At 42.8% G+C, this 72089-nt stretch overlaps 1 protein-coding gene and 1 long non-coding RNA gene across 3 annotated transcripts; one reads left to right on the forward strand and one right to left on the reverse strand.

Moving 5' to 3' along the window:
- Positions 1-11701: 11701 nt before the first annotated feature.
- LOC120103519 (uncharacterized) lies at positions 11702-34316 on the reverse strand. Its single transcript, XR_005505845.2, has 3 exons — positions 34190-34316; positions 19429-24830; positions 11702-14934 (listed from the first exon to the last, which is right to left on the reverse strand). It is a non-coding gene; the product is annotated as an uncharacterized LOC120103519 (long non-coding RNA).
- On the forward strand, positions 33747-41196 carry Tmem18 (transmembrane protein 18). 2 transcript variants are annotated; one of them, NM_001007748.1, is made up of 7 exons: positions 33747-33843; positions 33950-34060; positions 34196-34330; positions 35205-35325; positions 36951-37005; positions 38307-38400; positions 38649-39479. In NM_001007748.1, the coding sequence occupies exons 3-7, from the start codon at positions 34274-34276 to the stop codon at positions 38742-38744; spliced, it is 423 nt and encodes a 140-aa protein (NP_001007749.1). In that variant the 5' UTR covers positions 33747-33843; positions 33950-34060; positions 34196-34273; the 3' UTR covers positions 38745-39479. The 2 variants fall into 2 exon arrangements, with proteins under 2 accessions (NP_001007749.1, XP_038968421.1); XM_039112493.2 differs by lacking the exons at positions 33747-33843; positions 33950-34060 and having other exon boundaries at positions 34198-34330; positions 36954-37005; positions 38649-41196.
- The last annotated feature ends 30893 nt before the right edge of the window (positions 41197-72089 follow it).

Genomic DNA, 72089 nt, shown 5'->3' on the forward strand with positions numbered 1-72089 from the left:
AATATATAAAATATCCATAAAATTTAAGACACTATGAAATGACCAAACCTAAGAATAATAGGAATAGAGGAAGGAGAAGATTCCCAGCTCAAAGACCCAGAAAACATCTTTAAGAAAATCATAGAAGAAAATGTCCCGAATCTAAAGAAAGAGAAGCATATAAATGTATAAGAAGGTTAACAGAATGAACCAGCAAAGAAAATCCTCCCTCCACATAATAATCAAACCACTAAATGTACAGAACAAAGAAAGAATATTAAAAGCTGCAAGGGAAAATGGTAAGTTATTGTAGGTTGATGTCATTATGCAGGTGAAGACAGACAAGATTAAAAAAAAAAAAAAAAAGCCGATCATAGGATGAGAAGGAAGGATAGTCAGGAACAAAGTTTTAGAAAGAGAAGGAGCCAGAGCAAAAAGAAGGAGTGGGGATAACATGGCAGCAGATGTTAAGATTCTTCTCTGTGCATATATACAGGTTGTTATGAGTATTTTTAAGAGATAGGTGTGTACAGGATTTTGTGCTGTCTAGATGGGCAAATTATATCTTATCAATTGGATCAGAGGTTATTGTGTGGTGTGTTCTTTCATGTGGTGACTTAATTGAGTTCAAGAGAAAGTGTGGTGGCGGGACAGACCAAGGCCATCATTGAATTGGCATTTGTATGCCTGGCATGGTAACAATCCACCAAGGGAACTGTGAGTGAAAGCAGCAAGGCAAGGTGGCATGCTGAAGTGCTCACAGTCTACCTGGCACAGAGAGTACTTGGAGGTAGCATGGAGCTGCTGAGATAGAGGAGCCCCATAGTGTCATGTGGGCCCCACGAGTACCAGCATTAGCATGGGATAAAAGGTCCAGATGTTTTTAAAAATAATCACTGCAACAAGTAACATATAAATGCAGATATATAGGACTACACTCAATTTTCCAACTGAGACTCTTAAAGCCATAAGAACCTGAGCAGATGTCTTGCAGACTGTAAGAGATACCAGCCCAGACTACTATACCTAGAAAAACTTTCAAACACAGATGGAGAAATCAAGATATTCCATGACAAAACTGAAGTTAAATGAAAAATTTCAACTAGCCCAGCTGTATAGTTTATACTAGAGAGAAAACTCCAACCCAATGAGTCTAAGTAATCCAATAAAAGATAAGAAATAAATAACTTCACACCATTAAAATTAGTAAAATAGAAACACACACACACACACACACACACACACACACACACACACACTACCAGCACCACCATCAAAATAACAGGAATTAACAATCATTGGTCATTGATATCTCTCAACATCAATGGACTCAATTGTCCAATTTAAAAAACAGGCTGACAGAATGGATATATAAAAAGATTTCTTCTCTGTATTCGTTGTATACAGGAAATACATCTCAGCAATTAAGATAGATATTACCTACAAGTAAAGCACCTGGAAAAGTTTTCCAAGCAAATGGACCCAAGAAACAAGCTGGAGAAGCCATTCCAATATCAAGTGAAATACACTTTCAACTGAAGTTAATCAAAAGATATAGGGAAGGACACTTCATACTCATCAAAAGAAAAATCCACCAAGATGATGTCTCAATTCTGAACATCTATGCCCCAAATGCAAGGGTACCTGCATTTGTAAAAGAAACATCACTAAAGCTTTAATTACACATTGAATTCCATGCATTAAGAGTGGGAGACTTCAACATCACACTCTCACCAATGAACAGGTCATCGAGACAGAAACTAAACAGAGAAATAATGAAACTAACAGAGCTTATGACTCAAATGAACCTAACAGATATAACATTTTGCCCAACCACACAAGAATATACTTTCTTCTCAGAACCTCATGGAATCTTCTTCAAAATTGACCATATAACTGGTCACAAAGCAAGCCTCAGCAGATACAAGAACACTGAAATAAACCTTTCATCTTGTCAGCTTACCATTGATTAAAGCTGGATTTCAACAACAACAGAAATAGAAGAAAGTCTACATGCTTGTGGAAACTGAACAGAAATCTACACAATGATCACTGGAAAGAAAGAAAGAAAGAAAGAAAGAAAGAAAGAAAGAAAGAAAGAAAGAAAGAAAGAAAGAAAGAAAGAAAGAAAGAAATCAATCAATCAATCAATCAATCAATCAAAGACAGTTGTGGATTGCCCTGGTGCTATTTATATTTTGAGGCTAATTCTGCTTCCTGAAGAGGGACTGCCCCTGATAAGAAGAGGATCACATCCTCAGTGATTCTGTGTGAACCTTCTCCCCATTTTAACTGGTCAAATAAAGGTTAGAGCCTGTGATCAGGCAGTGGAAGGGAAAGGTGGAGCTGGAAGCTTTAAAGGAGAGAGAAGGAGGAGGAAGTGATGACGATTATGGGAGGGATGGAAAGAGAGGAAGAGGAGGTGGAAGATGGAGCAGAATTGGTCTGGAGACTCCTCAAGTAGCAAGGGATCTCGTAGCTGGAAAATAGAGTCGTATAGTGGTAGATCTGCCCAATCTAGGTGTGCAGCTTAACAAATATTATAACTGAGTTGTGTGTTCTTTGCATGGGCTTACTGGGGTTGGAGATTTACCAATACAAATCTGGCCTATATTAAATATTAGGGCTGTCTGGTGTTTTCCATTTGCAATAATTTAGGTAGACAAGACAGAGGGCAAAACCACAGAGTGGTCATTGGTAGAAAGTGTATGCAATCACCAGGGCAGTCAGTCCATGCAATGCAAGTGGTAGCACCAGTCACTCACAGGAAGGGCGGGTCTAGGCAGTTTAGCAAGCCAGTCATGTGAACCAGGGCCAGATGGCCATTTTCAGCATTGGGGAAAGAAAAACAGGTGGCTACTGAATCTAGCCAGAGCTACATGGACTTTTAAAACTAAACACAACAGATAGCTTTCTAGAATTTAATGAAAATGAGGTCACAACATTGTGTGAGGACACAATGAAAGCCATGCTAAGAGGAAAGTTCATAGCACTGAGTGCCTTCGTAAAGAAATTGGAGAATACTCATGCTAACTAATTAAAAGTACACTTGAAGGCTCTAGAAAAAGAGGAATAAGAATAAGAATAGAATTAGAATAATAATAATAAGCAAGAGGAGGAGGAGGAAGGGGGGAGGAGGGGGGAGGAGGAGGAGAAGGAGAAGAAGAAAAAGAAGAAAATACATCCAAGATGAGTAGATGTCAGGAAATAACCAAACTCAGGGCTGAAATCAATCAATTAGAAATAAAAAGAACAATACAAAAAAATCATTAAAACCAAGAGTTGGTTCTTTGAGATCAACAAGTTAGACAAACCCTTAGCTAAACTAACTAAAACTCAGAGAGACAGTACCCAAATTAACAAAATCAGAAATGAAAAGAGAGATATAACAATGGGCGCTGAGGAAATTCAAAGAATCATTAGGTCTTATTTCAAAAGCCTGTACTCCAGAAAATCTAAATGTAATGGATGATTTTCTAGACAGATAAAAATTACCAAAGTTAAATCAATATCAGGTAAACTATCTAAATAGTCCTATAACCCCTAAAAAATAATAGAAGAAGTCACTAAAAGTCCTCCAATCAAAACTAGGCCCAGGGCCAGAATGCAGAATTCTACCAGACTTTCGAAGATCTCATACTAATACTCCTCAAACTAGTCCACAAACTAGAAATGGAAGAAACACTGCCAAACTCATTCTATGAAGCATCTGTCACCCTGATACCTAAACCACAAAATGACTCAACAAAGAAAAAATTTCAGACCAATCTCCTTCATGAATATTGATGCAAATACTCAATAAAATACTTACAAACCTAAACCAAGAACATATCGAAGGTATCATCTACCATGATCAAGTAGGCTTCATCCCAGGGATGCACAGGTGGTTCATGTGAAAATCCATTAACCTAGTCCACAATAAAAATAAACTGAAAGAAAAAGAAAACATGATCATCTCATTAGATGTTGAAAAGGCCTTTGACAAATTCAGACTTCATGTTAAAAGTCTTGGAGAGATCAGGAATACAAGGTGCATAACTAAACACAATAAAGGCAAAATACAGTAAGCCAATAGCTAACATCCAATTAAATGGAGAGAAACTTAAAGCAATTCCACTAAAATCAGGGAGGAAATAAGACAAGCTGTCCACTCTCTCTGTATCTCTTCAATATAGTACTTGAAGTTCTAGCTGGAACAATAAGAAAACTAAAAGAGACCAGGGAGATACAAATTGAAAATGAAGAAGTCAAAGTATTGCTATTCACAGACAATATGATAGTATACATAAGTGACCCCAAAAATTCTAACAGATATTCGTAAGCTTATACACATCTTCAGCAATGTTAGTGGATACAAAATTAAGTCAAAGGAATCAGTAGCCCTCCTTTATACAAATGATAAACCTTCTGAAACAGAAGTTAGAGAGACAACACCCTTCACAATAGCCACAAATAATATAAAATATCTTGCTGAAACTAACAAAGCAAGAGAAAGAACTTTAAGTCTATTAATGAAGAAATCAAGGGAGATATCAGAAGATGGAAAGATTTCCCATGCTCATGGATTGGTAGGATCGATGTAGTGAAAATGGCCATCTTATCAAAAGCTATCTACAGATTCAATGCAATTCCCATCAATTTCCAACACAATTCTTTATAGAACTTGAAAGAACAATTCTCAACTTCATATGGAAAAACAAAAAAGCCCAGGATAGCTAAAACAATCCTGAACACTAAAAGAATCTCTTCAGGTAATACCACCTCTGACTTCAAGTTGTAGTACAGAGAAATAGTAATAAAAATCACGTGGTATTGGTATAAAAACACACAGGTTAATCAACGGAATTGAATTGAAGACACAGAAATAAACCCACACACCTATGAACACCTACTTTTTTTGATAAAGAAACCAAAACACTACAATGGGAGAGAACATCTTCAACAAATGGTGCTTATATAACTGGATGTCTGCATGTAGAAGAATGCAAATAGATCCATATTTATCACCCTGTGCAAAACTCAAGCCTAAATGGATCAAAGACCCCAACATAAAACCAGATACACTTGATCAAATAAAAAAGAAAGTGGGGAGTAGCCTTGAATTTGTCAGTACAGCAGACAGCTTTCTGAACAGAACATCAATGGCTCAGGCACTAAGATAAATCATTAATAAATGGGACTTCGTGAGACTGGAAAGCTTCTGTAAGTCAAAAGACACTGTCAATAAGACAAAACAACACCCTACAGGTTGGGAAAATATCTTAACCAACCCTACATCTGATACAGGGCTAATATCCAAAATATATAAAGAATAAACAAATCAAATAACCCAATTTAAAAATGTGGTACAGAGCTACAAAGAGAATCTCAGCAGGAGAATCTCAAATGGCCCAGAAGCACTTAAAGGAATGTTCAATGTCCCTGATCATCAAGGAAATGCAAATCAAAAAGACCCTGAGATTCCACCTCAAACCAATCACAGTACCTAACATAAAAAACTCAAGGGACAGCACATGTTGTTGAGGATGTGGAGCAAGGGGAAGACTCCACCATTGGTAGGTGAGTGCAAACTTGTATAACCACTTTAGAAATCAATTTGGTGATTTCTCAGAAAATTGGGATTAGTTCTACTTCATGACCCAGCTATTCCACTCCTGGGCATACAACCAAAAGATGTTCCACCCTCCCACAAGGACTCTTGCTCAACTATATTCATAGCAGCTTTATTTGAAATAGTCAGAAACTGGAAAAAGCCTAGATGTCCCTCAACTGAAGAATGGATAAAGAAAATGTGTACATCTACACAATGAAATACTACTTGGCCATTAAAGGCAAGGACGTCATGAAATTTGTAGGCTAATGGATGGAACTTGAGAATATCATTCTGAGTGAGGTAACCCAGACCCAAAAAGACAAAAGAACACATAAATGGATATTAGCCATAAATTACAGGTTAACTGTGTTATAATCAACAGATTCAAAGGAGCCAAAGAGCAAGGAGGGCCCATGGGAAGATAGTTGAATCTTTCTCAGATGGTGAAATAAAATAGATATTGGAGGTGGATGGAGAAAGGGAACTGAGGGAGAAAGGGAACTGAGTGAGAAAGGGAATTGGGAGGAAGGCATGGTTGGAGGAGAGCAGATAGAGGGAGAGCTGGAGAGAGGGAAAGGAAACTGGCAGGGAGGGGCAATACCTAGGACATGTAAGATTCCTGAGATGGAGAGAGGTCCCTGAGAGCATATTGGGGCAACCCTAGCTGAGACCCCTAGTGGCCAGGGATATGGATCCTGAATTTGTCTCTTCCTATTGCCTGGAAGGACCCCCAGGGGAGGGATAAGAACAGCAACCTACCCACAAAATGGTTGACCCAAAATGTGTCCTGCCTACAAGAGGTGCAGGGACAAAGGCAGAGCAGAGAGGGGAGGGCCAACTGATGATTGGCCCAACTTGAGAATCATCCCATGGGCAAAAACCAATTTATGACACTATTAATGACACTCTGCTATACTTGCAGACAGGAGCCTAGCAAAACTGTCCTCTGAGAGGATCCACCCAGCAGCCAATGGAAAGATATGCAGACACTCACAAGCAAACATTAGTTGGAGCTTGGGGAGTCTTATGGAAGATTTGGGGAAGAATTGAGGAACCCAAAGACTACAGGGACTCCACAGGAAGAACAACAGAATCAACTAACATGGACCCTTGGGAACTCCCAGAGATTGAACCACCAACCAGTGAGCAAACACAGACTGGACCTAGGGCCCTTGCACATGTGTAGCAAATGCACACCTTGGTCTTCACTCAGGTCCCCCAACAATGGAATGTTTACCTGTCCACCGGAGCCTAACATAACTGTCCTCTAAGAGGCCCCTCCCAGTAGCCAATGCAAAAAGATGCAGAGACCCACAGTCAAACACTTGATAGAGCTTAGGGAGGCTTATGGAAGAGTTAGGGAGAGGATTGATGGACCCGAAGAGGCAGGGAGTCCAGAGGAAGACCAACAGAGTCAACTAACCTGAACCCTTGGGGGCTTCCAGTCACTGAACCAAATACCGACCAAAGAGGGAGCACAAGCTGGACCAAGGCTCCCTGCACATATGTAGCAGATGTGCAGCTTTGTCTTCTTGAGGGTCCTCAAACAACTGGAGCAGGGGCTGTCCCTGAGTATGTTGCCTGCCTGCCTGCCTGCCTGCCTGCCTGCCTGCCTGCCTGCCTGCCTGCCTGCCTGCCTGCCTGCTGCCTGCAGATCCCATTCTCCTAACTGGGCTGCCTTGTCTGGCTTCAGTGGAGAGGGTGTATCAGAGGTGGAGTGGGGGTTGGAGGTGGAGGTGAGGGGGTCAGACATGAGGGGATGGGAATCGCAGGATGAGGTGGGTAGTGGGAGGAGGGTGGAATGGGAAAGGGGCTTCATGAGCAGATGACAGGAGGAGAACACTGCTATTGGGATGTAAAGTGAGTAAATAAATACATTTTAAAAACAAATGCATAAACAGAAACTAGGCAAGGTACTCTTAAACATCCAGTGTGTAAAAGGAAAAAAAAAACATAAGGAAAATTAGAAAATCAGTTGAGAGGAAGGAAGACGAGGCTTCCTGAAACTTATAGTCTATAGGAAAGAAGTATTCTAAAGAAACTATATCTGAAAATTTCTAAACAAAGAAGAGGAAAACAGAGAGGAATCAAAGAGGAGGAGGAGGAGGGAACACCATGGAGGAAAGAGGAACGGGAGGGAATGAGACCACCTCAACTACCAGTTAGGAAATGGGCTTTTGATTATGTGTTTTGGCCAGCGTTTTTGAAATTTTATAGTTTTAATAGGTAGAAATCAGGCATCTTAGGGGCCTTGTAAAATTACACATTCCCATTCTTCAAACTACTTCAGCAGCACCGGCTATGCAGCTATTATAAAACCATCAATTCACCCTTACAAAGAGGCTGGCCACAGAGCGGCTGGAGGCAGCCGCAAGGTCAGCAGGGCTTCCTCCTGCCTCACTCTGAGACTGAAAATGGAAGGAGAGAAGCCACTTCATCCTAGCTGTGTCCTGCTGAAAGTCTGATTTAGATAGTCCGGGGGGAAGTACATTTCAAGTTCAATGCTATTTAGTTTTCCAGCAGACAAACTCTGTCAAACATATTTGAAGGTTCAGCACCCACATTGAATTTCAGATGCCTCTGAAAAATAATGTGTGTGAAAAAGTAAATCTGTTTGCCGGTGATAAGATCCAGCTGGCGATTTGGTAAACAACATTTCAGGGCTGGCCCCTCCCACACTAAACACAATGCTGTTCTCCTGTTATCTGGGATGTGTATAAGAAATCCCACTGTCAGTTTATAAATCTCTCAGCTAGCCCACTGAAATAATCAGAAAAGTTAAATGATCCTTTAACTCTGTGGTGAAGAGGAAAACTCTTGGGTATAATGGGGCTCAGGCGGTGTTTCTCTCTTGGACTTAATTGTCTTCTTAATGTGTTTGGGAAGGTGAGAGAAAGGTCCTGCATGAAAGACCTAATCTCAAGCAGTAAAACAAAGAAAATTCACATTTTTCTCCATAAAAACACAATTTTTCTAGTTTTTATTTGTATATATTAATTATCTAATCGGTTTCATTATGACATTTTCATAGTATGACCTAATAAATTACATATACTTATATATTAAATTATATATTATATGAAATATGTATATTGTCTGTAATATATAATTGTATATTTTATATATTACTATATTTTATATATAAAGTATTATGTTATGTACAATTATATGTGATACATGCATTATATATAATGTATTAGTTCATATTCAACTGGCTACAAAGTCTCATTTTCCTCTCCTACTTGCACTTATTCTTCTCAACTGGTCCCTCTTCTCCTTTCTTGTCTTTAAGAAACAAGCGTAATTGATTTTAATTGGTGGAGATGAGCAGGAGAAGACAGGACAGGGATGGTCTTGCCGCAGATAAGGAGCAGCCAAGCAAGGTGCAGGCTCTAGAGGTGATGGGAACACTCTCAAGCGCTCACGTCAGAAGAGGCAAATTTGTCCCTGCAATGTCACTGAGGGCAAGTGAAGGACACTCCCTGGCACCGAGGCCTTGAAAGGTCTAATGTCGTGAAGAATGGAGAATACATCCTGTCCCCGCTAGAGCAGTGAGGCCATCTCCATGTTTATGTGTCTCCTGATTTCGCAGCTGCACCGAGGACACCATACATGTGTACACCTTCATATGTTTGGCACAGCAGAACTTCAGTTTCAGGTCAGTTTGTTCAAAACTCTGCTTGGTTCAGTGTCCTTTTTTCCTACACTGTCTCATGACCACTCCCAGCTGTCCAGTAAATCCTGATATTGGGAGAGAGAACAATTGTCTCTCCCTTCCTTGAAAACTTCCCAATTCTTTGTCTTTATCCCCCAAACTTTAATTTAGTATGACCCCTATCTTCACCCTGAATAGCAATGTCACCTATTGTTTAAGGAAACTTTCATCTCTATGATATTGTTTTATTTTAACCTGGAAAAATGCTATGTCCTTCCACCTTGAGGACCCTCTTCACAGTTGGTACTCCCAGAGGAATTGGTTTAGAATTGGTTGCTAGTTTAGTAAAAATTTAAGACAATTTAACAATGAAGCCATTTTGACTCAGAATTCTGACCCTCCAAGAAACTTCAAAAATAATTTCAGTATATTGAAGAAGTATAGACCTATTAATATTTTCTATTTCATCCTCGATACTTTGACTATATGGGCATATCTAAGAATTTTTCATTACAATTAGATTCTCAAATATATTGACAGAAATTTACCTTTTTCTATTAGTTTATTATTTTGAACTACTCAGGTTTTTACCACTGTATGGGAGGAGACAGAGGAGACGTACAGAGAGTCAGGATATTGAACAGAGGTGTGTAGCAGTGGGGGATGGGAAACTAGAGGCAGCAACCAGAAAGTCCCAGATGCCAGGAAAGCAAGAGCCTTCCAGGACCCCATGAGAATGACATCAGCTGAAATGTCCCACAAAGGGCAGGGAGACCCTGTAGAGACCATACTCAGAGGTTAGGAATGTCCCCCTCCCCCATTGAGGGATTGGGGTTACCAGCCCATCTCCAAAATATTAACCCAGAATTGTTCCCATTTAAAGGAAATACAGGGACAAAGAATAAAGCAGAGACTGAAGAAAAGGCCATCCAGAGACTGCCCCACCTGGGTATCCATCCCACACGCAGACATCAAACCCAGACACTATTACTGATGCCAAGAAGTGCATGCTGACAGGAACCTGATACAGCTGTCTCCTGAGAGGCTCTGCAGATTCTGACCAATACAGATGTAGATGCATCAAAGCTAACCATCAGACTGATCACAGGGACCCCAATGGAGAAATTAGGGGAAAGGCTGAAGGAGCTGAAGAGACCTTATCTGTCGTCAATGGGAGAGGAGGCCCTTGGTCCTGTGAAGGCTTGATGCCTCCTTGTAGAGGAATGCTAGGTCAGTGAGGCAGGAGGGAGTGGGTGAATGGGTTGGAAGCACTCTCAAAGAAGCAGGGGAGGGGTGATGGGATAGGGGGTTTGCAGAGGTGAAACCAAGAAAGAGGATAACTATGTAAATAAATAAAATATCCAATTAAAAAAAGATAAATGTAAAAATAGCGAATCAATAAGGTTAAGGAAGAGGGCAGGGAAGGGAGAAGACAGCATAGCTAAGGCTTAATAAACTATAAATATAGAAGCATTCATAGATATAAAAAATAAATAATAAATAAAAACAAAAAAGCAAGCAAGCAAACAGACAAATGAAACTCTGGGAGGAGTTTGAGTGTGAGACTATGATCAAAATACTTTTGTAAATATGATCAAAATTCATTGTGTAAAATTCTCAAAGAATTAATAAAATAATTTTTAAAATCTTAAAAAGGAAAGCAGACTAAAGGGTAGGAAGTATATAATGGTCATGTTTTCAGAAGTTTCAGTTCATGGTTGGCTGGCTTTGTTGCTTCAGGTTTATGGTGAGGCAGGACATCAAGGCAGAGGGTCTGAGAGAGCAGAACCTCAGAGCAATAGGCAACAGAAAGCAGGAGAAGGAGAAGAGAGAGGGGGAGAAGGGAAGAGGGAGGGAGGGAGAGGGGAGGGAGGGAGGGAGAGAGAGAGAGAGAGAGAGAGAGAGAGAGAGAGAGAGAATGCTTGTCTCAGGGCTCTCTTCTTCACTTTTACAACACTGGGTCCCAGTCTATTAGCAGATACTTCTCACATTCATATCAATTTCTAATTCTGCGTAAATTTCTCAGACACATCCATAAACAAGGATCAATCATCAGAGTGACATCTTTATGTTTCTAATTTGGTAAGTGAAGACCCTTTTAAAAAGTGAGCATCTTCTGATTTAGTTAGGAAACTCCCAGGGCATCCTAAAGGCAAGAATCAGTTGAATAAATGTGCACAAAGGGATACATGAAAGTGATACTTGGCACATAAAGTCAGAAAAAACAGGGAATAGAGACTCCTAGCCAGCTTGACATAAAGCCCCACTATAAAGTTCTATATATTGTATACTATATACTACTACATATTACTATATACTACTATATACTACTGTATATTACTATATACTAGTATATATTACTGTATATTACTATATATTCTATCTACTATCTACTATCTACTATCTTCTATATACTCTATGCTATATACTATATACTATATTCTATATACTATATACTATATACTATATTCTATATACTATATACTATGTACTATATACTATAGATATACTGTCTTGAGTTTCTGGTAGCTGAAAAAAAGCTCGTTTGATTTTTGACCTCATAATACATGAGAAAAACAAAAATATATCTCAAAGAGCAATGTTAAGAAAAGCACAGACATAGGCATGGTGCAGACTTTATAAACACAAGACAGGGTATTTATTATACTAGTTATGAATGATATTTTAGGGACCTTATAGAAAAAGAAAGCAATATCCAGAAACATAGAAAAGTTATAAATATGGAACCTCTATGAATAAATCAATGTAAGTGTTAGAACTCAAAACACTCCAATGTTGCTGGCATTGGGTTGGTTCATCCAGGAGAAGAACTGGAGCTCCATGTAGATGAATGGGATCTTACAAGCTAGAATGCAAGCACATAAAAGGCATGGATGTTTCTAATAACAGCAAACTGTGAGTGGCATTTGGTAGAATGGCCATTTTTACAATACTAATTCTACCAATCCATGAGCAATGAGAGCTCTGTCGATTTTTAGATATCTCCAACTTTTTCATTGTCTTAAACTTTTCATTGAACAAGTATTTTACTTCCTTGATTAGATTTTTACAAGATAACTTTGACTCTGTTGTGGTTTTGCTATTATTTCCTGATTATTTCTAATGATGCTTCTTGTTTGTATGTAGAAAGACTGATGGTTTTTGTGTGTTTGATATAGAGCTTCCTTGTGTGACTTGTTTTTGTCAACTTCACACAAGTTAGAATTATCTACAGGAGGAATCTCAACTGAGAAAAATACCTCCATCCAGATTGTCTATGGGGAATTTTCTTATTAAGGAGTGAGCCTAGCCTATATGGAGCAAGGTAACCCTGGGCATAAGGTCCTAACTTTTGTGGAAAAACAGACTAAGCAGCCAGAAAGAGTAGCCCAGTGAGAAGCATACTTCCATGGCCTCTGTGTAAGTTCTACACCCAGGGTCCCGCCTTAAGTTCCTGCCCTACTTCCCTGGTGTCAGATTAAATGAGCCCTTTCTTCCCTGAGATGCTTATTGTCAGGGTGCTTCATCACAGAAAGTAACCTTTAACTAGGAGCTACTAGCTTGTTGAATGTGTTTTTCAGCTATAGGATATTTCTGGTGTAGTCATTAGGCTCTTTGTTTATAGGACTGTATCATCTTCAAATAAGGATACTTTGACTCCTTCCTACTTGTATAACCTTAATTCATTTCATTGACCATCTAAGACTTCAATTATTATCTGAACAGGAAGTGGGAGAGTGGACATCCTTGTCCTATTACTGATTTTTGTGAAAATGCTTGAAGTTTTTTTTTCCATTTAGCAAGATGTAGACTGAGGCTTAATATATATTGTCTTTATTATGCTGAGATATATCCCATGTACTTCTAGTTTCTCAAGGATTATTATCATTAAAGAATGTTGGGTTGAGTAATAGAACGTGGAGAAATCAAGCTGGGACTTGTATGGAAACTTCATTCCTACTGGCTGGTTTTCCTAATACTGGAAAGTGCTATATCCCTCCATGCCACCAAAGGAGAGTAATGCTGGTAATAATCAGTGTTACCCAGCTGTGAACCCTGTGAGTTACAATAATGGCCAACACATGCCCACTGGTGCAGTAGTATCACATAGGCCATTAAATAACCAACCAATTTCTGATGAGATTTCCTGTCCTCTCCAAAGTTGAAGCCCATATTTGGCATCATTGTCTAATAAATACAGTGTGACTAGATAAGTCATTGGCCCTAGGAGAAAACCTATCACTACTACTCTGCTAAATAGACATAATGTTAAACTAACTTCTAATGACTTACTAGTATACCCATAGATTAGTATACCTCTTGACCCTCATCAGAGAAACCTTTGGGTTTTGTTTGTTAGTTTTACTCTATTTTATTTTTACAGTAGATGGCAATTAACAAAAAGACCCAAAACTAGCTACTGTGTAGACAAAAAGGGACAGTAGAATGTTCCTTCCTACTTGGGACATCTATGTCATACCTCCTTCCTCTTAAGGCTCAGGGATCATTGAGAGGGGGTAGAGCAGAAAGATTATGAGAGCCAAAGGTGGTACTTGACCACAAAGAAGCAGAGTATCCTGCACACAGCAGGGTAGTTACACACATGAATTCATAGCCATTGTGCCATTACACAGAAGAACTGCACAAGCTCAAGACAAAATCCCAGCATGTAGAGCAGAGGTGGGCAAGAAGTCTCAGGAGTCAGCTTTCTTTAATGCTGAAGCTCCTGGTTAGTCAAGCAACTTCCACTGGAATTTCAAACATCTAAGAGTATTTGGGTACCATAAACAATACTTAGTAGGTTCCTTTAAAAAGAAAAGGAGAGCACAAAGTAGGCAGATAGTGACTCAGGTGGATCTTGGAAAAGTTTAGAAGTGGAAATGACTGTGATCAAAATACATTGTATAAAATTCTCAAAGAACTAATAAAGTAGGAGAAAAACAACAACAAAAATCCAAGAAATATGAGAACATCACTTAAAGTGTACTTGAAGGTGCTGGCAATAAAGATCAATAATAGAACATCTGTCTATCATGGTCAAAGTCGCGGGCTTTATTCCCAGCATGCAACACACATAGACGAAGACACACTCACACATACACACACATGCGACATGTACATGGCATATCCATCAAGAAAGGAGAAAGTTCACTATGCTGCTAGTGGTGAGAAGAAAGCTTCAGCATTGACAAAACAGATATCAGCAGAAGAAAACTGTGACAGAAATCGAGGCATTGCATTCAGATTGGGACACTAGTTGAGTGGTAATGCATGCATGAGCCCCTAGCCTCAATCCTGAATACTGCCAAACAAACAAAACAAAACAAAAGAAACAAAAACCTATTCTGAGGAGTTTACATAGTGATATAATCACTTCCTGAAGAAAACATTTATAGGCTTAGACTTTTCAAACCCACTTTATTTAGAGTTCTTAAATGTTTCAACCTGCCTTCTAGCCCACCAACCAGAAGTAAGGGAAAAAGAAGATTAATAGGAAAAGGGAGTTGTGGACTTATTTAGAAGTAAGTAGTTGATGAGGGTTGATTCCACTCTTCGTTGTCAGGATACCAGCAGTCCAGATCAATAGCAAACACCAAACATGAATGGTAGGAGCAGCATCGTCCAGCAGAAGCAGTTAGGCTCCACCACAGTGGAGCTGTCCAGAATCAGCCAGAATACCACGAGAAGTTATTTAGCACATTTCTCTCTATGAAGTGAAGACCAGAGAAGACTAATGAAGAACAGAGAAGCATTGAATGGCAAAGAAACACCAAGAGTGTCCTCTTGTGGTCTGTGGGGTTCTAATTATATTCTTTCTAAACATCACATGCCCTGTCAAACGTCTGTGTTCAGCAAAACATCACATGCCCTCTCACAAGACAGCTTCAAGAAGAACATCACAAGTCACAACTGAGTCTTAAAGAAACCAGAAATTTCCATTTAATATGCTCCTTTCTGTCTTAAAAATATTGCCCTTTTCTCTAACATTAATAATCTATGCACATAGAAATAATTATGAGAACCATGAATCTAGAATGTTACATCACATTTTCAATAAGTTGCTTGTGTACAAAATATCAAAAATAGTCAAAACAAACTTAAATTTCTATCACTAAACAACAGCCAAACAAAACAACTTAAATTTCTGTCAAGATAAAATAGTTAAATAATCAATATGTAATTAAATAACCTTAAATTTCTATCAATATATACTGATCTATGCCAAATTAAAATATTTAAGACTTTGTTGTGTCATGTGATGTTTGTCTGGAAACTGTCTTAGGAGAGGATGTTTTGCTGAGGCAGACATGTGGGAGGACATTTTGCTGAGAACAAACATGCAGTGTTTTTCTGGAAGCTGCCTGGAAAAGGGGCATGTGATGTTTTTCTAGAGTGGATGCTTGAGAGAGCACATGATATTTGGAAAAGATATAAGTACAACCTAACAGACTGTGGTCTGATGTTATGGTATTGAATCATCTTGTCATTCGTTGCTGGTCTTTCTTGGGCTTTGCTGATGCTGGCACTGTGGCGTCGATGGCATTGGTTTGTCTTGCCTTCTTCACTAACTTCATAGAAAGAAAAACAACAAAGAACTACTCATGATAGGTGGTTACTTGCCACTTCCATGAACTCCGGTCAATTGGCAGAGCCATGCGGTTTCTTCTGGATTGAACTGCCATTGCTGATTCATGAATGGTGTTTGTGAGTGAATCAAGCTACCACTGCTGATTTCTGAGAACTAAATTGCTGTTATCCCGACAACAAAGATTGGAATCACCCCTAAAGAACTATTTCTCAACAGGTCCATATCCTCCTTTTCCCTATTAAGCTTTTCACTAACTCTGGTGGGTGGTGGGCTAGAAGGGAGGTTAAAGTGCTTAAGAACCCTTATTAACGTGGGTTTTGAAAAATCTAAGCCTGCAGACATGAGTCTTCCTCATAACTGAATTTAGGAAGCCAACTACCCCTGTACCCACAACAGTGTATAGGGAAATGGGGTATTTCTGTCCTCAGAAGCAACCAAATAGGAAAAGTAAAATTCCAGTGATGACCTCAACACTCTACTTGGTGAAAATATGAGAGATTTTCAAGAAGAAAAACTGGTAATTATTTTGAAAATTTGAGCCTATCAAGAGGAAAGATCTGATACCAAATTAGTGTCTTTTCTACCTTTATCTTCACACTAGCCTATTGGTTAATTCAAGAATGGAGAGTGTACGACTGATTAAAACAATAATCTGTATGCCTTTGAAGAATGCTTCCTATCCAGAGCCCAGCCCAGCAATAGAGGCATCATTAAGTCTCAATACTCTGCATTAATGTACTCTTTCATTCCAAAGTGTATTTTATAAATCTGAGTGCCATTCATACCCCATGATAAAAAGTAAATATATAAGTAATAAATTTATATAAATAATTTTAATACTATTATGAAATGAGACATAATGGTGTATTGAAAAAAAAGGATGTGGATGGTCCCATAAAATAAATGGAGGCTGTTTCAGAGAATGCAATCTTTCATGAAATAGAAAGGGGAAATGGCACCCTCAGGAAGGAAACAGAAGCCTGTGATTTAAAGCTATTGTCACAGGTAAAGCTGCCGTGAAGCATGCAGTGCGCTCTTTTCATAAACACTCTCCATGCTTGTGTGAAGATCTTATGAAGATGGGCTAAAGTTAGAGAGTGATGAAATTGAGCTTCCTGAAAGTTTAGAGAAAAAGTGAGAGAAAAATATGCCCTCTAAGTAATACAATAGGAGCCACTTCAAAATCAAGGGCAGAGAAATTCTGACTCCCACCTGATACTCTTCTGCTACTCACAGACACACTTATGAGACACGTGGAAAGCACGGTAAGCCCATGTCTGCCATGAAGACTAAAGACAAAGCTGTTCTGAATAATTAGGCATCATATGCATCCAAATGTATATAGGCATGCATATGCATCCAAATGTATATAGGCATGCATATGCATCCAAATGTATATGGGGTCTGTTACATCTTTTGGGAAAGTTCTATTTTGTTTATTTTCATCTGAAAAAAAAATTGTATGTGTGTGTATATGTGTGAGTTTGTTTGGGTTTATTTGCACCAAACGAGTGCAGGAGCCCAAGGAGACTGGAAGAGGGCACTGGATCCCCTAGAACTGGAGTCATAGGAGGCTGCATGTTCCCATATGGGTAATGGAAACTGGACCTGCGCCCTCCTAAGAACAGCAAGCACTCTTAGGCACAGACCTATCTCTGCAGTCCCTACTTTTAAAAACTGTTTTGTTGATGGTAGGGATTAAGGTCAGGAGTATCTGACATGCTGAGCTTGGTACATGTTTCCAATCTGGGCTGCATCTAAAAGCTTTCCTAAACCCTGGAGAAATGATACTTGTAAAAGTCTAAAACAATCATAGAATTAGTGTCCTTTCTACCTTTATGTTCACATTAAGATATTGGTTAATTCAAGAATGGAGAGTGTAGTGACTGATTAAAACAAATATTAAAATATGTGACTTTCGGGCTGGGGATTTAGCTCAGTGGTAGAGCGCTTACCTAGGAAGCGCAAGGCCCTGGGTTCGGTCCCCAGCTCCGGAAAAAAAGAACCAAAAAAAAAAAAAATGTGTGACTTTTAACAGTGTTTCCTATCCCAGCCCATCCATAGAGACATTAAGGCTCAACACAGGAATAGCATTTAGCAGTAAAGCAAGTAAAGAGACTCTTGAGTTCTCTAGAAAAACAGGACATATAGAATCATATAAGATATATTCTACAAGAATGCACTTATATAATGATATATATGACTTATTAGAATGACTTACAGACTGCACTCCACCTTAACCTACAATAGTTAAGTGTGAACTGAATACCTAAGAATCCAGTTCTTCTTAGGCCCACAGGGATTGTATGTCTCAGCTAGTCTTCAGTATATGCCAGAATCTGGAAGAATTGGACTCTAATGTCACTGAAGGAACTGACTTTCTAGTGAGATGAAAAAATGCTGGCAAAAGCGAAAGCTTTCTTCTTGCGTGCCCTTATATTGGGTTCCAGCAGAAGATGTGACCCAGATTAAAGGTGTGTCTTCCCACGTCAGAGATCTGGATTAGAAGTAGATCTTCCCACTTCAAATTAAGCAACCCCCCAGAGGTGTGCCCTTTTGGATTTTAGTTAATTTTAAGTGTAGTCAAGCTGTCAACCAAGAATAGCCATCACAGATACCTCATTTATAGTTCTTTCCTATTTATTGATGAAGTGGTCTCCTGAGATGGTAAAATACACATTGTAGATGCATATAAATATGTTACCTATTGTTTCACATGCTAAGAAATTAGGGCATTCTAGATATCATAAGATAGGCAAGGAAATGCTAGGAGTACATTCTCAGGGCTTTTAATATATGATAGTACTCGGTTATGTAGTATTTAGAAGTTGTCAAATTAAATAAAAAAATTCCTTCTATTTTCTAAAGCCTGACCTGATTTGTTGAGAGAGGCATAAATTGGATGGTCATAATGATAGCTGGGTGTTCCTGAGGGCTTTTGTTTTGTAAGAATCCTTACGACATCCTGGATGCTGAGGAGATTGCTCAGTGTATATTAGCACTTGGCACATAAGCCTAATGACTTATGTTTGGTCACTAAGAGATTAGCAACCATCTATAATCTTAGTACATTTATGGAGACTGAGTGTGGAGGCTAGAGAATCTCTAGAATCCCAGAGTCCAGCTATTTTAGTTTACACATTGCTTTTAGAGTTCTTAGTGTTGTAACATGGTGCCATAAGCAAATGGGTGTGTGATTCAACAGGGCAGTTCCCCCTGATAGTCACAAGTTCAATGTCTTTTGTTTCTCCAGCAGTAAATGCATCCTTGTTCAAAGACTGCAGGGGGTTAAAAACACAGATATTAAAAGGTGGTCCTGAGCAGTAATTTCTACTATTTCATCTATTATTGATTTTTTTCCTCTACTCAAGTCTCACTGTAGGATACTGACAGTTCTATGATTCAATAAAGTTGTAATTCCCTGTATTTTACTGTCTTTATTATATGAAAGAACGTGGAACCCTCTCTAGTAATCAGAGATTTGGGGTGTGGTGGGGGGCTATTCTGGCATGTGTAAATGTCCTGATAACATTTTAAATATAAATCAAATGAGAAGAACCACACAAAATCATTTCTAGAAGCACACCGTCCTGAAATTTGCCATCTATTTACCTGTCTCAGGAACTTCCTAAAAGAACTAAACTCCAAAGGAAGAGTAAACCAAGGGAAGGGTCCAACCAGAGAAATGTAGGAGTCCCAGGAGATGATAAATGATGACCTCAAAGTGGCTGCCAAATGTTTGTCAGTCATGTGTTCAGTCCAATCACAGAAAGCCAAGAATTCAGAAAGCTCAAGTAAGGGCACGACAAGTGGATGACATTGGGCATGCATGCCACAGCCTGCTCAGCTCTGGGGAATCTTTTCTATGTAGAGTTCTTAGGCATTGTGACCTGATCATGTACCCATAGCATCAAGGAGAGCACATAATTTATCATCCAAATCCAGGGCAGTTGTCAGACTGCATGGCAGTTGAGATATATTATGAGTTAAAGGCTATTCTGGGTCACAAAACAAGACCCTGTTTCAAAAATTCAAAGAACAAGAAAAATGAGAAAGAAAGGGAAAGAAACATAGTGCCCTGAACTTGGGGTGCTTTTTAAATATCTTTAAATTCACATTTTCCTTGTAGGTCACTGAGCAGCATAAGAGCAAAGCCCGCTTCCACCTGTAAGCAGGAACCCACATTCAAGCACAGAGTTCCTCTCGTCTCCGAATGTCACTGATGGATGATCATTTCCATCTTTGGTGATTTAGAAATGCCCAGGGTATTCGTGTATAATTCTCTTGATCTGCTCTGTAACTGGTATCAACTCACTGGAGTCAAGTCTCAGACTTTCACATTTGGAGCCACCAATAGGAAGGACTGGCTTCTATCACCTCCCTTCTTTGGTATGGTACCTGAGGTGATCAGCCTCTCCCACCTTTGACCTGGGATTTCTTCATCTGATCAATTTTACTGTCTTCATATTAACAAGCCACAAAGCAAATATATAGCCTCAGCATTCTTCATGTTTTCTCCGTGCTACAGTTTGATTGCACGTATGCAGCTCAGTCAGGACATCTATAAAAGCCACATTTTTATCCTTGTGCTGGTTAGTTTTTGCCAACGTAAGACAAAGTGGAGTCACTTTGGAAGAGGGAACCTCAACTGAAGAATTATCTCCATCAACATGGCCTGTCAGCGTGTCCAAAGGACATTTTTAATGAGGATTTATATAGGAGAACCCGACTCACTTGCAGTTGTGTCATCTAGGTGCTACAAGAAATGAGAAATCAAACTGAGCAAGTCATGGGAAGGAAGCCAAAGGACAGAATTCCTTCAGGGTTTTGCTTCAAGTTCTTGCCTTGATTTCCTACCTTAGCTTTCAGTCATGATGAACCGTAAACTGTCAGATAAAGTAACGCCCCATGGTGCTTTTGGTCATAGTGTTTACCACAGCAGGAGAAACCTGATTAGAATAATCCTCAACTGGTTCTTGCTAGTTACCTCCACCCAACGATCTCCACAGTATCCTCCAAATTGCCTGGCCCATATTCTTTCCTCTTTCCTCTCCTATCTTTCTTAATCTACCTTCCATTCTTCTTAACAAGAACTCTCCAAAGTATTATTTTCTTTAAAAAATATATTATTGTTGTTGTGGAGGAAGGTGCGTAAGCTAAGGCATGAATGTGAGATCATAGGACACTATTTTCATAGCAAACCCAAGGATCAAACTCTAGTTGTCATGTTTCTGTGGCAAGCTCCTTCACCTTCTGAACGCTTTCAGCAGCCCCTTTCTTACATACCACTGCCAGAGAACAACACTATTCAGCCAAGTGGTGAATATATGTGTCAATAAAAGTTCAGTAGGAAGGAATTTATGATGAGAGAGAAGCTTCATTTCAAAAATATTTTAAATTGGGGAGACATGGCCTTTGGTAAAGAGGGAAAGAACATGCCTAGTGGGGGAGAGCCCTGAGGTGCAGAGTTTCCATTATAAATTTGGCAAAGGAGGGATAGCAGCCTGTGGAAGGCACATTGCCTTCTTCAGGTGGGATTTGTATCTGACTGAAGGTGGCAAAAGGGACGCCTGCAGGATGTTCCCCTGGGAGCTGGAACAGAGTGGTGTGGGACTTCACTGCAGAGGGTTCTGGTGACTTCCTGGAACCCTTCTTGAAAGATAATGTTCATTATCTTAGTCTAGAACTCAATAAATAAATGTGACATGCTATTAATATTGTTAACAGCTATCCAAACTTGAACAAGGGAAAATTTCTCATAAGTTAATCTTAGCAGCCACAAAAATAAAATCCAAAATTATGTGATGACAGACACCATAAGTCTGTCTCACCACATGAAGCCCAAATAACTTCATGGCTGGCTTGCTGCCTCTTCAACCTGAGCTTGCCTATAGCTCCAGGAAACTGTATGGGGTATGTGGATGTACAATTCCATTTGGGTCATGTAAGAAGAGAAAAGATATAAAGCCTGACCCAAGTCCGTCTCCCTGCCATGGAGCAAGTGTCCACCTTCTTTCTGAAGAGTTAGTTAGTCACCTATATTCTCTAATATACTGGAAGCCATTTAAGGTAGAATTTACATCCTCCTCATATGGCTTCATCAAAGCATGTAAAAGAGAAACCTGAACTAGGTGTGTTAGAAAGCAAATGAAGACAGCAAAGTAAACACACTCATATTGTCAGTAAAAGGTTTACTGCTAGGTCACCCATGGATCCAGCCCAGGATGGAAGAGCTCTGTAGATAATTGGTTAATTAATGATATGAACATTACATAGCACAGTATGAGCCACACAGTCATGTGGATCAAGCTATTGACTACAGCTTCTAAAATAATGCTCTTGTCCTTTAAATCTCTTCCAAGAACAATATGCAATAGGTTGTGATAATCAGAGAAGCAGATGAGCCATGGTATTGTAGTTCATAAAATAATGAAACAAACAAAAGAAACAGTGTTTTGCTATTTTGTCTTCATAACATCTGCCTTATGCCAAAATAAATTAATTAATTAAATTAAATAAAGAGCCAGAATCTGAAGTGTAGGTCGTATGCATTGAAAGAGATAAATAGAAGATATCCTGGGATAGTTAGGATAAATACCTTATTGCTAAAAAATACAGAAACGGTTCCTGCTGTTAAGTGAAGACCATGAATCTGAGGAGCAAAGCAAGACATTAAAGGCCTTTCTGTCATTTCTCCCAAGCACTCTCCCAGAAAGCCTATCAGTATAGCTTACACAGAATTAGACCAAGGAACTGTAGGGAGATCAGGCCATTCCTTTTTCTAAGTGACTATGAACTATGTGAAGCAGTGGCTTTCAGCCTGTGTCTTGCCCTGAATAATTCTATTCTACAAGCAGCATGTGGCTTCATAGTGGGTGTGAATGCAGAAGCAGAATAATGCATCTCGTTGTGTACATGGATGCTGCCACTTGTCCAGCACCAGTCATAAGATACAGACTGATAACGTACCCTTTCAAATATAGAGTCTAATGAATGTATCAAATTCCATTGGAAACACACGAGCACATGTGTATATTAAAACTGTATCAAAGAGGGGGGGTGAGTCCTTATTAAACAAATGTCCCCACTTATACTCCTGACAAAGGACATATAGCACGGCAATGGTTATGGCTCACCAGCACATCATTGTGAAGAAACACAGAAAGGTGGAGAAAATGAAAGGAAATATGAAAGGAAAGATATCCTTGACTCTCCCACTGACTCAAAGTCAAAGAGGCTTCATAACAAACAATGACAAAATTGCCAACAAAGATGTGTGTTTTCTTAAAGATACCTCAATCGAGGATGCTAAAACCAACGTAGGAACCATGCTTGCTCATATTCAATAAGCTTTCCCTTCTGGTTTACCTAGCAGCCCTTCCTTCTCATATATAAACCCCACCCCATGAATCTGCCTCACAGTTTTATTCATAAAAGAAAAAATGCTTTTAGATGGGAGAAATAAGTAAACCAAGTTTTAAAATTGGTATTTAGCTTTCAAATTTAAGCCTTGTTCAATCTCTAGATCTTGTTCTAAATTAGACCATTTGGGTAATATAACTTAGGGACTACAAAATCATAAATGTAGCTACAGTAAAGACACCCAGGCACGTCTCTATTGAGAGGCCGCCATTCGTTTCTTGAAATTGTATACTGTCCTTTTCCTGAGAACTTAAGATTACTAAGTTTACCTCACTATTGTCCATTCTAAACCATTCTCTGGCACAGGACCCTGTCCTGCCTGAGTGTAGGTCTCTAAAAGCAAATGCATGCTGCTTCTGTGAAAAGCACTTGGCTGTATCTTCCTACAGCTGCTGGCGTTTTCTTTAAGGACTTGTCCAGCCTCTGTAAAGGAAGGAGCAAACCTCAGATGAAACCAGCCCTGCAACATAGTAGTTGAGGCGTTCCAAATTCCAGAACTGTGAGAATGTGAGTCTCTGCTGCTCCATCCACTGAAGCCGTGGCACCTTGTCAAGAAAGCAACCACTGCAGTGTGGAAAGGTACCCAGAACATCAGAGACAACTCTCAGGCATGCCAGAGACCGTAACATCTCCATGTATATAAACCTAATGACGCCGAGAGCTGATATATGCACCAATGAAAAGTGTACCACCCATAAGCTCAGTTCTGCCAGTTGGATTTCTATAGGCACACAGATTCTGAATACCGCATTTTTTGTCAGAAAAACTGCCCCATCATTCAGTGAATTCCAAACACAAATCTGCATGTTAAAAACTCAGGGACAATCATCTGCTGATTTTATTCACAATTTAGTAGCTTAGATACCTGCACCATTCATTCTTGGGCTTTGTCTCTCTTTGTGCCCCGTGAAAATTGCAGTTACATCGTAGGGAACACGATGCAAAAAAGACATTCTAGGACTATTAATCTAGTAAGAATGAGTCCTGATTGCTTGAAGTGAGGAGGAGATTTTGTTGCAACTTAACAAACGTCTCTAAAATTATATTTCAGTCATATAGCATTTCTTAAAAATCAGTGAGATGACAAACTAATCACTAACAAAGTCCAAGAAACTGTCAAGTCATTGTCGTCTATCCCTTAACTGCTTGAGAAAATAACAAGCAGTTGGTAAAGGCATTCAAAACCTTGATGGTCAGAGGGAGCAGGGGGCTTTGCAGTAACGGAGGAACAAGTAGTCAGGAGAGAAAGACCCCACCCTACACTGGGTTTAATGCACTGTCCCTACATATTTTCTTGCAGGAATATACTGCAGGCTGCCATGTGGAATCTGCGAATATACTTAAGATTTATTAATGATTTGTAGCCGATGGGAGAGCTGCATTTGACCTAAGAAAAGGCCAGGTACCCTAGCCATTAGAACTTGACATGTTGATTTACATATAAATAAGTAGTAAAAAAAAAAGTTACTGCTGTGAACTTACTATGGGTTTCTTCCAAAAAAGTATAAGCAGATGGAGAGAGGACTCTTAGTGCGTCCATATCACATGGAGCTGTAGTCATCGGGCTATGGCTTGTCTTGGGTGGCTTCATACTACAACACAAAGGTTAGCTCCATTTGAGGTGCGACACTAAATCAGGATGACTCTACATTTTGTTTATACACACAGAGACCAACACCTTTCTAGCCCCAACCATAAGGCAATGATGATAAATAACTTATTCATGCAAGTAAAATTCCATTTACAAGCTTACCGAAAGGTACGGGCATTTCCAGAAGGAGAAAGGCCACAAAGCAACTCTTGCCCCAACTCTGCCCTGAATCGAAGTGTCCTCACAGTCAGAAGATTGTGTCTGTGAAATGGGAAGCAAATCTCCCAGCAGCTGAAACACAGGCTTCCAACCTCCAGAACTGGGAAGAATGCATATCTGTGGCAATATGTGATAGCAGCCCTAGCTGATTTCACAACAGGTACAAAGAAATCAGAGATGGAGATCAGGTAGATGGACACCTATACCAACATGAATAGGAATAGACAACCATACATGTACACAGGCTTTTAAAAAACACGGGGTTTTCAGTGATGTTTGGGTTCTGAAATGCTAGCAGAAGTTCAACAGCGCAATACTGAAGGTTTGATATTCAGTCTGGAAGCACTGAGCGTGGTGTGACTTTTAGGAAGGAGGGTCTGGTAGAAGGAAGTTAGCTTCCCGGGAGCATGCCATTGAAAGGAATAGTGCTGACTCAGCCTTCTCATCATCTCTGCTCTTTGAGACCATAATGTAGCAGCATTGCTCTACCGTGTGTTCCCACAGAATGTCCTGCCTCAACAAACACCTAAGACAGCTGAGCTAGCCAATCACGAACTAAAATCTTTGCAACCATGAGCAAACATTAAACTTTCTTCCTAATAAGTTGATTTTCTAGTTATTTCTGTCACTAAAAGCAAACACATAACCCAGGTGACCGAAGAGCTCCTGCCTTGGCCAATTTCCTGTTTCTGACAAAATAGAGCATGTAGGCCCCATGGCTCCTGAAACCCAAACAGGGAAATCTGGCTCCTGGAGGCAAATAGAATTTCTTCCTCTGCCAAAGCCCCACACAGTTAGCTGTGGTCCCTGCTTCCCTAAAATTGGCAATAAAGACAGGACTTCTCATTTCTCTTCCCGGCATCTTCCCAGCAATGACCTCAACCTTCCACTGAAGGATCCTCTTGAAAACTTGGCTACCAGAAGGCTTAGAAGACCTCTTTCTGTGAAGTAGATTGACAAGCAACTTGCAGCCTTGCTGAGCACCCACGCTCAGCTACTAGAGACAAGGTTGATTGTGTGGACTTCCTGTGCCTAAGGACAGGGTTGGATCTATGGATCCCAAAGACAAGGATGATTCAAGTGAGAAGACAGTTTTCCTTTCAGTCTTCTACTTTCTCATTAACACACGCTGCAAACAGGCAGCCACATGGTGTGCTGAACCCCACCTGCTCTGATCTGAAAACACTCTTGTTCCTCAGTGAAGTCGGAAGTCAGCAAAAATCTAGCCCAAAGTCTTGCTCCAACTGGCCTCCATGCCAGGCACTCTACTTCTGCATCCAATCAAATCTGCCTTGCAATCTTTGTCTCTTCAGTGAGTACTTGAGTGACCTTGACTCTCAGTTTTACTGGGATAGATTAAAACACCAACTTGAGATATACTGTTTTAGCTCAAGCAGTAGACAGTTTAGTAACAAGAAACTATACACACAGAAAATAAGCTAAGGAAAACTATCCTGGTTTACCTGTAACCATCATTCCTTTTGCTCTCTTGCCTACATGACATTGACTGCAGTGAACAGTAAGGTACTCACCCATCCCAAGCAGGAAGCTGGGGTTGGCAACTGTAACACCTGGAACCACCAGAGGTCTGGGGTTTAGATAGGTCTGCTAACCAAGTACCGGCTTTCCCCTCACTTTCTTGACTTGAAATGTACCAAATACCTAATAAAGTGGTCATGCATCTGAACCTCCAGCCATAGATTCAGATGTGTTTGTTTTTTTTTCTCTTTCTTTTTCTATTTTGGACCGAAGCAGAGAGGGAGAGCAAGAGAGAGAGAGAAAGACAGATGGACAGACAGACAGATGGACAGACAGATGGATGAATTCTGATGCCGACAGTAATAATCAATGCACCTGATGTGACCACTGGTATTGGCTCCCCAAATACATTCTGCATATTCTTCTGGCATACTGCTTGGTGATAAGGAGTGAGGCAGAAATAGGAGCTCCTTGGGTCAGTATTGACTTTATTGTTCCAGGAAAGGACAGTGACCATGAGGTTCCTTCTATCCCCTTCCTCTTAAGGAAGAGCCTGTCTGTTAATATAAGGCAGTTTTACAGAGGTATGCCTGGTTAGGAATGGGAGTCAAAGCCTCTCCTTGGGGTGGTTACTGCCAAAGATGTTGAGGGTGTGAAAATAAACAACACAGATTGGTGAGCCCACATGATAGGCTCATACTTATTAAGAAAGACCGGGATAAATAAATTAAACTAAGACAATGGGATATGTCCTGCTTAGTGCTTATGTGAATTTCTCCAGAGTGTCAAAGTAGGAGCATAATAAAATATCACAAATATAAGATCTATTTTATTATTTTTAAATGACTGGTTTCTTAAAAATCAGTCTCTAACAGAGGAGTAAGATAATGCCGCATTTATCTATTTCATCATTCTTAATAAATATATTTAATGATGCAGACTAAAAACTCTCACCTCAAAAACTGAACTGTATGAAAGTTTACTTTTCTTAACCATGGAAATGTGTAACAGGGCTGCCTGTTGGCCTGTTGGAAGGCAGGTGCTGCCACCCAGTGCCCAGTTATGTGGCAGCCTTGCCTGCAAGATGTCCTCCCAGGCCTCAGGCTACTGGGGAAATGGCCAGTAAATAGTCTCCTCCCCTTGCAGGAGTGGCACCAATTGTTATTGCTATACAGAGAAAGTCACGGTTTGAACTTCTGGATGTTTCGACCATGGGTGTGTGTGTGAGTGTGTGTGTGTGTGTGTGTGTGTGTGTGTGTGTGTGTGTGTGTGTGAGTGTGTGTGTGTGTGTGTGTGTTTGAGTCTAAGTAAAATGAAAAAGCTACAACTAAGAGTGGATAAGGAGCAGAACAAAAGAGGAAGGGTCTTAGGAGCATAGGAGGGACAATGCTGTTACTGGGACATGACCACTAAGGTGATGACTTCATAATCTCAGGAAATGAGACAGGAGGAGCACAGAAGAAGGCTGAGGGATCTGTGCTTCCCACTCAGGGCTCATGGTATCTCCCAAGAAGAAAGATGTTCCGTTCCTTGTATTCATTTCTCTTACATGTAGATGCTGAGACGAAGGCCAGTCTACCTTCCATTGTGTGGTAACAATGGGCAAAACTGAACATCAGACAGAAGGAAAATGCTGTTTTAGGTGTTTCAACTAAAAAGGCTAGAAGGCAGGAGGAATGAGGCCTAAAGCTAGGGGTGATCAAATGACCAAAGAAGCCTGACTCGTTGGCAACATAAACAATCAGCAGACCAATAAAGTCAGGCTCCTTAAGAGCACCATGGTTAGCTGGTCTTGGTCTTCCCAGCAGTTCCTGCCTATAGTCAAACAATGCTTTTATTTCTCCTTTGAAAAGTTTAATAGAGAAATACTATCAAATAATTCATTTGTTAAAATTTTGTAGCTGATACTAAAGGAAAAATTGGTTTGCAGGTCAGGGCTAAACGAACTAGGAATCCACATAGGATCTGCCAAGTCAGACTTCCGGCAGATGACTGGTATCTGGCCTGTCACTGGGTCTTTGTTTGGTGATGAAGTATCATAGTGTGACATAGGTCAGAGGCACTTCTATGGGTCTGTTGTCATCCAAGTGAGGCGTGGAGAGGCAATGGTACCTGGCCCTGAGGGATGTGCTGAGCACAACTTCCCAAGACACTCTTGAGATGAAGCCACAGGCCAGCATTCTAAGACCCCAAATCAATGGCCAGACTAAAGTCCAATGGGCAGAAGACAATCTCTAGAGGTTGTAGTAGAGACTCATGCTACCTTCCTTGATCCTCAGAACCAAGCACATTGGGTAACAGATCATTGGAAGAGACACAGACATGTTCTTAGGCTTATGAACCTTTCCTCACATGCTCTCTGCTACCTTCCAGGAACTTCACCAGACTTTTCACAAGTATTGGAGAAATCACTTGGCACACAAGTTAGCAAGGCTCAGCGGTAGGAGTTTGTAGGGTAAGGCCACCTCTAGTACTGGCCTGAAATCGCCTCAGCACAGCTCTAATGCCACAGGAGGATGCTCAAGATCACCACTGTTGTCAATGAGCAACTGGTAACAAAGATAATAATGACGTGGAATTTACATGGGAACTGTGTGACAGGACCCGGGCAGATTTAGCCAATGTGGCACAGGCAAGGAACAAGCTGTAGTGGCTTCTAGTTTCTGATACAAGGGTGGTCCGTGATTCAGGTGCTGAGCACTGCAGCAATCAGGGCTTGGGGCGCTTTTATGTAGGCTCGGCCTCTGGGTAGGAATGTAGGAGTAGCTCTCCTGTAACAAGCAGGTTCTGATAACAGCCCTAGTAACCGTAACAGGACCATGAGGACCTGCACGTCTCCTGACCAGGTAGATAAAAGCCTGGAGAGACATCTTTCATGATCTCAATGGATGAGAGATTTCAGATGAGGGGTGACAGGGCTCCTTTCTCTTCCAGTGTCTCCTTAATTTTTTTCTTTCTATTCTGCCTCATTAAGGACTTCTAACCACCTGGTGAAACTGAGATAAGTATCAACCCTGCCGGCTCTTGACAAAACTGCTTACTTATGAATAGCTCTTGCCATTCTACCCTAATTATCCATCTATTTAAACCTCATGTCGCTTTCCTGAAGACAGACTTAGGGTAACTGAACTCCTGTATCTTGTTTCTCTTCCCCATATGGCTAAAATGATTAAGCTATTTTTTATCATTACTTATCTCTTTACTTGGCACACCAAAGCCATGGCTGAGTCTAGCCTATCAGTACTCCCGGATGAGCTAGGTTTGCCCTAAAACTCCTCTGACAATCTAAACAGAAGACAATGGGAAAAAATTGAAACTGTGAAACAAATACACATTTTCCAGGAATATATTAGCTATCAAAGTTCATAGAGAAGGAAAAGCTCAAATATATTGATTAAATGGGAAACATCTTAAAAGTACCCAATAGTTCTCATCTAAAATGTAAAGAACAGAGGAGTCAAGCTTTGAAATCTTGTTAATCCATATGAACCCATTCATCTGATTTGATTATTTGTAAAATGCGTACAGTTTTACTGTGTGTGGCAAAGGTGCACTGAAGACAGGGGTAGATTTTGCTCCTGGGCTTGCACAGCGAAGAAGTGTATCATTTAATAAACAGTGAGATAAACATATGCCAAACAGGAAATAAATAACTAATATGGTTAAAAATTACTAGTGACATTAAGCCATATCATGAGTTGAACAGTGACACCAGGAAGATATGAGAAAGTTGTAGCCAAATCTACAGGGATAAAATGTAGCCATACTGAAGTTCTTGCAGATGGGATCGTGTTTAGGTGAGATCATGGGAGCTCAGGCTGGGCTCAACCCCAAAGAAGAAACTCAGAGGGAAGAAGACCAAATGTGTGTTAGAGTGCTGCAGCTCCAGGATTGAGTGGTCCGTAGAGTGTCCAGGGCCTTCAGGAACTAGACTCACTCATCAGCCTGGAACACTGATCTCCAGGAACACGGCGTCCTTCTGTCCCTCTAATCTTCTACCAGACTTGCCAGTACCTTGTTAGAGCAGCACAGAGCAGCAAGCAAGCAAAGGGCAGGGCTGAAAAGGTTAAAGTGAGCAGCCAGGAGAGTCAGCAAAGTCTGGGTGACTGCAAGGACACCATGACATCAGAGCCAAAGGGCTGGGGAACCAAGTGAGTAGTGCAGAGAAAAGAAGAAAGGTTGTGGGCAGAAGAAGAGGACTCCTCACAGCTGGAGATTATGTAGGGCCTGACAACAGAAGGGATAAGGGGCCTCAAGGGCAAAGGACACTGTGAAGTGTTGACACAAAGCGCTCAAAAAAAATCTTGTGTGTGTCAAAAGGTCTCTAGCTGTGGCATAAAGAACTGTCTGTGGAACAGAAGCCCGTGGCAGAAACGCAGGACAGTGGGAGAAACGAGATGTAATCAGCGAGGAAATCTGTAGACTTTGGGTACCTGGAAACAAAGGAAAGAGTCCTCATGTGCTGCCTATGGAGGGCTTTGGGCTGGGACAAGACAGGGAAAACAATGCAGATTGCTTAACAATAGGTGCCTATAGCCAAATCCAACAGCCTCGGAATTCAGTCACATGTTATCATCACAGATGCTTTTATTTTCTTGTTTGCAAATTGATCTGAAGGCTAGACCCCACCGTGATGACAGAGCAGCTACAGTTACTCTTCACTTCATATTGTTACTAACGTTTTCATCAGGGATAGCTAGCCCTCAGGCCCACAGGAAAGCTCTAGTCCCACACCTCCACTCTAAGCAAAGGACACTAAAACTGAGTAGGGAGGGCCCTCAGCCAGGTAGGGTGGACACACCCTGTGCTCCTTAAAGCCCAACTTTAGACTATATCCGAATGACCTTGACACCTGACACCGCCACCACCACCTCCTGCTTCTCCAGCTCCTCCTCCTCCTCCTCATTTCCATAACTTTGGTGAAGAGGGTGGGGGCATAAACCTGAGAAACCGAGGAGCCAAGTCTGCAAAGTACAGGTGAGGCAGCAATGGCAGCCCAGGCGTGCCTCTGGGAGAGAGGAGGAAGACTTAGGATGGGCAATGTTAAATGGATGAAGGATATTGGACGGCTACATCAGAACTCATGCCACAGCCACGTGAAGGAGACTATGACTGTCACAGTGTTCAGACTAGTGGAGGTGGCTATGGCACCAGTGCTCACACCACTAAATGGAAGAACAGCCACAGATTTTATAACAGAAGGCATGCATGTGTGCATGTGTGTGTGTTCTGATGTAAGGACTCAGCACCCTCGGTCCTCACTGTTTACATGAGCAGTTAAAAGAAACTTCACACATGAATTAATTGTGCTTAACAACCTACTGTGGGCTGTCTTCAAGCCATTAAACAATACATCACCAGTCCATATTCCATGGCCTGCTCCCTCTCCTCCAATAAAATGTGTAAAAGTGAGATAGCGTAGTCTCCTTGATCATGGACACTACAAACTGGCCAATGGTGTGTCATCCTTGAGCAGTCGATCACCCCAGGATTGGGGTAGCATCCCCAGCCACAGGAGGTTACTAGGGCCATATTTATTCCACAGATCTATACCTTTGTCTATTCTAAACCAGTGGTTAGGAAGTGAATGCCAATGGGAAGAATTCTGTGTCCGTCCTACATCTGTGAGTATTGACTGTATATTCACCGCTGGTTTGGGGGATGGATACCACATGCACAGAGGTCTGCTGGATAAGGATGCTTCACTATGCCATATGGACAGAATGTCTATCTCTGCTTTGTGGGATGGGGATCCTGTGTGTAGAGATGCTGTATCCATCTTTAGTCAGCTTGATGGGTGGACTCTTGAGTCCATGTTGGTCTGTGGGTCAGATCTTGCTTTAGATCAGCCTAGGTGTGTGGGACCAGGTTTCTGTGTCCATCCAGGATCCATGGGATGGGTCATGATGTTCATCTAGGTATGCAGGGAGGACAGTGTCCATTCTAGGTATATAGGACAGGTCTGTAGAGATAGAAATATCCTAAATTTGTTGGACAAAAATAACCTCTTCACCCCAAGTCTGTAGGGTCCAAATGCCAGTATATACTATGTCTCTGAGGAAGATGCCATATCCACTGTTGGTCTGTGAGGATTGGACACCACGTCCATTCCTGGCCTGTAGGGCAGAAACCCTGTCTGTCTCAGGTCTGTGGCACAGTCACCATTGGCATTCCATTTCTCCGGGTGAGGGCCCTGTGAATTGTAGGACTCAGATGCTGTCTATCCAGGATTCATCCTGTGTCTTTTTTTATTTTACTTTATTTTATCTACATCCCTAATGCTACCCCCTCCAGGTCCCCCTCACAGAGACCCTCCCCCATCCCAACCTTCCCTGTCTCCTCTGAAAGAGTAGGCCCCCACTGGGTATCTCCTCACCCTCAACGCTGGAATATCAAGTCTCTGCCAGATTAGTCCCATCCTCTTCCCCTGAGGCTAGCCAAGGCAGTCGTGTTGGGGAACTGATACTACAGTCAGGCTACAGCTTTAGGGAGAGCATCTGCTCCAGTTGTGGGAGGAGGGGTGCACATGGAGACCGAGCTGCTATATGTGTGCCAGGGCCTCCGTCTATCCCACAGGTGTTCTTTGGTTGACAGCTCAGTCTCTGAGAGCTCTGCCCGGAGGTCCTGGTTAGTTGACCTCATTGGCCTTCATGTGGGGTTCCCATTCCCTTAAGGGCCTTCAATCCTCTCCCAACTATTCCATAAAAGTCCCTGCCCTCTTTCCAGTGTTTGTGGGTCTCTGCATCTATCTCAGAAGCTGCTGGGTAGAGCCTCTCAGAGGACAGTTATGCTAGGCTCCTGTCTGCAAGCATAACAGAGTATTAATAATGTCAGGGATTGGTGCTTGCCCATGGGATGGGTTTCAAGTTGGGCTGATTATTGGTTGGCCATTCCTTTAGTCTCTGCTCCTTCTTTGTCCCTGCATTTCTTTTAGACAGGACAAAGTTTGGATTGAAAGTTTTGTGAGTGGGTTGGTGTCCTTATCCCTCCATTGGGTTTCCTGCCTGGCTACAGACGGTGGTCTCTTCAGGTTCTGTGTCCTCACTGTTAGGCATCTCAGCTAAGGTCACCTTCATTGACTCCTGGATCTTTAGGGTACCCACGGCATGTCTGTGTAGGGTAAGTCGCCCAGCTTATGCCAGTTCTGAGAAGAGCACAGACACAAGTACGTAGCCTTAGTCCGTGGGGACATCAAGTTCATCTGTGTGTGCGCAGCTCGGATGCCAGTCTGTACGGAGGACGTGGATGCTGAGCTCACCCCGATTCTGTGGGGCTGACGGCAGGCAGATCCACCCCAGGTCTATGAGGAGCACGCTGTATGTATCTCGGGTGTGTGTGGAGGTCGCCGCGTCCATTTCAGGTGTGGGGTGCAGACGCCCGAGATCATCGGCTTCTGTGAGACCAACACTGTGTTCACCCCAGGTCTGTAAAGAGCTGACCAAGATGCCCCGGGCTGTGGGGGAAAGGTGCCGTACGGCTGCATCTGTGGAACCTACGAACCCTCCGCTTTCCGGGGAGTTTGGGAGAAACTAGGTAAGCACTTTGACACGTCTTACAGAAATACACTAATGTAATAATGAAAGTTGGTCATCCTTTAAAGAGGGGGGAAAAAAAAAAACCTCACAGAATTCTCGCGAGAAGAGCTAAGCGCCAGGTTCATACCTGTAGATCTCGCGAGAAGACTAGGCGACTTTCGTGGCTGTCGGAAGCGGCGGACTTGTCCTGGCTGTTGGGATCCCCGGCGCGATGGCGTCTCCGTATTCAGTCAGAGTCTTCCCAGTCAGCATCCCTGCAGTGATCATGGTAACTAACCGGCTCTGAGGACTGGGCGGCGCCAGCGTTTGGTGGGGATTTGCTAGTTCTTGTGTGGACTGCGCAGGCGCGGGCGGGCTGGCTCCCGAAGCCGCGCTCTGCTCTGCTGAATGGGGCAGATGGGGCACCGGCTGTCCTCTGGGTCCCCAACACCAGTGTGCCCACCCTGATGGATCTTACCAGCTTGCATGGCTTTCCCTACCAGTCTCAAGTGTGCTGTCGTTCCGATGTGACACAGAAGATATTAGCGGTACCCACTCTTTAAGGACACGACTCCGAGCAGTCACCAAGAGCTTTAGGGCTCCAGACACAGGGGCTGCACTTGCGTTGTGGAGCAATGCCCTTGAAAAAGAGCATAGGAAGTGCTAAGAAGTCGGGACTGGGAACTTCCCGTTGGAGACAGAAAGATTTGAGCGTTGGGGTATGGACTTAAGACCCCAAAGAACTGGTGAAGCAGGCACACTATCTAGTGAGCTGGGGACAGTCAACTCTGCAGGTTAGGATGGCTCGGCATTTCCAGGCCTCCATGCAAGGAGTTTGGTCTAAGCAGCTTCACACATTCCGAGTCAACGTGATGTTACTTAGCTTGTTCGTTTAGTTGATTATAACCCTTTAGATTTCACGGAGTCAAAAGAGGCAAGTTTCCATTCTGTGTGCTCAGACTTTAAAATCTTTATTTTAAAAAAAAAAAAATCTGTGAATATGTTTGCAGTTGAGGCGTCGCAGTTTCCTCTCTCTTGCTCCAGCTTGTCTGAGAGGTCTAGTTGTTTAGTCCCCAAACTCAATGGAAGGGACCAGTAGTTCCCACCACCCACAGGAAAGCAGTGTCTCTGCCCTCCAGGTTTCTAACAGTGTGTCCTCACAGGAGACGGACTGGACAGAGCCCTGGCTCCTAGGGCTCCTTGCCTTCCACCTGCTGTGCCTACTTCTCACATGCTTCTCCGCACAGAGGTATAAACTACAGATTGGCCATTTCCTTTGTCTGGGTGAGTAGGAGAGAAGTGAGTCCCTATGCTCACTCTTGTTGCTGTGATTCTGCCCTGGGTTGGTTTGCGTTGGGTTTTCACAGGGTTTCCCACACCTTCCATTCTGTTTGGAAATCATGAAGTAATCTTTGGACATGGACCTTGAAAGGGATCCTCCTCTTGTTCCAGGTTGCCCAGGGAGGATGCAAAACATCAGTTTACCAAGATGTTGATTCTCTTATGCTGACTCCTACACAGATAATTTCTGCTTGAGTTCCGTGCAGCCTGTCTTTCATGCAGATATTTTCCTGCTAGGGTTAGTCCTATACTACCTGCTCTGGAAAGCAGACTGCATATTAAGAGATGTTCTATGAAAAAAAATATTATTTTCAGTTAGTTTTAAGGATAATGGATTTAGGAGTTTGGGGAAGGGATTAAGTATGTGGAATGGAGAGAGTATTACACAGAAACAGACACACGATAGAAGTCGTGGTTCTTGGCCAGGTGGGGACATTCACTATTTTGGGCCCCTCAGTTGGGTCAAAAGGATACTTAGTAAAATGTCAGGAAGAAAAGATCTATAACAGCTGGCTGGCCTAGGCATGAGGTCTGGCCCAAGTGAAGACAAGTGTTCAGAGCCCCTAAAATACATGGGGAGAAGCTGGATCAAAGGTCAGATATCACAGTGCACAGGAGCTAAGTGTCCCAAACTGAGTGATTACAGTGTAAATACTTGATTTTTTGTGAACACGGGAAGGACAAAAAGAGTTTGCTTGTAAGTGGAAAAGCTGGTTTTAGACAAAGTTAATTAGTTGACTGAGAGGCAGGAAATGTGACCACATAACAGAATGGTGTCTGTTCTTCGTTTGAAAATTTTCACCTGGGAAATTTTATACTGATGAGCAAAATTGATTCCTAAACTTAATGTAACTTTTCTCAGGGACACTCAGATTCAGCAGTTAACCATAGATGCCTTCTAATTGTACTGTTACCAGCTGTATGGATTATTTTGAGAAGGACTGAGATCTATACACTGGAATGTACATAGGAGCCTGAGTTCCACAGGCAGTGTGGAGCCATATAGGCATGAACAGGCAAGAGGCCTGCCGGGAGAACTTTGTATGGAGTTAATATGCACAGAAGTCTCCAAGGACCTTGAAAATGGATCAACTTCCTGAGTTTAAGAACAATGCATGCACTTACAGTCTTGAAGAGGGATAACCATAGGCATTCCTGAGAAACTACAGACACTGCTCTGTGCCCTCTGTGCTTTATGGCTCATTAAAATCTCAAAAGAACATAGGAACACCAGAGTTCTTCCTTCCTCCTCACAAATGCTGAGGAGCTGAGGCTGAGCTTTCCACATGGACTCGGTGGTAGTCCTGCCAGCACAGCAGCTTCATGGGCATTTGAGTTAAGACCCTTGTCATGTTACATGTGTGTTGATCTTGTCCCGATTCCTATTAAATGGGCATATTTTTAACTTCATAATTTTAGAGCCCTTACCACATCGTAGTTAAAATAGAAACTGCATTTTTTTTTTTTTGGTATTCCGTTGAATTGCTATATGTAAAGCTGTATCATCTCATTCTGTGTGACTGTAATTGAATGTGGAATTCTAACACAGGTTTTCTCTGTTTTCCTAGTAGTGTTAGTCTATTGTGCCGAGTACATCAACGAAGTGGCTGCAATGAACTGGAGGTGAAGTCAGCTTTTCATGCTCTTGACTGTCTCTGCAGTGGTACTGTCACATGAAGCTCACAGGGAAATTGTGACTCTAGGAATCGTGGCCACATAAATATTGAGTTCCCTGTACATATATATGGGTTTAGGTCTTAAGAAACAAGTAGTTACATATTTTGTTGTTGTTGTTGACCAAAGACTAATAATTTTATTTATTAGAATAGTTAAAAGCTCCTCACTGAAGGCATGAGTTATTAACTCCTTATGGTCAGGGAGGCCTTAGAGGCTTACAGAAGAGTGAGATATTGTAAGAATGGCAAAACTTTGTTGACTGTACCACATGAGCTTTGAAGGTGCTGACCAGTAAATTATAATCTGTGAGAAAACATTAGGAATATTATAAAGTAATTTGAGTCACAGAATTTCGAAGGTGGGAATTTGAGAGAATATTGAGTATGGTTTATTATTCGAGAGGAAGTGGGCCTTTTTCCTGCCCCCTCCCCTCTCCACTTGGAAACAACTGTCCTATACCTGGACAGAGCCAGAGCCCCCACGGTCACTCCCTGCTTCTCAGCCCCAACCTCCCACCTAAGTTTTCTTAACTGATTCTCCTGTCTCAGTGCAGACTCCTCTCAATGTTCCAGTGTGTCCTTAGTCACTCAGAAACAAGCACAGAACCGTATTGATGCCCATAGCCTCTGCTGTAGCCCCTCCTGCCAGCCCACTGCCACCCCAAATTTGTGTTGTCCCTTCTCCATGTTAGGAGTCTCATCCTGACCTCATCACACACACATCCACGTGTTCTCTGCTGTCTTAGTAAATTAGACTATCTGGGCTTGCTCTTCTCTCCAGAAGATAGGTTTCCTTCAAGACTGAACCTATCACTATAGTTCCTTGCAGTAACCTAGAGCTCCTAAGGCAGGTTCCCAATCACTGTTTGTTACTGGGTCAGTGAAGACAACTGTCTACCATATTTCCATATTACCAGGCAGAAATGTCTACCCCTAGACTAGTCCTGCCTTCTACTGCCTGGCTCTTTTCCCTCGGGCAAATTGGAATCATGCGGCCTTCAAGTCTCCTACACAGAATGGCAGTTAACTTTACTAAGGAGGATGGGAGCAAGAAGCACCAGGCACACAGTACTTTCCTAAGTAGCTGTGGCAGGAATGCAGCTCTGACTGGAATTTATGAGAAACATTAAAGCTGTTTCAGTGCTGTTTTGAGAACCCTTCAGTGAACCCAGACTGTTAACTAGTGTTCTGTTACCTTCCAGGACTGAAAGTCAACTGTTCTGTTTTGTTTTGTTTTTCCTACAACAGATTGTTCGCAAAGTATCAGTACTTTGACTCCCGGGGAATGTTTATTTCTCTTGTGTTCTCAGCACCGCTGCTCTTCAACGCCATGGTCATTGTGGTATGTGTGACACAGACATTTATGTCCCAGCATTGTGCACTCATAGGTGTGACACAGACATTTATGTCCCAGTTTTGTGCACTCATAGGTGTGACACAGACATTTATGTACCGGCTTTGTGCACTCATAGGTGTGACACAGACATTTATGTCCTGGCTTTGTGTACTCATGGGTATGACACAGACATTTATGTCCTGGCTTTGTGCACTCATGCTTTCTAGTTTTAATCGTGACTCTGTGATTTCTAGATTATGTGGGTACGGAAGACTTTGACTGTGATGAGTGACCTGAAGAACTTACAGGAGAGGAGAAAGGAGAGGAAGAGGCGAAGAAAAGAAGAATAGCACTGAGCTGGCCACACCGTGTTTGTCCTCTGACTTGGTTGTTTCCATCTGGGAGCTGCATATGGCCCAGATGTCTTCTGTCAGCTGACTCATGGTTGGAAAAACACACCACAAATGGTTCTTATATTTTACTCTGTTTGGAGCCCTCGTAAAGCTGTTCTTAAAAAACTAATGACATGACCTGGAAGCATGGTGAATGGGGACCCATCCTTTACATGGGGAGCTTTCTGGCTCAGCCACATCATATACAGCTTCTCACAAGTTGCTGGTAGATCTCACGATGTGACTAGAGGTCACGCAGGTTTGAGTGTGGAAACTGGGAAATAAACAGCCCCATCCTTCTGTGAGCACTACCTGCTCCCTCTTCTGTCTCTAGCCTGCAGTGGTGGCTATCAGCTAAAGGTGGGTGTGTTCCCCAGAAATTTGCTGATGGTTGTCACCTCAGGTGGACGTGGCACTTGTGTCCATAGGATAGAGCCTAGGTTGCTGAAATCCTACAGGGTACAAGACAGCCCCACCATGGAGTATTGCTGTGTATATAATGTCAGCAGTACCCAGGCTGAGGGAGCAGTGGGCAGGTCTGGAAAAGAATGCAGTGTGTTTCAGTTCCCATGAAGCTAGGCCTCTAAATAATTTAGTTGGGGCTATGCCACTGGAAATGTTTTGTTTAAAAATATTAAGCTAGAATGAAAGCTGTAAAATCAAGACTCCGTGGAAAATAGTATGTCAAATGAACCGTTTGGCTTTGTTTTTTCTGGATACAGAATTATAAATACCTATATACTCAGAATGGCTTAGCTGTTCCTACCCAGATGTGACAAGTGCAGACAGTTCTTCCTGAGTATCACAGCTTGTGCAGCTCGGGGCTGGCAAGCACAGCAGGGTGTATTGGCACCTGTGCTTCTGTTTTGTCAGACACCCTTGGTTTCTAAGGAATCTGGAGATTACAAGTGACTGAGACCCAAACTCAGAGACAGTATTTATTACTGGAAATACTATATACTCTTGGCTTTAGTTTAAAGAAATAATTTGTGAATTATTCATTTAATAGGATTTTTTTCCTTTCTAAATGAAACAGTCTTCAAAGTTCTAAACTACAATAAAATCTAGTTATAAGTATTTAAATGGTTAAAAGTAGATCGTTTGATAAACTACGGTTATGTTCTGAAACGCTGTTATATAGTTTTTAATGTTTATCCGGCTTTAGGCTTTAACTGAAGGTCTATGGACGGACGTGTGACAACCTGAAATCCTTATGGTGTGAGTCCGTGGCTCCTACTGCAGCACTTAACCTGATTCGTGTTCCCAGTCTCTTGATTTGTTCCACTTTACATTGAACAAAAAAGTGCCAAAGAAAATAGCACACTGTAGTAAGTCAAATTTTGAATTTAAAATCACAGTTAAGTCATGGACATTGTATCTAAGGGTATACCTAAGTTTCTGAAATTTTCTGGTTCAGGATATCTGATCATTTTATGGTTACAAAGGTGCTTACTATGACATTGATTAGTTACACAGAAAATAAGAACAAATTAGTTAGATCAATCTGAAACAGTAGAGTGTCACATAGGTCTGGAGCTCACCAACCAGATCTGTTCCCTCAGGCCTTTATGTCCGAGGCCAGTAGTGCTGAATGGTTAGAGAGCAGTTAAAATGTCTGAGTTCTGGCATGTGTTGGCATTAATACCTCAGACTGTGTCACCATGACCTTCACTTTGGGCTTTATGCCTTGTCTCTGCATGTGTGGTTGTGGACGCACGTGTGCTTAGTTTTTAAGATAATTAATATCTGTGTGTGTTTTAGAAAACGAGAGCTTTGGATTAGAGAGATGGTTCAGTTGGTATTTTTCATTTAAGCATGAAGACTGAGTTTGAACACCAAACTCCCTTAACATTTGCTCCCAAGTGTTACAAGCCAAGTCCAGTCACTGGAAAACCTACTTGATAGAAGGAAGGAGCCCACACTACAAGTTGTCCTCTAACTATATATGCACACAAAATAAAGTGGTCTGTAGTCATTCCTGATGAACAACACCTGAAGTTGTCCTCTGGCTTTCACACATGCACATGTGCACACTGGTACACACATAACACATATACAAATGTTTTGTGTTTCCTGAAATTCACTCAGTGGCTAAAATTATACTTGAAGGAACTTCTTAATATTTTGTTCTTATATTAAGGACAACCCTGCAAGCTGGAACTATGAACAAGCAATTGGGTTCAGTGCTGCTCTGAGGATTCTACAGATTTGACCAGTGCTGTGTTCACACTTCTGTAAAGGAAGGTTTATAGGCAACTGATAGACACAGTGAACGCTCACTGAATAGTTGTGGAAAAGCACTGGAAAGGCCTGAAATAACCATTTAATACATTCCAGACCATGAAACTTCATGTTTGCTGATTATTATGCATTGATATACAATAAAATATGTTTGATAATATACAATGTACTTTCCCGTGTGTGCGTGTGTGTGTGTTTAGAATCTAATGTAGAGCGAGATTTCTCAGTGCTGGCTTCTTGGTTTCTGCCTGTGACCCTCGTACTGCTGGAAATGCAGTGCTGTCAGCATCAAAGAGAAAAGTCAATGTGGGTCTGTTACTGTCATACTGGGAGGAAGACCTTGGCATGGAGCTTGATCCTCATCTTGTCAGAACACAGCCTGCAGACGAGAATGTTCATGTGCTGAGATCCAGAGCAGAGCTCCAACCTTCTTCAACAGGTATCGGAGCTTAGCACACCCTGGCTCCATTTCTGATGGCCAGACCAGATGGCCTTCCTTTGCTAAGGACTCCCACAGGATCCTCCTGGGTGTCTGAAGTGGATTGTAGGGTGATAATGATATTCTGCCAACCAGCCAACCATTTATGAATGTGTGCTGGTGTCAGCTGGGGTCAGGGAGTGCTGCCTTACATCCACTCATTTATGGCAGAGAAGGAATGAACAGCTAATGCCAGAGACCATCAGCATGGGTATTGTGAACCAGTGCTTAGAGACAGCACCATTTTAAATAGTTACATTTATGTAGTCATCCTTTGGTACACACGAGGAATGGAGTCTGAGATCCTTTTCAGATACCAAAATCCTCAAGTGCCCCAGTCTAACATGAATTGGTATAACATCTGCACAGAACCCACACACATCCCCATTTAGTTTAATCTTTAAGTGACTTAAAATATGCAAGCCAATGAAAACACTATGAAAAACATTGCTTTACTTTTTCAGAAATAATTTTTAGAACAGCCTCATGTTCAGCATAGATGCAGTTTTGCCCTTAAACATTTTCTGTCCAGTGTGACTGGAATCTGAGTATGCAGAAGCTTGGTTGGGCATTAGGAATGTTCTGTAGAGAAGGCAAAGAGTGCAAGAGGTCCTTAGCAGTGCCTTGTGTTTTAAGTAGTTCATAAGGGAGAGAATGATGGGACAATATAGGTTAGGACAAGCTGCAGGCTTATGGGAAGACAATGGGAAACTCTTGAGTCGGATGGGGCCTAACCAAGTCAGCAAGAAACTCCACCCAGCAATTTCCAACCTGTGGGACCCCCAGTCCCTGAAACCTGGAAAGACTGGTATTCCTGAGTGGCACAGATACCCATGATGGTGTTTAGGACAGAAGCAGGGCCCATGTTGTGTGCTTTTCTGCAGTGAGTCATCTGAAAGGAAAAGGAGAGGCATGAGATAGTTTGCAGGGACATAAAACCACAGATTCAGGGTTGCTTCTGATGCAGACATGGATCAGGGAGTGAGTGTCATGAGCTCTAGGGAAAGAATCAGGTGTTTCTCAGTGGACAGGAAACACATGAAGCAGACATAAAGTGTCGTTTGGTAGGAGGAGGCAGGGAGGCTGCTAGAGTCATGTCTGCAGCAGGAGAAAGCAGGTCCTGGGTCAGACCTGAATGTAAGAGATGCTGCTACTTGGGTGAATGGAGTTGGGGGCCGTTGCGTAAACAATGCCTTGGCCGCCTAGCCTGGGCTGGAGTCTGTTCCACCGGCGTAGGGCAAGAATTGGAGCCAATGGGACATCTTGTACAGCAGGCTGTTGTTGCCTTACCCTCTGCTGATTCTTTTTCCATTTTCACAACCTACGGTCTCATTGTGGTTCATCTAAGTTTGTATTTGTCTTATAAAGTACTCAAGTTACCAATATTGAAAATTTCTAGGTCAATGTGTTTTTTATGTAGAATTCGTATAAAAATACATAAAATGTAGCAGGAAATGAGCTCCAAATTGGAGTCCCAAATAGGTGCATTCTCCCTCGCAGGCAAAGAGGCCTCTGTAAAGCTGGTGTCTGGCACGGCCACTGGCTCCAGAGCTCATGATTTGTCTGCCTGAGTGTGGGACGGACCTGCAGCAAGCAACCCCCCTGCCTTATGTTTCAGAAGTTCCTGAAGCTGCAGAAAAGCCGATCTGTTTGTATTGATTCCAGTTGCTGTTGATATATTGATTTTCCGTTTTTTACTACTTTCTTTTTGTCTCTAAAACTAGTGCTGACCCCATGTAAATGGTCTCTAGATAAGCAGAATGTCTTAGAGTATCTTAGTTTGGGTTTCTGTTACTGTGATACAACATCATAGCCAAAAGCAACATGAGAGGAAAGGGTTAATTTCATCTTCCTCTTCCACATCACAGTCATTTCAAGAAAGTCAGGGAAGGAAAGCAGGGCACTGAGTCAAGAACAAAGCAGAAGCCACAGAGGAGAGCTACTTACTTGCTCACTCCTTCTAGCTTACTCAGCCGTGTTTCTTGTACAAATCAAGACTACTTTCCTAGGGGTGGCACTGCCTAAGCCCTCCCATATCAATCACCAATCAAGTAAATGCCCCAGAGGCTTACCCACAGGCCACTCTGGCGGGGAGCTCTTTCTCAATCGAGGTTCCCTCTTCCCAATAACTGTAACTATGACAAGTTATACCAACTGGGACACAAGGACCAAAGGGAATCTAAGGGACTCTGTGCTTACTCTGTCAGGCAGGTCACAGGTTCCTGCATATTGCTTGTGGGTTGTGTCTCCCGTAGCCTTCAGCTGACCCACTGCAACAAGCTCCTCTCATCTGTAGCTCCTCTGAAGGGCTTGGACCCCCTGTTTTAGGAAACGATGACACATTACTTATGTATCTCTAGCAGCAGAAATGAGTTATTGGAGGCAGCTCATCCATGTCTGCCTATGTCCTATCTCATGTGGTGCCATCCCAGAGTCCCTGCCACAGGATATCTAGTGCCCTTGACTCCCTTTTATATTATATATAACAAAACATATTATTTACTTTACTCTCTGCATTACTATATAGTCTGTACAAGTACATTTCCAATTTTATGTCAGAATCAACCACAGATGCAAACTGTGTTTGCCTGGTCTGTCTTTGAAGTCCACAAAGTTCTATAACATTCATAGTTGTATACTTGAGTCACTGAGTATGCCTAAGGGCTGAATCTCTGCTCCCCAAAGGCTGAAGATGTCCTCTTCCTCAAAGGTCCAGACAGGAGTAGGTGTGTGTGTGTGTGTGGGGGTGTTGAGGAAGTCTGCATGGCATCCTCAACTGTCTTGGGTGTGGGGTCATAGCCGTGCTCAAGCATCTTCTTGGTCTGTTTCACGGGGTCCATGGATGGATACCACTATACTTTTCAGGCCCAGCTCTCAAACACACCATTGCAGTGGTGCTGAGAGCCTACAAACATAAATCCTGAAGCCCTGATTCTCTTTCTTGTGGGTTCATTTGCAAAGAATTATGGTGTTTGAATATGTGGTCCCTCAGACTAGTCTTTTTACTTTTAAATCCTTCTCTCTAAGTTACTGATAATGATAATTACAAAGTCAGTAGAAGTTTTGGGCAATATATTTTGACAACGTAAGATTTTATCCAAGGATACGCTAAGATTTTGGTGTACAGAATTGTAAGTTCCGCTTTTAAAGTAGACTGAGAACCTTGACAGGATAGTGTCTTCTTCAAGTGTGATGCTCACACTTAACTGATTTCTCCTTTGTTTTAAACTGAAGGTGCTTCTCTGGCACTGGTGGCCTGGCCACCACTGCAGTGAATTAATATGTGACAGAGAATTAATAAAATTAGAAAAACAGAGCATAGGGTCTGCAGGCTAGTGTGCAGCCTGGAGCTTGTGCAGAAGCAGACTCGGCCCCTGAACATGCTGCCAGCCTGCCCAGGGGATTACCCTGGCTCTGAGCTATGACAAAGGCCTAAGATGGGGTGGGGTTCACTTTATGGATCGGACCTCCTTGGGGAATGACTCTGGTCTGTGATGGCACTGGTGGCCATATTTGTGTCTATGGTTCCTGCTGCTGCCCCAAGCCATGAGAAGCCTGAGATCCATGTGAACGATACAGTATATGCCTCTGATTGATGCCTTCCTTATATCCTCTGACTTTGCTGCCTCCACGGCACATCTGGATGTGAGTGGCATGTAGAGCAGTCTGAAGCTATATTGGGGCCTGCAGTCCATGCAGCCATTAAAAGCCATGGGTGGATCAGTGGTTCTGATGCAGCCTGAGGCCATATTGAAGTCTGTGACCTGTGTTGCCACCAAAAACCATGCAGACATTTGTGGTCTGGGCTATCAACTGGGGCCATGTTCATGTCCCTGGGCCAGCTTCCCCATAGCCTCATGGGAGAGCGCCTAACCCATGGGCACTTGGGAGAGTTGGCCTTGCCCCTCTCTGGTCACAGTATGGCTTCTGTGGGGGTACAAGTGGAGAAAAACTCACTTTCCCTTGGGGGGGGCCTCTGGTCACTAGAAATTTGAACATGCTCCAGTGAATATTTAGACAGTACAAAATGGACGTTTTTGGCAGGGCAATGAGCCCCCCCCTAAAAACAACAGAAAAAATAATTGCTAGTCATCTGGTTGGATGCATACTTTCCATAGGCCTGCAGCCTGCATTTGTGTGCAGGAGACAGTGACTTGGAAGTTTACTCTCTGGATACCTGGCCCTAAGAATGAGCAACTGGACCAGAATAGAAACAAGTAAGCATACTGAGGAGAGACTCCAGGTTTGCCTGATGAACAATGAAACTTTTTAACTACTAACTCCCAGCCTCCTAGTCATCTGGGAGGCTTGAAAGTTTGGTCCTATAGGAGAGGCCACTTTACATGAACAGCAAGCAGCAGTGAGCTTGCAGGTAGCTAGAACCACCCACTCCAAAAAAGATGCAAACTGGTTGCAGAATTCTGCACATTGATACATAGTAATTACACATCGATACATAGTAATTAGACATTGATACATAGTGATTGCACATTGATACATAGTGATTACACATCGATACATAGTAATTACACATTGATACATAGTAATGATAAAAGCGAAAGGTCAATAAATAAGAACAATCTTGAGACATTGCTGTATATAAGGATGGATTCAGAGGAAGACACTGAGGGCCACAATACAGTCAGTTGTAGATCAGCCTCTAGTCCCACTCAGTGTGGCAAAGTTGTGAGAGTCTCCTATTTGAATATCCTGGTTTCTGCCTGAGAGAAAATATTTCTACATTTATCCTTAGTGGTCCTGTAGACTTCTCAGAAGAGTAACAAGAAAACAACATATTCTCCAGGAAACAGGGTCCTGACCTAAAGTGTGTAGTTGGAATTTTGCATCTTGAACTTAGTAGAAATTTGATGTTAGCTAAATCACTGGATTTTCCTGATTTCTGCTTTCCCTTCTAAAGATGTATAGTGCTACTTGTCACATTACTTGGTAAGCACACTGTAATCTTTGAAAGAGGGGATATATCTGAATGCTGTTGACCTGTCTGCAAGTGTGCTGATGGTGGTAACTGGGGTTGATCACATGACTGAGTGTCCAGCATGCATGTAAGCATATGTTATGAACCTACCAGAGAACCAAAGATTGCAGCAGACACTGCAGTAAGACAGAGGTAAAATCTTGGGCACCAGTCAGAAAAAATACTTTGCCATTTGTCCTGTAGAGGTCCCTATTTCTTAGGCTGGTAAAACAACTGTCAAGTGCTGAAAAGCACCTCTGGTTCTTCATGGTTGTAACTTCTCACTTAACCCACCAGAGGGCGTCAAAGCTCCATGTCACCCACAGTCACTCAGCTGCTGGGTTTTGGTTAGTGAAGAAAACAAATGTCATTAAGAAAGATGTGGGGGGGAGAACACTCCTTGGAGGCAAAGGGGAGGGGAGATGGGTTGGGGGGATTGTGGAGGTAAGACCAGGAAGGGGGACAACATTTGAAATGTAAATAAATAAAATAATAAAAAATTATTTTAGACTAAAAAGAGAGGAAGCAAGCAAGAAAGAAAAGAAAGGAAGAAGGAAAGGAGAGAGAGAGAGAGAGAGAGAGAGAGAGAGAGAGAGAGAGAGAGAGAGAGAGAATCTAATGTTTGATTGAGGAATATCAGATATAAAGGAACTGGACAAACAATGGTTATTTAAGTTTATTTTACATTTAAAGTAGATTAACAAAGCACATTATATAGCATAATATGTTGTACATTCATGAGTCAAAACAACACTAAAATGCTTTATGCCCTACATGGGTACACATCATACATACCATCATACATACGAAGCACACATATGGCTAGTGAAAGTAACACTGAATTTTTCCATTATACTAGCGAGCATTGATCTTAAGATAGTTTTATCAAATAAAGAAAGGAGAGTAAACATCAAAGATAATGGGACCATTTCTTAAATAATCTGTGATCTCATGATATTGAAATGAGTGTCGATGGACACGTGGTTTCTGCTGTGTGGTTGGCATTGAGGTGCTGGCTTTACACAGGAGGAGGCTGGTGCTGGGCATGGAAGATTCTGCCTCAGGAATTCTGAGTATAGAATATAAATAAGTTGGATGCTGAAGGAAGATAAGGTTCCTGGCAGCTTCAGCTCCAGGCTCAGGCAAGCAGTTCCTTGACCTGTATGCACACGTGCTAATGGTGGTAAGAACTAGGGTTGATCACATGATTGAGTCTGTCCAGCACGTGTATAAGCTTGTGTTATAAACCAACCAGAGGACTGAAGATCAGAACCACAGCCAGGCCTTCTACTAGAACATTCCTGTCCCCCTCAATAAACAAGGCAATGGGGACTCTGGAAGCAGCCTCGGGGTTCGCTCTGTCCTTGCATCCCATCTTTCCTGCACATTGTGCCTTCAGTGTGAGGGGAGCACTGGTGCTGCTCAGCAGTGGTTCTTTACCTCATAGTCCCATGTGAACAGCTTCAGAGAGCCAGGTACAGGCCATCCTTATCCTCAAGTGCTTACAGCTGCCATTGCTAGACTGTACGGTTTGACCAATGCCTGGAAGTGATGTTTCTTAGGGCACAGGGCACTTGGGCTGCAGTAAAGAGAAAGTCTCACAGAGGGACCCACTCTTAGAAGCCAAGTAATGAGGCCACCATGAAGATGTAGTGGAGGGTGACACCAGCAAGAAGGAAAGGAAGAGAGCCAAGGGAAGAAGAGGCAGAGAGAGAGACGGAAGCAGGTCCAAGCCCCAGCTGGAAGAAGGGACTGTGGGATGCACTAGAAGGTAGAACGAGTTTGCAGCCAATGGAGGCCAACAGCTCGATTATCAGCACAGCTATTATTCCTGTTTTCAGCTGTGGGCCCTTTAACTTTTAGCAATAACTCTACAAAACATGCACCATGATGATATACAAAATGTAAAACGTTGGGAAACTAAGAGCACCATTTTCCTTGCTCAACCCCACCATGCTGATGGGGAGAGCCTGTATGTTTGTGTCTCCTCCAGAGCTCCTTGCTCAGACTCTCTGCCCTTGTCTGTATCTGAGTTACCTTACTTGATGACTCTGTCACTTTGGTGTTTGTGGTGAAGACTGAGTTCTACCCACTGAGCCACAGTCAGGCCTTCTCTCTTCCTTAATTCCAGCCTCTCCTGTGGGCTCTCACTGTATTCCTCTACCCTCAGCCACTCCTGTCAGTGTGCATATGAGACCCAGCCCACACCCTGCTGCCTTCTTAGAGCCAAAGTCATTTCCCCAGGGTCAGCTGGACCCCAACTTTGGGCTGAGCAGAGCAGCCTAGAATCAGATATACTAACAAGGTGGATGCCAGGAAGCTATGGAGCTACAGGATGGACAGTTTGAGGATCCCCCTTCCTCCCATGAAAACTTGGGGTCTATGGGGAAAATAGGATGAAATGACAGAGATAAATGTCCAAACCACAGGCTTAGCCAAGAGAAGTCTAATGTATGCCTGAGAGAGAGGACAGGAAGGGGAACGATCAGAAAGAATGGTAGAATAGAGTCAAGTATGTTGCCCACTGTGGGTGACCTCCAGGAGTTTGGATGGAAGACTTGCTCACACATTTCTTCTGAACTTGGTATAGCGCAGTGAATTCTTTATTAACCTCTAGAGTCAACCTTTTAAGTTTATGCTTTAAAGTATGACTCACTTTCTGGAGATGTAGTTTTCCTTTAGTCCCTTGATTATCTGATGTGAGCTAAAACTGGAAAGCAAGTGACAAATGGAGTCTCATCCCTGTAGACTTGGAGCCCAGCCTCGTGCTTCAGAGAGCAGGATGCAGCTGGGAGTGACTAGGTGTCAGCTATGACATTCCTTTAAAGTAGGCAAGTTTGAGCTCAGGCATGATTTAGGGAAAACTTCGAGGAGCTCTGGAGGACAGCACAGCACAGGGAAGGGAAAACCAGCAAATGAGAGAAACAGGTTTCATGTCTGATTCTCCCCTGGGGTCCCACATGCCAAAGACATTCGGGCTCCATGGCGGCAGCAGGCTAATGACCAAAACTAAAGGGAAAATATGTATGGTTTGGATTTTCCTCAAGATTCACCTTCAGAGAGAGAGAGAGAGAGAGAGAGAGAGAGAGAGAGAGAGAGACTGAAAAATGATAAAAATGATGACAGTTGAAATCAGAGTATGTATGTAAATCAGACTGCAGGTTCAGGAGAGAATGTATTCCCCTGGAGTTGAGCAACAGCAGCCATGTTGAGTATTAATGGCAAATTCTTTGAAGTTCTTGGAAGTCTCTGAGTTAGCAGATCCTTTTCTCTCTGCGTTGTACTTCTTGTTGAGAACACCTCCAGGAGGCTCCAGCAGCTGGCCTTTTCCAATCTGGAAAGCCCCAGTGCTGGTTCCTATGAGGCTGCTCAGGGCAGCACAGACCAGCAACCTGAGATCAACTTCCTCACTGCTACTCTGCAACACATGAAGCCAGCCTCGCTGGGTACGAGCGCTATGCTTCCTGTGGGCACGCACTTTTGTCAGCAGCTCAGCTCTATTCACTCCTCCAACACTGACAGCAGTAGGGAATCCAGGCTCCAGGCTGTTCATTCCCAACTGTGGGTTAGCACTGACCATCATAAGGGAGGACTGGGCTGGGAGCAGCTTTCCCTGTCCCAACATGGTATTCAGATTCCAAGAATGAACCTCTCAAAACACAGGTCCATCACTGTATCTACACTGCCCCTGAAGATCAAATGAACACCTGTGTGGTGGTGTCTCTGTCACCTCTTGTCCACTCAGAGCTACCAGATCACCTTTCTAAAGATGAAGTCCTAGGTCTGCTTTGGTCACCTTTAGACTGTTAAAAAGAAATGCCCCTTATAATTTTGGCTGGGCCAGTCAGGTCTACTTATGGAGTCTGACCTTCCTGACCTACACAGCACACCTGTCCCCTCTCTGAGACTTGGTGACAGGTTTGGCCTCTGCTAAAGCAGACCTTTTCAGACATCAGTGAATCCACAGACTTGTAAGAAAGCTTATTGTGCTGTGTATTCAGCTTGTGGGAAAACAGGGTACCATATTTTATTAAAGTGTTATCACATTTTAATTTTTTTTAGGAAAATAGCGTTCATGGGTGGGACCAAGGGAAACGCACAGGTCTTTAGGGACCAGGGCAATAGGCATGGAATGGAGAGGGAGCTCAGGTGGTGTCCTCGCACGTCCAGCCGCTGATGTCTGAGGCATGGGATCCTTCCATTCCGTCCCGCTTCCTGATTAAGACTAATGGTTGCAGCTGTTCTCTCACTATTTCAAGTCCCCGCTATAAAACTAAAACAAAAAGCATAGGAAGGTAGAGACAGGCAGTGGAGAGGATGTGGTAGGGGCTGGCGTCCAATCTGTATTTGCTCACAGAGAGGACAGTCAGTGCTGTCTAAGCTTTGCAGCAGGAAAGCTGGGCAGCCGACTTTCAACCGACCTCATCGCTACCACAGCCTCTGAAGCACAGAAGTAGTAAAACTACTTTGTAAGAAAGACTGAGAATGAGCAACGCTCATTTTGTATGAAGATAAAATTTGAAAGAAAGAAAACTTGTCCCTAACCACAGATGGTGGTATCATTTTTTACTCAGAGACCCGTAAATAAAGTATGAATAGATGACATGATAAAATAGTTGAGGGAGAAGGCTAGCTCCAGTATCAATGCCTGCCATTTATTTTATTTTAAAAAAGTCTTTCAGGTAATCTTATTTAAAGTGTGTTTTAGGATATATTAGCCAAAATAGTAGTTTCATGGAAATTTATGTAAAAATGTGTGAAGTTTTTAGGAGTAAAGTCACAAAATTGTTTTTAAAAGATGCAAAGATGACCTGATAGGAAAGAATCCACAGGAAGACTTCATGTCAAAAATATCTGCACACGGATCTACAGTCAGTGCAGCCGAGGGAAAAGAGGCCCTTTGAGGAAGATGCGTGATTGGGTTAATACCAAACTACAGAGGCCCAAAGGCATGAGCTGAGCTTCCAGCAGCATCAACAGGCATCTTCCCCACCAGATGCCAAACTCCGAGGCCCACAATTTCACAGAGCATTAAGAGAAAGATGGAGAAAGCTGACTGCCTACACTTAAGTTATGAATCTATTTTTTCCACAGTATTTCTCAAGAGCATTTGGAAAGATAAAAGGCTGGCAATACATAATTGGCAAAAGGAGTCCTAGCCAAAGCAAATGAAGAATCCCCCCCCCAAGAATCCACAAAAAAAAGGAAAGAAAGAAAAAAAGAAAGGAAGAAAGAAAGAAAGAAAGAAAGAAAGAAAGAAAGAAAGAAAGAAAGTGGACATAGGGGAAAACTTTATTTCCTGGAAAGGCTAACCAGGTGGTGATTAGAGTACCAGATAGTCTTTGAGTTTCCTCGGGGCCATCTTCTGATCTGCTAAACATTGTCAAGTCCAAAAATGTGAAATATTTGCAAAGATGTGGAGTAAAGGGCGTAGGTGCAGTGCACTCGGCTGTTGAGGAACTTGTCCGACCTTCTGGAAGGAAGGAAAGAGGGAAGGAGGGAGGGAGGGAGGGAGGGAGGGAGGGAGGGAGGGAGGGAGGGAGGGAGGGAGGGACTAAGATCCCCTAGGGAACAGACCTTATCTCCAAGAACCTTATTGGTCTTATCCCAACCAAAGGTGTTAACGTGGAGCTGACTCAGTTTTGTAGAACAACATACCCAGCTATAGGCTTCACCAATTTAGAGCCTCAAAGCCCCACTGAGTGAAACAAAGTTACCACAAACAAAGTTACAGCAGATCCTGTTTAGGAGCTTCCATTCATTGTCAGGAACCAAAACGCGATCTGATCCGGCTCCTGTGTACACCGCTGATGAGTGTTCGTAGGGTGAAACTGTGAAAATGAGAGGCCCACAATTCAGCGAGCTGCTTATTCCTGGCAAGAGGAGATGTGTTTTGGGTTTGAAGTGCACCTGATCTGCCTCCATCCTTTCTATGTGATCCATTGTCGGGAAGTAAACTGTTGATCAAATTATTATACATTACTAAACTTAAATATAGCAATGGTGTGACTAACATTGGTGGGTGAACGTTTTCTGTCACATTCGGGGAGTAATCTTATTAGATTTGGAAAAGAAAAGGAAAAAAATGAAAACCAAAGCTAGCAAGCAGGAAATTAACACAGCAGCATCCTCTGCAGTCAGCAAGCCAGCAGAGAGGTCACAATTTGCCAGCATTTGAGCTACCGTAACTCAGGACCTGGGACTCTGGGGGCTCCCTGGTCTCTAGGGGAATTCAGGGTACCCTCACTAAAGAGACTTTATTCTGCACAGTAGAGGGTTTACTTCTGATCTGATTCCAAAGAACCCCTTTCATATCCACAGTACATGGTTGGATATCCTTCCCCACATGGGTTTGTCTCACATCAACCTTCAGCTGCTCCTTTATCCCAACATCAGCTCTACCTCCATGTCTTGCACAAAGGAAATGCCCCCTCCTCCATTTTGTCCCATGAGGACATTTATCTTCTGGGGAGATGCATCAGACTCTGCCAATCAGTGGACCTCCTGTAGACTCAGGCACCAGAGCAGGATACAGAGCTGGGTGTCTCACAATGCTAAACTGAGACAAGTGGCCAGGCTGGTTTGCAAAACTTGAAGGACTCCAGAAGGCATAATGCAAGAACCCATTCTGGTCTCAGAGGCAGAACTTGGCCTTAGGAATTGGGTCCACTGGCCTCCTGTAACCTCGTGACATAATCAAGCTGGTACTGAACTTGGTTACTTCAGACTTACCTTTCTACCCACCAACTTCCTCCCGCTGCAGTCTTCCCCCACATGTCCTCACTGGAAAGCAAAACAGAGCCTGGGTTCAATGTCGAGTCCTCTTAGAAACAGATGTGTGTTGAGTGGCCCGAACATGCCAGCATGTGGCATTAATTTAGACTGCATTCACTCTGTAATTGACCCTTACTTTATCGACAATCAGGCTGACAATACCCACCCGCCCCCTCCGAGTTGCTAAAATATTTTAGAATCCATTCCAGAAAATCACTTTCCCAGATTTCTGAGTAGCGACTGTTATTGATTTCATTGCATTCACCCAAGTAAACAGAATATTTTGAATACTTAATACGTTTCCCATTATTTAGCATCACACAAACCAGATAATGGAGGCTTGTAGTGAGCGAGATTCGTTAATAAGCCACACTGGCAAATCATTCTGGGCCCATCCTGAAGCCAGTTCCTGGAGACACAGATGTGCAGGGCTCAGGTCTGGGAGCTCTTTCCTTCATAGCTCAGGGACATGTCTATACTGATGTCTACACAGATGCCCCACAGAGCCCTGACCTGCCAAGTGTCACTAATGAAACCCCGGGTAAAGATTCAGCTGAAATGGCCCCTTTGAGCCCCACTTCATAAACAGAGTCCTGCACTTTCTCCTGTCTGGCATCTGATGTAGAGGCTGGAAGCCATCCCTGAGCCGCAGCAGGGGATGAACATGAACATTCACAGAGTGCAGTGCAGGGAGCCACCAGAGATCTTGCTGCCGTCGTCATCTTTGTGAGCATGTGTGTCCCAACGTGGATCAAGTTTTCAGTGGGTCAGGGCTGTTCTAGCTCAGAGCTGTTGGCAGGTGGCAGGCACACCTGGAGGACCAAGAGCCAAGGGAAGGAGCCATGGAAGTGTCCTTCTTGGGATAACTCCTTTCTAGGAGCAGCCAACCCTCTGCGTTTAATGACACAGTCAGTAGGACTTTTGCTGTGGTCGCATATTTTAAGACGTTTATCCTGCTGTGCTGCTGTCTGCTCCTGCCTTGCATTTTTCTCAAAACATCAACCTCAGAGTCATCCTTACTTCCAGATGACCTAGATTGCTTTCTAACACTGTCCAGGCTCACTGGCCTCACCACCCTCCATGACACTCTGTCCCCTTAGAGTACCTTGGCAACAGTCTTATATATCATATGAGGATGAAGAGTCCCAATTACCAGTAGCCTGGAATGAACAGAAGATTTAGTTTTGTCCTTAAACACACCTCGCAGCTCATCTCAGCCTCCCCCAGCCTTCTCCCTGCCCCAGCCTGACAGAGTTATCTATGGACCAGTCCTCTGAAGACAGACCTACCCTTGGCCAAGAAGGCAAGTTGTTAAATCTATGTCCTGATGCAGATACCCACAATCAGCACATGGGTGACCCTGGATGTTCAGGTTGGTGGTGTGTCCATATGGCTCTGAGGAAAAGTATTTTCCTTTGAATATTGGTTGAAATACTTCATCTGTTTTAGTCTTTTATCTTCTTTTGGAAAAATGAGTAAACCCCTTCTTCCCACACAGTGTTGTCGAAACTTGGAATAACGAATCATGAGCCTTAACTGAGTCTACCATTCTGACATTACTTGATAAATAATAGTCCATGTTATCGTAGCTTCAACCACTTCTTTACACCATTTAATTAGGCTATTTTTTATAAAAGCATCAGACCAAACAAGAATCAAGACCTAAAATAATTTTAATATTCACGCCTAATGTGCTAACTTGACTGACCGCCCCAGGTGGTGGGAGCTGCGTCCAAGCAACCTCCATAAAGAAGTAGACCATCTTTGATTTCCTCTGTGCATGTCCAGTGACAGGAAAGGTGAAGCTCACAGGTGATAGAGAAGAGCCGGAGCTTCCCAGAGCACTACCAGTCCACCAGCCTTCCCGCAAGCCTGGATGAAAGCTGAGAGAGTGGCTTTTCTCTCCCAGGACAATTGAGCCTGGCCCAAAGCCCAATTTTCTGGAATCTAGAATGACAGTGGTATTGATCGCCCAACAATCCTGTGGTTTTTGAGAGCCCAGGATTGAAACTAAAGGTGTGTGCTTTCCCCAAGGTCTTCAGGTATGTTGCACTTAATTCATTAAGGGTCCTGGGATACAGCAAGGAGGTTTCAGGAAATGGGTATGATCACCATCAGCAGGCTTGGATGTGCAGCCATGGGCTTATTGCTGGGGTTAGAACTGTTGAGGGCAGACCCTCTATTCGGCATGGATCCTGCCACTTTTTCTCTCTTCCAAATCAAGGTCCAAGAAGGATGCCAAACTCATAGTTTTGCAGCTGGGTGAATAATCACGAGTGTTTTATTCCATGTGATCACATAGGTCATGCACAGAGAAATATTCTACGCACTTAATTTGTATCGAGTTCTGTATTTATAAGGGATCAATTGAATGGCGATATGGAGCACTCAGAGTTTCAAGCCCAACTTTCTGCATATGTGAGAGCTGAGCCGGTGGAAGCTGTTCTTCAGGAAGAAAGAAAGCACTAAGGGACTCTGGCTTAGATTAGCCACCCCCCCCCCCACACACACACACCACAGGCTGCAGTGTAAATCTGTTCTGTGAATAGAAATGTCTTAATGTTTTGAGAAATTCAGCATAAAATGCAGACACTATTGTGATAGGAAGTCCTTCAAGCCATCACCAAAGCTCACATTATCTTATGAGCACGCAACACATTGATGCTTACAGATTTAGTCTCAGAAAGCTGCTTCGCTTCACAAGAAAAGCATTTCTTTTTCCTATTCGCAAAGTTGACAGCACTGTGCAATGTGCATCCCCTCGTTGTAGAACCATGTGACAGGGTGACTCACAAGCAGTGAGTGGCCACCAACTCCCTAAAGTTTGAGCAGCTCAGTCAAAACAGCTTATCCTAGAGGCAATGGCAGGAACATCTACCCCAGGAGTCCTCAGTTTCCAGGCTCCCCTTTCAGGATCCTCTATCCTAGCTGCAGGTGAGGAGCAGGAAGGGCAGAGAGAGATGCTGCAAGTTCCAGGCCATAGGTCTGAAAGCTGTACAGTTATTTGTGTTTTCTTCCCAGCCTAAGCCAGTCAGTGGTGCAGTACCCAAAGAGAACAGATCAGCGAAAATGGCAGTAAGTTCTGTCAAATGGCACTACAAACCTTAGTTCAAACATTATCTTTCTGTATATAATAGATATCTAGATATCTATATAGATACCATGCATATGCTATATGTGCAAACAGTGGGAGCCTGGGGAAATTGCTTTTTTCTCCATTTGGAAAAGTCATGTTTGTACAGAGTATTATGTTCTAAAAGATACAGTTGTAATTATCTTTAGACACTGGGGACTTGGCATTCTGCAGTTTCTGTTTGTCTTGAAGTCTGGCAGGTGCACCGATTTAACACATACTCTGCAGTCGTTCGGAAATCTGACATGTAATCGGATGCCCCCTCCGGACTCTGGGATTGTATCAGGTGTCCTTGTGGTCTTCAGGGAGGATCCTGGTGCAGTTGCATGCCAAGAGAAAAAGAAAGGAAGCAACCAGGCTGCACTTTCTAGGACAGAGAGCCAGTATGTAAGAAACATATGGGGAAGGTGATAGAGGGAGAAAAAAACCAAACAGCCATGTGCATCACAGAAACGCAGGGACTCTATTTGCATGTTTCAATAGTTTACCTAGAATAACAGAAACCACTAACCAGGCTCTGATTCTGAACATGGAACCCAGATCTGCTAATCCCCAAGCTTCAGGCCGACACCCAGGCATTTGGCTGAGCCCTAGTAAGGATCTAGCTGCACAAGGGAGAGCCTCCTTCCTGTCCATGCCTTCCAGCTCAGGATCAAGCAACAAGAGTTTTGGGAAATGCTCTACTTGGAGGACTTGAAAGTCACTGTTTGCACCAAGCAGCGTGAGTCACACTTGTCTGGGTCCTGGTGGCCAACGTGTCCTTTGTTTTCAGTGATGTTCGTTCAGGAACTGTCTACCCACCCAGACTTTTTATAGGTCCCTCGAGATTACATTTGAATTTCCTCAGTTAAATCAAGCTATCCTGTGCTTGGACCAAGATATATTAATTGCCGGCTGGTTATGCAGCTCACACAAGCGCCAAGCTCATCTTGGAACTAATGAGACCGAGGCATTGCACATCTCCATGAGTCTTTCACAGCCATTTAGATAATTCTGATTCACAACTTCATGCTCTTTTCCTAAGAGAGGACTCTGTACACTGTGTCGGTTTTACTCCTGAGCACTCGGGACTAGCTTCTCACAGGGAGAGCCAGGATGGAATATGAGTTATTTCCATGCTCTGACTTCAGTCGTGACAACCATGAACACTTCCTTTAGCTGATAGAGTCCATGAAGGACAGGTTCAGCCCAGCACTCTAGATCTCGACTTCAACTGCACCTTGTGGACAGCCCTGAGAGAAGCCTAAGTGTAGGAGCCACATATTATACTAGACCTCCCTGTGTTCCAGGCCTGCTGTCTTGAGAGTAAGGCTGCTTAGAGTCTTACTGTCTCACTCGGCCATGTCTGGGACCTATAACTGAGCTCCGTCAAGCTTCACACTGATATTACCTCACTGGGTCATCTAGAGGAACAGCAGATGATTCGATCCACTGAAGGATGACCCGCTCTGCTGACTGACATGATGACATGGTATGCACAGGTCCTTGAGACATGGCAGACGAACACCTCCTATAACTTCTCTTATAATCTTCTTAATGGTTCCCCCCTTTAAGGGTGACTCTTCCCTTGTTAAGGCAGATAAAGAGGTTGAGATCCCATCGACGTGGATGGCATTGGAATCAGGAAGCAAAGAATATGGCCCATAGTACACAGACAGAACTGGTCTCAACCTGGCACTTCCTCGGGGTGTATCCTGTGGTGCACATTCATGTTCCCAGGGCCGAACTGACACATCATTCAGAGTGTTCTGCTTGGGAGCCTCTGGGGGATCCTTCCTTACTGCAGTGGCTTCAGGGACTGCACCAAGGACAAGTCTCCCAGCATCACTGCTAGGAATGCAGACTCCAGTTCATGAAACAGGAGACTTAGAATGAATTAAGAGCAAGTCCTGGGTGAATTATGGAGTTCTTTTAAAGAAAGGACTGTTTTATTGTTGAAAAAACAAATAGTAGCCATTCTTATGGTTCAGGAAATTGTTAAACACCCACCATGTGTTTCAATCAGAGAAAACAAGGTTTATATATACCTGTCTGCCAAGGTCTTTACACTCCGGACAGACCCAACATAGTCCTTAGCTTCCTCCAAAATCTGCCAAGGCCCTCACATCTGATTTGTTCTTGTCATTGCCTGTCTAACAGTGTGTGGCCATATTTCTGTTATGGGTCCCATCAGCTGGCCTCAGTGAAGTTGTGGTAATGGTTTTATTTCTGTATGACTCTCCAAGTATTATGTGCCAGAGTCATATGTTGATGCACCCCTGTGCAGGACAAGTTCATAATGATGCCCATATAGAATTGAGTGTGCAATTGTCAACAATACTGTCCTCAGGGTTTCTAAAATCCACCTTTCTTTAATTATGTCTCTAAGTACTGATAGGTTCCATGGCTATATCTGACACCATTGATCAAACATTTCTTGCTTTGTTTTATTGACCCTTTAGAGCTGTGTCATAGTGGTCCTGATTCTGTATCTAATGCATTGCACAGTTCCTGGCATAGTGACAGTAAGTCTCATTGAATCAGTAGACCCTTGTTCAAATCTGGTGTGTGTATGTAAATGTGTGAACAAGTCAATTTATATCCTAGGCTGATTTAGTTTGAGTTTATCTGTGAGTGTATATCTGTATACATGTGAGAGCATAAAACATCAGTAGTGTGTACTCAAATGACCATGTATGTATATTTATGTAACATTTTTTGGTCAATTTTCACATCTTAAGATATCGGTTTCTGAATTATCATATAAGCACAAGGTTGTTAATATATAAAATGACCAACATCAAAATCTAACCAAAAGATCCTTCATAAGCTCTGGAACTTTGAACTAACAACTACTCTGGGATTTTTCTTTTTAAGACGAACCTGGATGTGGTGAAGTCTGGATGTAAAGTTGCATGTGATGACGCTGAGCTGTCTGAAGACATTGTCTGCAGTAACAACCAGTCTACCTGAATCTCTAGTCCAGGGAGGCCTTCATCCACATTTTATATTCCTCAATAAGGCACAAAGGCCAGCGCCTCTTTGGTTATTAGAATTTAAGAACTATAGCACCCTTGAGACACTGAGATGCTGGAAGAGATCTGGGTTTGGTCAGCCTTCCTTCTATACATGCTTTTCCTCCTTTGAAATGGTCTTATTCCTGACTGGGCACTGGGTACCTTATAACCTGCTGCATTTTACAGCAACATTCTGTGGGCCACATCCAGAAAGGTTAAACTCGTATATTTTGGTTCCTTGGTGCTCTATTTCAGCTTGGATAGTGTGTGTATTCTGATGGTAATCATTAAAGAAGGTAATTGCTTATCTTGAAAAATCAATATGTGAATCTTCCAGAACTGGGCAATTGTTGATCTGTCTTGATTTAGACATGAAGGCTAGGATATAAGTCAGGTGGTTTCTATGGCTTCCAGGGCCAAGAGCAGGTCTGGCAGTGAGGAGTTGCTGGGAGCTGTTGTTCAGGATCCTTCTTGCCTGAGACATGTACTCTGATGAAACTGAGCAGATATTCCTCACTACCACTTCCTTCCATGTCTAGAACTATTAATCAGAGGGAAATGGCTAGGGTCTTTTATTAGTTTTAATTTTTAAAATGTTTTATTTGAAATAAAATTACATTTTCCCCCTCCCCTTTCCTCTATTCAAGTCTTCTCATGCTTCCAACTCTTGAGGTGATAACCTCATTTTTATTGTTATTGATGTACACACACACACACACACACACACACACACACACACACAAATACACACAAATACAACATGCTGAGCCTTTTGTTGTTTACATGGATATGGTTTCAGATTTGACCTCTACACTAGACAACCAATAAGGACTCATCCCTGAAAATGGCTAATTCTCCTCTCTGACCAGTTGCTCATAGTCCTTTATTTAGAGATGGGACACCAGGAACTTTTTCCCTTCCATGTTAACATACACATAAATATTGCCACTGATTCAGTCTTCTTTATGCAACCATTTCTAGGAGAGACTTTTTACAGGTAACGCACTGGTGTTCTGTTTCTTGTAATCTTTCCATCCATCCTTCCAAGATGTCCCCTGAGCCACAGATATGGGAACTGTGGCATAGATATACACTGGGACTGGGCTCCCCGGGATCCATTGCATCAAGTTGTGAATCAAGTTATCTATGATGGGTTCCACTTGGCATCCTTGATGTGGGGTGTAAGCTACACTTCTCTGTGGCCATACAGACAAGATTTAGCCTGTAGTAAGAACTAAGTTGGCTTAAAACAGTGGAGGTAGGAGATGCCTTTCTAATGTCCATGAGCTCACCAGCCCTAGGAAGCTGGAGAGAAGGGTTTAGTGGCAGACTTCGCTGATGCTTTCATACTACTGCCCATCAACCTTAGAATAGATGGAAGACAAACAAGACAACGGGCTCCTGAGATGCGTTGTGCAATACATCCCAGCGTCCTCCATTCTTCTGTGAAGGACTTTACATGCAAACCTATCTTCCTCTTCTGGACTGAGCTGTTGTACAGACTCAAAACCACAGAGGGTGCCAGAGGATTTCTCTTCACATTCCCTCAAGTCTTTAGACTTTCAGGATTTGGGGGGGGGGGCAAATCCGCTGCTTCTTCCAAAGCATTCTTACAGCCGTATGACTTCCTGAAGAGCTCTGTGAGGTGTTGGTATTTGTTTGTTTCTTAGCATTGTTGAAGTCATTCCCTCGAGTTGCCTGTGAAATCTCATGAAATCTTCATAAAATCTTCAATGCCTCGTGGCTAGGAAGATGTGGAATGCTTCTTTAGGGCCCCATGGGGGTTCCATAAAGTCAGGGTTTCAAATGCTTATCTACCACAATGCTTTGAGTCTTCTTCCCCAGCACCTCATGGAACACATCTTTCCTTGCATTTCCTTCCTACGTCCAGGCTGCCTGCACTGGAGTTCATTGCGTGGTGAGGTTTTCTGGGTGCTCCCTGCTCTGATGTGATGCTCATCTTGCTGGACTTCAGTTTGCTCAGTCTCACCCATGTCATCTGTCTCTCACCAGTTCCGCATCTCACTCACTCCTCATCAATGGGAGGCAGAGTGAGACTTTGAGGACATGGTAGAAGCAGGGTAGAGCCTTTGAACATGGCATCACCTGATGCAAGGGAGGGAAACCTGTGTGGGTCATTAGGGATTAGGCATTGCCTTCCAGAGCCTGCAGGTGTGTAAGCCAGCTCAGCCCATATGCCACTTAGTGGTGCCTGTATTCTTAAGAGAGCCAAAACATTCCTCCTCCTCCTCCTCTTCCTCCTCTTCTTCCCCCTCCTCTTCCCCCTCCTCTTCCTCATCCTCTTCTTCCCCTTCCTCTTCCTCCCCCTCCTCTTCCTCCTCCTCCTCTTCCTCTTCCCCCTCCTCTTCCTCCCCCTCCTCTTCCTTCCCCTCCTCTTCCTCCTCCCCCTCTTCTTCCTCCTCCTCTTCCTCCTCCCCTCCTCTTCCTCTTCCCCCTCCTCTTCCTCCCCCTCCTCTTCCTTCCCCTCCTCTTCCTCCTCCCCCTCTTCTTCCTCCTCCTCTTCCTCCTCCCCTCCTCTTCCTCTTCCCCCTCCTCTTCCTCCCCTCCTCTTCCTTCCCCTCCTCTTCCTCCTCCCCCTCTTCTTCCTCCTCCTCTTCCTCCTCCCCTCCTCCCCCTCCTCTTCCTCCCCCTCCTTTTCCTCTTCCCCCTCCTCTTCCTCCTCCCCCTTCCTCCTCCCCCTCTTCTTCCTCCTCCTCTTCCTCCTCCCCTCCTCTTCCTCCCCCCTTCCTCCCCCTCCTCTTCCTCCTCCTCCCCCTCCTCTTCCTCCTCCTCCTCTTCCTCCTCCTCCTCTTCCTCCTCCTCCTCTTTCTCCTCTTCTTCCTCCCCTTCTCTTCCTCCTCCTCCTCTTCCTCTTCCTCTTCTCTTCCTCCTCCTCCTCTTCCTCTTCTCTTCCTCCTCCCCTCCTCTTCTTTTCCTCCTCCTCCTCCTCTTCTTTTCCTCCTCCTCCTCCTCCTCCTCCTCCTCCTCCTCCTCCTCCTCCTCCTCCTCCTTCATCCACCCCACTAGACTTTTCATTTTGAAAAGAGAGACTATCAGGGAGGTGGACAGATTCTCACTATAGGAGGAGACTAACAATGATGTTGAAAGACTTGACTACCATCACCAGCTATTAAAACAAATGCAATTTTAATTTGCTGTATTACTAAATATACTTCTGTATATTTCACAATACATGCAATATTATACAAACGTACTTATGCAGTATTGACCTGATATGACATGAAATATTATTCTCTCTTCATGTATCAAGACAATATATATTTGTTTTCAGTTAAAAATCATTTAAATAAGTTAAGGCATCACTCAACAGTAGGATTTAAAATCCCTTTGGTTTGTTATTCAAGAAAAACAATTTCTTATGTAAAAGGAAATATAGACATTGTAAAATAAGTTAAAGTGTGAAATTATTATTTAAAAGCAATTTAGCACAGCTAGGCATTTTGGCAAAAATCTGCACTTTTAGCACTAGATAGGCTGGAGCAGGATGATTGCAACTTTGAGGAGAGCCTGGACTTCATAGCAAAATTCTGTTTAAAAACACAAAGCACAAAACAAAGCAAACACACTTCAAAGCTCATCTGCAATAGTATGTTTCATGTGTCAGTAACAATATTGAAGATGGCGGATTTAAAACATTAGTAATATGAAAATAAACATACCATACATAAAATTAATGTTCTAAGATGTCTGTCATAAAAACACAGAGCTCAAGTAGTGTGCAATTATTATAAGTAATGAGGTGCCTAGTTTGTATTTTGTTTTGATTGCAATAAAAGTTTAGTAAAGGATAAACCTCTGTACCTTACCACCTCATATTTTACACAAAAGTGGAACCATTCAAATACATAAGTGGAGCAGTTTCCGACAGGGTGCTTGTGGGAATACACCAGGCTGTGGGGCCTTGTCACCCCCCTCCATCAAGGCTGATGTAAATTCACCTGTGTTCGTGTTTGCTGCGAACACATCCAGTCCTATTACAGTGGGACCCGAGACAAAAAGCACACAGTGCACATAAGCAGAAAGTTCCACAAGTGATTGTGGAAAAAAATGAAGGGGAAGCCTAAAACCTGAACCACCTACGGGGGTGTGATCTCGATGCTGTCTTCAAAGTGAAAATGCAAGGTCTGATAGTAAACAGTAGATAAAAAGATAAATAGAATTCTAGAATGAACCAGAACACAGCGCACTCATTTGCCTCTTATTCTGTTCTCCCCCTCTCTTCCTTCTCCCTCTCCTTCTTTCCCTTCTTCCTGTTCTCCCCAGCCCCACCTCATAACCCCATTCAAAGCATACTTTTATTGTCTCACAATCAAAGGTAACAATCACCAAGCCCAGCACAAAGTGCCCTGAGTCATGCAATATACACAGAGACCTTAGTCATGAAAGATTCCTTTTGAACTTTTTTACCATTGGAAGTACAAAATGTACAAGTATGGAAAGTTCTAGAAATGTACACACTTGTACAAGAACCTGGGTATACAGCCACGCATCTTCACCTCTGACCATTGCAGGCTGGCGACCTCAGTCTTAGAGATGCCGTATGGCTTTCCAGACCCACGAGTCCCACCCAGTACACTAAAGTCAGAACCCAGAGGAACTGGGACATGCAGAGTGGGGACCAGCCATGTCTTCCATTTCCCCAAACCTCCCCAAATCCAGCAACTCCTTTGAAGATAGCAGATACCTTAATTAGCACAGTGTTTCTAAGGCATCTCACTGAGGTTCTCTACTAAGATGTCATGCCCATCTGTCTATGAGACAAGGTCTGGTATATCCCAGGTTCCTTTGTGTAGCTAAGGATATCTTTGAACTTCAGATTCTCTTACCTCTACCTCCCAGATGCTGGACTTCTCTACATGTCCTACAACACCTGGTGTATGTGGTACTGAAGATCAAACTCATGCACCCACTAGGAAGTGCTCTACCAACCACTCTTATAACTCCTTTAATTATAAAATGAAGAAAATCAAAAGATTTTTCAGTTTTTCTGAAATCCAAGAAACCAAATCAAATTTCTTGATCATATACAATTTAACGTGAGGGAATCTTTAGTATCTTAAAACACAGGTTTCCCCCAACCCCTGGGGAAAATAATTCAAGGTTCTTCTGGCTCTAACTGGCCTGTGTATGCTGGCAGCCAAGCAGGGAAGCAATAGCTCAGGCTGACCATGTGAAGGTGGAAGGTCCCTGTGGGCTTAGCACTGAGCATTGCCTTATGTGCTTTGGGAGCTCCTTGTCCATGGGTCTGTGAGTACAAGTGCCTCAGTGCAGTCTGAGTAAAGTCTTGGACACAGTGGGTCATAGCAGCTTAAGTAATGTCACTATTAATTCTTAAGGAATGTTTATTTTTTTCTTCCTTTCATACTTACTACTTCCCCTTTTTGCTTAGATTTAATTGTTTGTTAACCAGACAGGTGTTTCTGTTTTTCACTTCAGTTCAAGGCAGTGAGGACTGCTCTGATAAGATGTTTCCTTCTAGATTAATTGCTTTGTTCTTCTGAGTCTAGAATGTCTTCCTTTTTTTTCCTGAAGGAGTTTATTTATAAGTATGATGCCGTAGATTTAATTCTTAAGAATAAGAGCCACTTACCCTTTACACACTGCTAATATGTGTTGATAATAAGTACTCAGTTTTAGTTATAAGTTTTCCTGTTGTGGAATGGAGAACAGAGAAGTGTCACATCTCTGGCACATTTCAAGCACATAGTTATCTAGATGAACTTTGGTCGCTAGACTTGGTCATCTTTACCAAAGAGTCTATGCCTTTAACCAGTGTTTCCTCCATTGCTTAGCACCTCGCCCAGCAACAGCTCTTTCCTATATGTCTCTGTCAATTCTACTTCTTTCAATGGAACATATAAGTTAAATTAATGTGCATTTCTCTATGCTTGGCTCTTTTTATTTAGCACAATGTACTCTAGATTCATCCATGTCATTACAGATCGCAGAGTCCTTCATTTTCAAAAGCTAGAGAGTCATTCTGTGTATGCATATAGACATACACACAAATGCACATACACACACACACACACACACACATGAACTTATTGGCAATCACATTTTCTCTATCTGTGTATCAGTGGTGGACACTTATGTGATGCCATTTCTTGGTGACTCTGAATATTGGTGCAATAAACATGGAACACAGGTACGTCTCTGAGGTGTTGACTTCACATCCTTTGGACATACTTTCAGCAGTGGGGTTATAAGACCCACCACACGTCCATCTTTAAAACCTTTTAAGCATCCTCTGTGCTGTTTTTCAAAATGGCTACACTAATTAAGTGTTCACCAATAGTGTCATGAGTTCTCTTCACTCACTGACAGCCTGTCCTTTCTCTGTTTGATGACAGCCATCTTACTGGAGCAAGGCAGGAGGTCGTGGTTTTCATTTGCAGACTTCTGATGATGAGTGATAGCGAGGATCTCTGTGGACCTGTTTGCCGTTGGTATCTCTGCTTTGGAAAAAAATGTCTATTCACATCTTCGGCCTACTTTTAATCAGGTTCTTTTTTCTGTTGTGTTCGAGTTCTTTATTTTAGATATTAGCCTTCACCAGATTGTTGGGGCACAAATATTTTACAGCATTCTTCAAACTGCCTGTCCCTTTTGTTGACTGTTCCCTTCTGCACACAAGTGTCTTGTTTGTTATAGTCCCACTTCTTCACTTTTGCTTTTCCTCTCTGTACTCTGGTTATCGTGGGCATTTTTTTTTCAAGATCAATATTCCTTTGTTTTCTTCCTGGGTTTTTATGGCTTCAGATCTGACAGTTAATTCTAATTTAGTCTTAGATCTCTTCAAGTAGTGAAAACTTATTAATTTCTAAAATTCCGATCAGTATGCTGTATTCAATTATGAGTGAGTTTCTGTCTTATCAGACTGTGAATCTCAAGAATGTGAGAAGCTTATTTTGTTCACCACTAAATTCCTTTTGCACGCAGGAGAGAGATAAACATTTATGGCACTAATTGCTTACAGCAGCAGGGTGATACAATTGTATTTATTGTCTGGGGAAAATCTGTGGAAAACGTTGAGGTTCTGGTAGCACACAATCAGCCTCTCTTTCTTACCTAGGAGCATCTGCATAAACATCTATAAACACAGACAAAGAGACGGTAGATGCTTACTGAGGTCAGCAAGACCTGAAAGTTTTCAGAGCATTAATCCCAGGGAGGCTGTCTGCCCAGAATTTAAACACAACACTGAAAATAACTCCAAGTCATCTATTTTTCTAATTTTAAGTGCTAATACACTGTATTCAGTAAAAACATTCTGTTGATCCAAGTTGTTCTGATCAATTGCTTCAATTTAATGATACAAATATGAGCTTCAAATTAGCACATTTTATACAAATTTCCCTTTAATAACCAATAAACTCCTTACCAAGTTATTTGAAAGAATGATCTGAGCCTCAGAGTGAGCCTCAGGCGCTTGCCGGGCATCCTCATTACTGTTCTGTTTCTTGAGTGTGTGCATAAGCTGCTGCGTGCTACCACATTCGTGCATAGTCAAAGGTGGGCAGTCCTGCTAGAACAACTACAAGAGGCCAGAGGAGAAAAGTGTTGGTCAATTCCAAGCCAGCACTGGGAACTTTAAGGAACTGACATTTCTCGGGAGCTGCGGTGTGTGGTCTGCACACAGCTCCTGGCGTGTGTGCTTGTCTTGATGACTCTTGAGCAGAAGTGATCCCGGGGCCAGGACTCCTCTGAGTCCATTCTTCTCACATTACAAGGCCCATCTGTATGAGAGTCCCAGTGCTGGAGTCCCAGCAAGCCTGTGAGAAGACTTATGTTCTAATTTCACAAAGGAACAAACGCATGCTGCCAAATATAATCAGGAGCAGATTCTTCTTGAGAAGATTCCAGAACCCAGGGGCTTAGAGGAGGCGGCAGTGGGACTACATCACAGTGATTGGATTTAAAATAACAGTCCTTACTCATATTTTTAGTCGTTCATTCACTCGGCAAATGTTTACTGAATGTGCAGCGCTGGGAAAGGATTTTGAAAGACTCTAACGCGAGAGAGTTCTGCGTCGTGTTTAATTGGTGGATCAGAACTCACAGAACTGCATTGTAGAAGTAATTAGGCGGTAGGAAACACTTGTTTACACACGCAGTTTTCTGGAGAGGGGCTCTACCTGCTCCTCTGTTCTGCTCAGTGACAGATGTCCTGGTGAGGAGAACACAGATGAGGAAGAGCCACATCACCCATCCCTTCTCTTTGCCTCTTGGTTGCTCTCTGTATGCCATGTTACTTCTGGACCTTTGATCTCCATTCTTCTTTACTGCGCCACACATTCTCTTCTCTTGAGCTATGACTGTGGGTGATGCCAGGTCTCACTGGGTCAGAGCAGCCAAGACTCTCACAAACAATGGGTAAGCTACATGCAACATTGCCCAGTCCCCGGAGCAGGAGCTTCAGGGAAACTTTAGGCAAACTTTTCCTCTCAACCCTCTCTACTCTGTGGTAAATGTGGAGGTTACTTTTTTAACCCTCAAGGAAGCCTTAGGCATAATAAGACTCATAATTAGAAGTTTAAAGTCAAAGTCACTCCTTTTTTATGATCCAGACAGTGACAGCAACAGTGTCCACCTGACTCATGCTTATCCAGTCACACTACCGAATTTGGCTTTATTTAGTAACCAACCATTTATTTCTAAGCGAGTTTAAATTTTTTTGTATGAGAGTCAATAAAATACAGTTAATAAAAAATGCTCAAAATTCATAACCTAAGATCTCACATGGAAATTCATCAGGAAAGAAGATGTGTTTATTGTTTGTGTCTTGTGAGCTTTTCTAAGGTCCTTGAATAACATGGCTCCCTGACAGAAGTAGAACACTGAGTCAGGCTCAGAAAGGAACTGGGAGTCACCTGATGTCTGTCCATTCACCTTATCTGGGGTGAAAGACAGAGTTTACCCTTTTCATTGTTGCAAGTTTAGAGAGAGTTAGCTTCGGTGCTCACCATGACAACAGGGATGGTGATGGTGATGGTGGTGGTGGTGGTGGTGGTGGTGGTGGTGGTGGTGGTGGTGGCGGTGGCGGCAGTGGTGGATTTCCGTTAGTGCTGTAAGGTTTTATAACACAATTATGACATAGGCACCGTTTCAGTGGTACTTGATAGAAGACTTTAGAGCTTCCTCATGATCTCAGTATTTTCTCTGCATTTAGTGAGCTGCTTTCCCTGCCCCTTCAGTTTTCCCAACTACAGAATTAAGTGTGGGCGGTGAATGCAGGAGTGTGATTCCACTTCGTGCTTTATTGTTAAATCCTCTGTTGGAGGAAATGAGCCCCAGCCTAAAGCTAAACGTGGTTTTTGTGAAGAAGCCCATGCCCTCCTGCCCTTCATCTGACTGCTTCTTCAGGGCTTGGATGATCACTTCACCAGGAAAGAGGTCACAGCACGGTGGTGGAAACCCAAACAAGGTCACTATTGAAGAGGTCATGGCTTGAGGGCCGAAGGGAGAAGACCAGAAACTAGAATTCAGTGTTTTCATCCAGCTTCTAGTCATTATGAACTAAATCTACATGATTTTTTTTTTACTATTTCCAACTATAAACATGGCTGGCTTTGGAACAAGTCACGCAGACATGAACCTGTGACTACTGACACATCATTCAGAAACTTGCATTTCTAGCTCAGCTCTCATATGGTTAGCCTTTTTATGTACCCAGATGGGCAATCTGCAAAGCAATATATACATTTTGTGATGACATATCTGTGCTTGGCTGAGAGAATGGCACTATTAGGAGATATGGCCTTGCTTAGCTGTGTCACTGTGGGTGTGAGCTTAAGACTCTCATCCTAACTAGCTTCCTGGAAGTCAGTCTGCCACTAGCAGCCTTCAGATGGAGATGTAGAACTCTGAGCTCTGCCTGCACCATGCCTGCCTAGATGTTGCCGTGCTCCCACCTTGATGATAATGGACTGAACCTCTGAACCTGTAAGCCAGCGCCAATCAAATGTTGTCCTTTATAAGACTTGCCTTGATCATCGTGTCTGTTTTACAGTAGTAAAACCCTAAGACAATTTTATAGACCCAGTATACAAACACACCCATGCACATGGATGCATGTGACTTGGGCCTGGCTTAGAGTTCAGAGGTTTAGTCCATCATCTTCATGGAAGGAAGCATAGCAGCATGCAGGCAGAGAGATAGCTGAGAGTTTTATATCTGGATCTGCAGGCAAGAGAGTATGACAATGGACCTGGTGTACTTCAAAGTCTGTCCCCAGTGGCGTACTTCCTCCAACAAGACCACACCACCCAATAATGTTACTCTCTATGAGCCTATGAAGCCATTTGTATTCAAATTACCACATCCCACTCCCTGCCTCCCGTAGGCCTTTAGCCATATCATAGTGCATTCAGTCCAACTTCAAAAATCCCCATACTCTCTCCCAGTCTCAGCAGTGTTTAAAAGTCCAAAGTTCGAAGTCTCTTCTGAGACTCATGTAATCCCTTACCTGTAACCCTCTGTAAAATCAAAACTGAAAAGATTACATAGTTCCAACCCACAATGGCGCAGGATACACATTACCATTCCACAGTGAGGAAATATTGGACCAAAGCAAAACCGAAAACCAGCTGGGACAAGCTCTGAACTCTGCAGCTCCATGTCTGATGTCAAAGCTCTCCAAATCTCCAACTCCTTTCAGCTTCGTTGACAGCAGCACATTTCTCTTTCTTGGGCTTCGTGCACTCACTATTAGCAGGTCTTCCCGGCATATCTCACTACTCTGGCATCTCTAGCAATTTGGTGTTTTCAGTGAAATCTGAGATTTAACCTTATATATTTTACACAGTGGCCTCTTTGCGCAGCCTCAGTAGCTTTCCTTCATCATGGAGGGAGATTCCATGACCCTTTTCTTCTATCCTTGATGCTAAAGCCAGAGCCACACAGCCAAAGCCGTAAAATTCTGCTGCCTGCTAGGCCTGGAACATGCTAGGCCTCCTTCATTCAAATACATATTCCCCAGCTTTCTGTTTTCCATGGCTTCCTTCATTGCCTTAGCTTTGCTCTCCTGCAACTAGCTCTGCAGACCAGGCTGGTCTCAAACGCAGAGATCTTCCTGTTTCTGCTTCTGCCTCTGGAGTGTTTGGACTTATCCACCACAGCACATCGTGAGAATGCAGCTCTGGGTAGGATTCATGCAGAATGGAAATCACTCACAGGTCCCAGAATTCTGCTCCTGATAATGGTGATGGCTGGTGTGACTTCACTTCTGTCAGATGTTTCCAAATCTCAGGGTCACCCGGGATGAGTTGAAGGCATAACAAGGTGCTAGCTCCTTGGCAGTTCTCACGTGAACTCAAGCAAAGCTAGACCATTGAGGTGAATAATCTTTAAATGCACATACCCTGTTTCTATAGATCCAATTGATAGACTGAGGGAACAGGGTCTGTTGTTCACTCAACAGTGAAGAGCTTAAGAGAAGAAAAGCCATTCCAGGAGTCCCCATCATAACACATCAAACCAGAGGTCCCTGGATAGGCCTCATTTCTGCTTGGCATATGATCAGCACATAATGAACATCCATCCACATGTGGACTGCTTACAGAGACTCAAGCCATTCCTCCTTGTCTGATTCTCCATGAGAACCCATACCCAGGGAAGAAACTCCTGTTTTGTAATCTCATTCTTGTATTTTCATTCCATTATCCGACTTTCTTTTTTAAATTTTTATTTAATTTACTTATTTATTCACTTTATAGGTGAATAAATATAGCCCAATATAAGCCCACCATCTCCTCCCAGTATCCCCTCATGCAGATCCTTCCCCTCATTTCCCTTCCCCTTCTCCCCCTCTGGGCATCACCCATCCCAGCCCCCATCCTCTGTAACTCCTACCCTCTTACTCCCACTCCCACGTCCACTCACACTCCCCACCCCTGGCATCCCAAGTCACTATAGGACTAGGCACATCCTTTTCCACCAAGACCAGATAAGGTGGCCCAGTTAGGGGAATGGGATCCACAGACAGGCAACAGATTCTGGGACAGTCGCCACTCCAGTTCTTGAGGGACCCTCATGAAGACCAAGCCGCACATCCACTACATTATGTACTAGGGGCCTAGGTCCGGCCTGCCTAGTATGTGACTTTCTCTCTAACGTTTCTGGTTAAATAGCCATTGCATGACCTGAGAATTTAGAGATGGTCATGACCTTCAGCATCTCTTTCTCTGAATAGAGCTTTCATGGGCCATGTAAACTGGCAACAGGAGTACATGAGACAATGTAGTAATTGGCTGTGAACAGAGCTATACCAGAGATAGAATAGGCAATAAGTTGTAAACTCATTCCAGAATCATTCATTCGTCAGGACAGCCCACAGAAGTCTCTCTGAATGAGATAATGCCTGGAATGAGGACCTCAGAATGGGAGAAGCATCTTGACAAAGGAAAAGCCAGATGCCTCTGAAGGCACAGACTGGGTGCCCATATTGGGATAAATAGCTTGGCTGGTCTGGACCAGCCTACAAAACATATAGAAGTGGCAGGTGTGGAATCCAGCCTTTAGTGGTGGGGAAAGTGCCTAAGGGAGAGTCCTCTTCCTCCTTCCATGTCACATGGTGATGTTTAAAGAGTCCAGTGACATGGTCTGAATCCTCTTTTGGATGAATCAAGAGTCGGGTTTTGGGACTGGACCTCCCAGGGCTCCACATTGCAGAAGCATCTGTGCT

This window comes from Rattus norvegicus, chromosome 6, assembly GCF_036323735.1.
Source record: "Rattus norvegicus strain BN/NHsdMcwi chromosome 6, GRCr8, whole genome shotgun sequence".
Taxonomy (NCBI): Eukaryota; Metazoa; Chordata; class Mammalia; order Rodentia; family Muridae; genus Rattus; species Rattus norvegicus.

What these genes read in the sequence shown, in the direction of transcription:
- Tmem18 (NM_001007748.1), top strand. Translation starts at nt 34,274, where the DNA reads ATGGCGTCTCCGTATTCAGTCAGAGTCTTCCCAGTCAGCATCCCTGCA. An exon ending in TGGCCATTTCCTTTGTCTGG is followed by an intron (nt 35,326 to 36,950) that starts GTGAGTAGGAGA and finishes CTGTTTTCCTAG; the next exon opens with TAGTGTTAGTCTATTGTGCC. An exon ending in GTGGCTGCAATGAACTGGAG is followed by an intron (nt 37,006 to 38,306) that starts GTGAAGTCAGCT and finishes TTCCTACAACAG; the next exon opens with ATTGTTCGCAAAGTATCAGT.